This window comes from Equus przewalskii, chromosome 14, assembly GCF_037783145.1.
Source record: "Equus przewalskii isolate Varuska chromosome 14, EquPr2, whole genome shotgun sequence".
In the NCBI taxonomy this organism is placed as follows: Eukaryota; Metazoa; Chordata; class Mammalia; order Perissodactyla; family Equidae; genus Equus; species Equus przewalskii.
The window spans coordinates 36,760,284-36,832,134 of NC_091844.1; the positions used below are offsets into that span (position 1 = coordinate 36,760,284).

Genomic DNA, 71,851 nt, shown 5'->3' on the forward strand with positions numbered 1-71,851 from the left:
GCCACCGAGATGCCTCAGCGGGCTGTACCATAGTCACCCTTGCTCTTGCTTCAATTGCTCCATCCGCTCACCACAGGTATCCTCCTGCTTCCAGCATAAATCAGAAATTGCCTTTCGATATTTAACAAAAGGATAGCTTTCTCTAAAAACAGGTCTGGCTTTCCCTACTTCCCTCCCAAAGATTTTGCTTGACTTGCCATGGTGAGCATGTGTGGGGTGTGGGAGAAAGATCCAGGCGAGCCATGCGTGGTTAGCACTACTAAGGTAGTTTGAAGATTACAGCTATTTGAAAGCCTCTGATATAACTCACTCCCTGGACTCTGGGCTGAAAACTACCTAAATGGTATGATTACTACTATTAGGACAATAGGGCTAAATAGTATGATTAAAAAAATAATTGTAAAAATTGCACAATAGCAATAGACCAAAAAGTTCTGGTGGAAAGGAATCTGATCTCTCAGTACCAACCTAGCACAGCCCTTGATACCTAGTAGTTACTCAAGAAATATTTGTTGAAACATTGAAGGAATTTATGTTTCCTGCAGAAAAATATTAAATACTGAGCAGCAAAAGGAAGACAATAAGATTCACACAGAATCCCACCACTACCTCTTGAAATGTGTCCTTATACATTTTTATAAAAATAGGATTTTATTGTGCATAGTTTTGTTTTCTTTCTTTCTTCTTTCCTTCCTTCCTTCTTTTCTTTCTCTTTATAATTCTTAGGGACATCATTTGTAGTGGCAGCCTAGGATTCCATCTTATGATCACACTTATTTATTGAAGCTGCTCTCCTTTTAGGGTGTTTCCGTTTTTTTCCCCATTCAAAACAGGCTATAATAAATTCCCTGGCATCTCAATCTTTAGGCATATCTCAGACTATTTCCTGGGGTAAGTTCCTAGAAGTGGAATTCCTGGCTCAAATGGCATATGCACTTTTGATGCAATTTGCCAAATGGCTTGACAACAAAGCTCCTCCAACACACTCTTCTACCAGCACTGTTCGAGAGTATCTACAATCATGCGTTGCTTAATAACAGAGACGCATTATGAAAAATGCATCATTCAGCAATTTTGTCATTGTGCAAACGTCATAGAGTGTACTTACATAAACTTAGATGGAATAACCTACCACATGCCTAGACTATACTGTACGAACCTTATGGGACCACCGTCATATTTGTGGTCCATCGTTGACTGAAACATCATTATGCGGTCCATGACTGTATTTTCAAAGGTCTGATTTTTAAAAAGTGTTCTTTTCTACTTTATCAAATGCTTTGGGAAGGCTGTCGGTTCTTCCTGTCCAGGTGAGACTCCTGACAGGAAAGACTGGCTTGGGCATTTTAGTGCTTCAGGAGGTGGCGTGCTGGCAGGTACATGGGAAGCCTGTCAGGAGAGTTTTGATCTGGAACAGCCTTTTTGGTCCATGAGCTGCCCTTTGCAGTTCAGACAATGAGTAGAAAAAGCGAAGTCTCAGTGTTCACATACTCTGAATCTCGCAAAGTATCGTTTGACAAGCAGAGGGACTTCTTCTTACAGTGTTTTCATCAGAAACTGAGCCCTTTTGAGACCAGAGCCACAGGACATAATAGCTGCAGGAGCGTGACATCGACCAAGTGCAGTATGGTGTGAGTCCAAGGAGTACACATGGCTGCCGCCTGGCTCCTTCCCACCTGGGGAAGGAGATGGGCCCAAGTCCCGCTTGGGCCAAAGTCCTAGATGAGCATGCTCATTATCAATGACCCGAGTACCATTCACAAATTGAGAACCAAAATGTATTATGCCTGATGACAAAGCCTACAGCTTAAAGCATGTTCACATTGAAGATAATTTAATCATGATGATGACCAAAATCAAGGCCACAGAAACTGTTCATCACATGTACAAATTGTCCTAGGTCACACAGCTAGTAACCAGTAGGTTTAATGTTGGGAACCAGTTTCCTGAATCTTTATTGTTTGGCTTTTCCACTGCCCTGTGATGAATATTCTCATCCTGTCCATCCCGGGTTATACCATCTTCAACAGAACCATACCATGGGGAAAAGCAACTCCAGAATAAAAACATTTCTATTTATTAAGTGCTTACTGCCAGGCTGACTGGTGACTTTCTAAATGATGGAAGTTCCATCAGCCTGGATCTCTGAATGAGGATAATGCAGAGCCCAACACCCTCCAACCTGAGATAGCAACGAGCAAGAAATAAACTTTTGTTGTTTGCAGTCACTAAAATTCAAGAATTATTTATGACTGCAGCATGCTATCTAAAATGAAGGGGGCCAGGAAGGTTGGTGGGGCGAGATGGAGAGAAAGTTGCCCAGCAGCAAAGCCAAGCCATTCTTACCACCTTTTCCCTCAACACCCAGGTTACATTTGGCCTTCATGTCTACTACCACATGCAACTCCACATTATCAGTCGGTTACTGGAAGGAGAAGTGAAAAGCTCATGTTCTTGGGAATGTGGTGGTGAAGAGAAGCCTAGAAACTGGAGGGTCTGGCTGTGAGGACAAATGTCTACCTCATAGAAGCACAGACGACCCAATCGAAGGTGTGTGGAACTGCAGACTCCAGTGCCCTCTCTCTGTTCTCCTCAGCCTCAGTGACTCATGCAGATGCTTCCGACTCTGTAGCAGGCCCTGAAATTCAGCCTCCTGCCCACCAGGGAGCCAGATACACACACAGTCCCTCCCTCACATGGACTATTCAGGGCCCTGCTTCACAGAGTGTGAGTGGGGACCCAATACGCTTAGGGAAACTTGCAGTCCAGCCTCCCTTTCCTCTGCATCATCCCTAGTCCCTACCCCATGTCCTCTCAGGGTCCACATTCCCATTTGCTGACCTAGCAAGGAAGGCCCTTTAGAAACTCTTGCCCTTCCTCCTTTTGTAGGGATGAACAGTCCTCCACAAGGTGGAGAATCCCAGGACCCATGAGTGAGCCAGCCCCGCAAACCAATGCCTGTTTGGAATGTGGGCAATGGGCACCCGTGACAAAGTTGGCCCTTGGCACCTCTCTTTGGATAATTCTGTCATTTCTACATACCACAGATGATAAATTTATCCCTGTTCTCTTTCAGCAGACTTTCTGCTGGAAGCATCTCTGTAGATCTGAACTGTCTTCGAAGCTTCCAGCAGACTACTGTATTTGCATACTGCTTTCCAAGTTCAGCTGACAGTGCTTCATCTCTGCTCTTCTCTTTTGTAGGGCATCTAACTAAATTGAATAGGCCCTTCTCTCTTTCTGCATCTTTTTTCCTTACCCTTGAAGCAAAATTCAATTTCTTGAAGGGTCACCTTCATTACTCTCTAAACTAGGATAATCCTTGGAAAACATGTGACATATTTGGAGTACTCAACTCCTTGCCTTTCAGTACCTCTCCAGTAGCTTTGGAAACTCCCATCTCCCCTCTACTTCTCATGCTGCCTCCTCCTGCTGCTGGCCTTTCTCCCGCAAAGAGTCCTGTCCTAGGAACCAGGAGATCTGCATTCCATCTCTGCATCTAACTTGGGCAAACTGTGTGATTTTAAGCAGTTGACTTCATCTCCCTGGGCCTCAGTTTTCTCATCTGTAAAATGGCAATATTAGGTCACTTCAGAATGAGCTCCATGCCCCCTGTCAGTTCCCTCTGTCCATTTAGACTTAGCCTTCCAAGTCCCAGGCTACAGGGCTGATATGCTATCCTTCCAGATATTTTCTTTGAATTTTTCCCAGGTGCCTTCTAGAGGCAGGGACTCACCTCAGATTGTGACTCTCTTGGTGGGAACACCGCACCCTCCATCAAGTGGGTGAGTGATATTCTGGAGCATGATTTTGCAGCGTCTACCACCCACTGCAAGCAATCAGTCACCCAGAACTTGCTTGTCTAAGCGGTAGTCTTTTGTGACCAGACAGTTCACTTCTAGTGAACTTAGCACCTGTGTGGGAGTTTTCCCTCTTTTGGGCCACAGATGGTGTAGGGTGTCCCTTGAACCTAGTAGTGTGAACTCAGGTTGAATTTTCATTTATCCTTCATGGTGGTGTCCCATATGCAGAGTTTTTCTAGAAAGCCTGTGACAGGCACTACACCCCACCCTCCTGACCTAAAAAGGGTTGGGTGCTTTGTTCATGGCTCAACCAGAGAGTTACTTATTTGTGGAAACGAGAAAATCTGGCCCCTTTCTCCTCTAGAGCCTTGGGTTGGTTGTAATATGTTCTAGAAGGGATTTTAAAAAAAATAAGAGTGTGCTCTTTGGGTTAAACATATAAGCCATTCAGGTGAATTAAAGAGAACTTGAAACTAGGCCAGTACAAACAGTCTCATAATCTTGTGTTTGCAAATGACTGAAAATGTCAGAAAGATGCCAGAAACACCAGAAAGTAGGATGTGAAAGTTTAGATAACTAATTAAAGCAGGAGCCTGCCCAATGAGGAAAACCATAAAAAAAAAAAAAAAAGCCATAACCATCAAAAAAATAACAAAACGAAAAACCCAAACAACAACAACAACAAGATGGGAGATAACTAGTAAGACTCTCAGGACTCCCCGGAATTATAGCTGAGCAAGCTCATTAAGGCCTAAGTGGTTGTTTTCCATCTGGCTTTAGCTGCTGGATGCATTCGGGTGGCTTACTGGAATAAGGATGCCCTGTCACTGCTGTTTTACCAGCCACTGATGAATCGTTTCACAGGGTCACTGGGAGGTGGGTCAGGCACATGAACCTCCCCCAAAGAATCAACCAAGACATTAACCAGAGTCCCAGCTCACCCTAGAATGGCCTTGGGGAGCCCAGACAGGACACTGCTGTCCTGGGCCACTCATCTGGAGCTGCTGTGTCTCCTTGGAGAGCCTTGCCCAGGGTCCTGACAAGAGTGATGAGCAAAGTCACACTGCGGATGTCACCTAAGCTCTCTGGACTGGTTTTTCTCATCTGCAACGTGAGAACCCTGCAAGCTCTACTATTCAGACAGCCTCAGAACTGCTGAACTGAGGTCTAGAATATAAAATATCAGGTGAGGGAGTGGTCACTCTGATGCAGTGCTTACAACAACCGTTTATTGAGCTCTCATTACAAGCCGGGCACTATGCTAAGTGCCTCATGGACCTTCTTCTGCTTAATCCTTACAATAATCTTGCAAAGAAGATTTTTGCAACCCCTATTACAACAGGGAAAAATGAGACCGAGACTGATCAAAACTTATCCAAGGAGATCACAGAGCAGGCAAGTGGCAAGATTTGAACCCCAATCTGTCTGTCCTAATGCTCTTTTCCTTTGCACAGTATCTATGAGTGGAGAGAAACTGATTCCCCTTAAAAACCACATACAAAGAAGGCACACCAATTACAGAGGCCCAGTCAAGCCTTCAGATGACTGCAGCCCTGGCTGCCAGCTTAGCTGTAGCATCATCAGAGACCCTGAGTTAGAACCACCCAGCTAAGCTGCTCCTAAATTCCTGACCAACAGAAACTGTATGAGATGATAAATCTTTATTGTTAAGTCTCTAAATTTGGGATGGTTTGTTGCATGGCAATAGAGAACTAATACAGCATCTTGACTACCATTCATTCATCCAGTAAACACTTCTTCATTATTTATTGTGATAAGCACCATGCTACCTGCTCAGGATGCAGTAGTGAACAAGATTAGTATGGTAGCTGCCCTGATGGAAATTATCATCTGGCAGGAAAGATGGACATGAAACAAGGAAACAAACAGATAAGAGAACATTGAGAGGGAGGAGACACATTCCTCAAAATTAAGTTGTTGGGGAAGTTGAAGAGGAGACATTAAACCTGAGTATTGAGGATAGAAAGAACCAGGAGGTTCTGTTTTTTCCCTCCCTACCTGTTTTGATGTTCTCACTTTTTGCTGCTGGGGTCTTTTGGAAATGAGGCAGGGTGTTAAAGAGACTAACAAATGAGTCAATAGAGAATTCTTCTTTGTCTTAGGGGCAGAATCTCCCCTATGTAGAAAACAGCCTTTGTTGAGTGAATGTTTCAAAAAGCCCACTGGGAGAGCTGGTCCAGGCCATACAGCTCTGCATGAAGAAGGGAACTGGGCAGACTCAGAAGCTGTCAAGGAGAGGGCTGGAGAGGGCTAGAAGCTAACATGGATTTTTATGTCTTTATTTATTGAGCAGTATGTGGTGAAATGCTCTTCTTCCCACAAAATGGCCAGTAAAATTTCTTGCTCCCGAATGCTTTCTGGAACTCAGAAGGTTGGCTTTTTGAGGCTATGACAAAGCACTGCATCCTCCTTCGAGACTGGCTTCAGGTAAACCCAAGGCTGTTCACAGGAGTCTGGCCACTTACGGGTTAGACAAACATGTAAACACAATACTATTAGTCATAGAAATAAATGAATGCTTCTGATCATCACTGCAATTCCAAAATGGACAGCTACGCTCCTGACGCTCATCAGTGGCATCAGTGTTACTGCTGACCTCTGTCAGAGGTTGCTGAAGACTGAGGTCCAGGCAGGGGCTACAGCAGCTGCCAAAACTGCTGCCGGCATCCAGCACCATGCCTGACTCTTAGGAGGTGCTTTGGAAACGTTGGCTGGATGCACGACTGAACGCCACCCATGCGGCCACTACCTTACCCTTCAGTGCTCCAGGGAATGGGGTTCATGGGAAGCATGGTGCTCATTGCAGCCCCTTGTTCTAGGATTCAGGTGTGGCTCCACTCAGCTGGGCCTGGGACAGTGTGAGTGACAACACAGAACTGACCGCAGACTTGCCACTTTCTTCTGAAGTTTGCCTGCCTTCCTGAAACAAACGGCCCTGTGGACTCTTTCTTCCTCTGGGCTGAGTTCTCTCCCAGGGGCACCTTGGTCTCTCACATGAATAGGCCTCCATTACCCTTCAGAAAATGTCCAGACTTTCCTGAATTTGATGGTGAGCATGGCTTAGGTTCAAATAGGAATTCTGCTATGTACAATATTCCCTGAGGATCTAGACCAAACATAAGCTCAGCAGGATCTGATGTTCGAGACCTGCACTGGCCAATATGGTGGCCCCTAGCCATGGGTGGCTACTTAAAGATAAATTAATTAAAACTAAATAAAGTTTAAAATTCAGCTCCTCAGTGGCATTAGCCACATTTTAAGTGCTTAATAGCCACATGTGGGTAGTGGCTGCCACACTGGACAGTGTGGATTATAGAACCTCTTCAACAACACAGAAAGGTTATCGGACAACCCTGTGTCTAGAGCCAGAGCCCATAAAATGGATTCTGCTATCAAGGAACTGGCTATCGTGTATAAACAAGAAAATTATCCGCTCAGGATAAACAGTGGAAGTCTGTCTCATTCATGGGTTAGGCACAAAATTCTGCTAGCATACAAGGCAAAAATAGCTTATTGTCAAAATTTCCCTTGAAAAATCCCTTAGGAAGGGGTCACTTTGGAGTCTAGTTCTCAGTAAATCCAACCCTGAAGTTTTTCATCCAGTGTTGGAGCAGATCTTTGATTCTTTGGTTGAGCACAAGAAGGATCTGGTTTGTAGTTAGGAGCAATGCCCGAGAAATATCAACATCTTTAAACATGGGTCTGACTCTGCAAGGAGCTGGAGGGTTCAACTATGAGACTCAGAGCAAAACCAACTGAAGGCACATTGGAATCATACTTCTGTTCTCAGGCTTTTTGCTTTTTCCAAGGGATGCCAGGTGGAATTGCTCACAGTATTTAACAGTTCTTTTCTACCTATGGTGTGTTTTGTTCTGTTTTGTGTTTTGGTGCCAAATGTGTGGAGCTGAAGTTGAGTACGTGAAATGCATTTACGATACGATTTCCCCATAGATATTCCCTGAAGTGGCCCTTTCTTTGCTGGGGGCTTCATTAAATGAAAAGTCTCCTCTCTACCAGAGACCTGTGTGTTGTGTAATTAAAGAACACCAAGTTCCTCCTTGAACTCTTCCTTTGGGAGGCCAGAATTTCAACTACATCAGATCAAACCCGAAGTTGGTATATACCAGGGAGTTGGGGTGCAGCGCAGAGGTGCAAAGGGCATTCAGGCCTTTGGAAGCCCAGCTGATGTCCTTTAGACACAGATGCCCTCCCAGGTCACCCCAGTGAGTGGCAAGCTCTGTCCTCTGGAACTCCTGTAGCATGCAATGTTCTGCCCACTCAGTGTGGCCCTATTTATTGACATTCATCTTTATGTGTGTTTTATATACACATGAGCTGTCTTTCCAGTTAGATCATAAATTCTTCAAGGGCAGACGGCCTATGTCTTTTATCTCTTTTTATCACCCACAGTGTCTAACATGGTGCCTTCATATAAAAGAGCCCCATTCATATCTAGCTTTGTTAGCATCTGTTATGAGCAATTCTCTTATAGGAGGGGGGAACTATGGACATGAACTAACTATCCAGACATGCTTTAAGAGCACCAACTATTTAAAGGCCAGCATTTGCCCTTTTGACTTAGTAAGCTGAATTTTTTAAATCATTTACTTAATTTTAAAGTTATTGAGGATTGCAAGGGGACTCCCAAGTCAGGAATTTATATCGTTTACAAAGCAAAGAGAACGTCACATGCCTTAAAAAACACCCAAACTGTGACGTAACCCCAATATTTACTTTAATCAGAGCCTTATGAGAGCAGGTCTATTTTCAGTATTTTCAAATAAAGAGACTCTGGCCTTGTGCTCCAGAGTGTGTATGAGTTTTCTGTTTATTTGAGGATTTAAAAAATGTAGGATAAATGAATGGTTAATTAGAATCTTATAGTAACAGACCACACTACTCCATCAAGATTCTCATTTAAAAAAAATTGTTTTCAGTAGTTCCTCATGTTGTACATATCTTCCTTGTTCACTTTTTAATATAACACTAAAAGTCATTTTATGTTGAACTAAAGATCATTTTTACTGCATTAGGAGAAAGCCATGCTTTCTAATATTGGAACAGCTGTAATAATTCAGAGTTAAAAAAAATCCCTAAGTATATTTTGCAAACATCATTCTAAATATTGCCTAATACACTGCTAATTTTGGTTAGATTTTAAATAAAATAGACTTCAATGAAATTATATGAAAAGGATATTCCAATGGATTAGACACAGTCTCAAGGATTAGCACTTTTAATACTGTTTCTTTATAAAATTGTGGAGGATTATTATAGAAATTGGTACCATGGTTACTTTAACTCTGGCTTTATCAAGTGTCAGAAATGCTTTACTCCTGCACAACCTGTTGTCACCTCTGGCTCTCCAAACACAATGCCACAGTGTCATTATTTCCATTTCCCATGGGAGGCAAATTAAGACTGGAGGTTTACAGAGCCGCCTGAGCACACACAACAAATCTCTGGGGCCCGGGTGTTCCACTCCCACTCCTCGTCCTCATCACAGCCCATTGCTTTTCTTCCTCCTGTTCCCAGACCAACTGTTCAGGTAAGTTTGATTATTTGCACCTGTCTTTTTGGAATTAATGACAGAACGCTGACAGAAAGGAGGTGCCGGAGTTATTAGCAAACGTTTGTTATCGTTCTTACTCATGAAAGCTTGGAAGGTCCCCAAAACCCCACAGCAGCCTCAAGGCGTGTGGCCAGCTTGCCGCTTCGCAGGGCCTATTATTTAGGGACTGTCTGCGGTGCCCTATCACACAGTGATGCCTCCCTACCTTCCCTGTCTGCTCACCTAGTCACTGTCTCCCCTGGGAGGTGGAAGGGCGTATCAAAGAGAGAGAAAGCGTCAGTGGCTGTTTCTTCCCCTTCTGTTTCGGGTGAGTATTGTTTCGGAACTCTGTGTACACCACTTTCTTTAATTATGAAGTACATGTTTTGCAAGGCAGTTCTTTGCCTTTTGCAGGAGACTTTTTTTGGGGGCGGAAATCACTGTGAAATGAACATGCTGATTAGGAAGCACGGCAAGCAGGCAGCATCGCTTATAAAGTCAGCTGCATCTTCTTGTGAAAGGAAGACTAAATTCATTTCCAAAACGCCATAAAAAGCTTATTTGGGCCATTACCACTTGCCCTCTGCCCTCTTCACAAGTTATAAGCCACACCGTGTATTTGCCTTGTAGAACAATTGGGCCCTGCCCTGGCGATTCTCCAGTGAAGAACTAATTGAAATGCTTACCAAGAAGGAAGGCAGGCTTCCCTCAGAACCTCAGTCTTTCTAGGAGAATCCACTGTTAAATAGGTGTCAGGGTGCTACTGAGGTCCTAAACCTACCCCATAAGGAGGATTTTTACAAAGCTCGGCTGAAAGGCACTTTCACTGTGGTGTTTTATATTTGGGGTAGGGACCGGAGCAAGGCAAGGAGGAAGTTCCATCAGAGATGATGACGCATAGTTGTAATGTTATAATGACAGCTGCACGATTTTTTTTTGACAGAGCAGGATGCCCCAGTGTTAAAATGAAGTTTTCACAGAAAGATATCCACAAATCAGAATCTCCATCCCTGCATAATTCAACAGTTTGACTCAGTAAATGTTTATGGAATTCCCGAAGGCAGAGCTGCTTGATTTGGGATCTAGGACCACCTACACCATCTGAGATGTTTCTTAAAAAGACAAACTCCTGGGACCTACTCCAGACCTACTGAAAAACATCATCTCCCAGGGGTGAGGCGGGACTTGAGCCTAAGGAGGCTTTCTGGGTGGTTCTCAAGCATCCTGAAGTTTACCACAACCAGGGACCTGTGTCTGTTTCACTCATTGATGTATCCAAGTGCTCAGAAGAGCAGGTGGCACAGCTCAATAAGCACCTGTTGAATGAATGAAGGCCCGAAGGGTTTGTGGCACTCGGGGCTGCAATTATGGATATCTTCCAGACCATCTAATCCAAAATGCTGTCACAAAACAAGCATAATGTCATATCCCACAAGTGGCCTTCCTAGCGAGACTGGGGGGCAGGGGAAGCTGTCCTATCTCTGCTCAACAGCCTCGGCAAATTGTCCCCACCTTAACAGACCTCTCTCTGCCTACACTTAACTGCAAAAGCCGTGAGAGACCAGCCCCACAGCTTTGCATATGTAAAAAAAGAAAGGGATTAATAAAACCAATTAAGGTATAAGTAGGATTCTAGATCCAGCATGTGGGTAAATCTCTCTCTGCTCACTACCCATAACTGAAGCTAGGCAAACTTCTATAAGCCATAGTTTTTTTATTCGTAGCCAGAATAGTCAAGGGATCAAGTTTCCTTCCTACTCATTCAAACCACAGGAAAGAGAAGGCAAGAGAAATGCAATCTCACTTTTGTATATATACTGTGCTAAGACTATATTTAACAATTTATTAAGAACCCACTGCATCCTTAACAGGTGGAAGGATGAAGAAATTCATAGATCTATACAATGGAGTACTATTCAGCAATAAAAAGGAAAAACTACTGATAGACACAACATGAATCTCAAATGTATTACGCAAATGGAAAGACGCCAACCTCAAAAGACTAGACACTGTAAGATCCTCTTTATATGACGGTCAGGAAAAGGCAGAAGTATAGGGAGGGGACACACATCAGTGGTTGCCTGATTAGGGTTAGGAGTTGGGGACAAGTTTAACTACAAAGGGGTAGCATAAGGGAATTTTTGAGGTGACAGAACGATTCTGTCTCCTGACTGAGGTGGTAGTTACAAGACTCCATCCATGTGTTAAAACTCATGGAATTGCTTATCAGATTAATATCTGACACACCTTCTATCTGAGGACAATAGATTAAATGGATTTTTGGAGCCTGGAGTTGGACCAGGAGCTTGCTCCCTCTGCCCCACGCAGTGGCCTGGAATGCAGTACTTCCAGGACCAGTGCACCCCTCCCATAAAACAAACAAAAACCTCACCAAAGTGAACTTTATGTAAACTACATTTAAAAACTCAGTGCATACACAACACAAACTCATTAGGTCTCTGAGGGCCCTGAGACACTTTCCTTCCCTCTATCAGTTTATCAATGTGGGACACACCCCATCAAGTGTGTCAAGGACTAGTTGCCCCGAGGAACTCAAGGGTGGGTTTGGGAAGCATTTAACTGTTTTTCCAAATTGGTTTTTTTCCTTTTGTTACGTTCAGGAGATGCAATCACCAACGACCCTGAACCAGACCAAGCCTCACCACTAGAGCTACACCTATGACCTCTGCCTTATTTTTACCACTAAGATCTCTGCAGGAGGAGTTTAGGCCTTATTACCGTGACCCGCAGTGTGAGTAGAAGCATGTTTTCCAATTGAGCCTGCGCAAGAGAACACCCACCTCTCCCTTTTGAATATTCATTCCCCATTTGAAATAAATGTCCCTGCGTCCCTTGGTTCAGGGACGCCAGACTTCAGAAATGATTCCTCATGGTCTCCTATTTGCCACAAATATACTTTACTTTGTGAGACGACTACTTCTGGTGGAGACTGATTTAACCCACCAAGGACGAACCCACTTTGGTTTCAGCAACAAGTGGTCCGGGAGTACGAGTGTGAGCGTGAGAGAACACTGCTATTCCAATGATCTATGCTAAGTCCATCATAACTGGTGCCAAATCTACCATGTTATAAACTGGAAGCCATTTTGTAGAAAATTCTTTTATTATAGTGCAAATAACTTTCAGCAGTGACATAATGTAAGAACACATTTAGCAATATTTTACACCACGCAGTAAATAAGAAAGTGTTTCTTTGAAAATATGTCATCATAGGAACATTATTTCTACATTAATGCTGGAAAATGCCAAGGCTGTTGTTTCTCTCAAGGCAACAGGGCTCCCTCCCTCTTTTTGGATATTTTCTTTTTAATACAAATGAAAGGATTTGCCATTTTGACAAATCACCATCAATTCTAAGAGTGATCTCTTAGGGGGGTTTTGAAAGGAGCTTGGCAAGATTTGAAATGGAGTTTCCAATTTTAAAAAAATAATAATTTTAAGACAATTCTGGGTAACCCAAAAAGTACAAGTCACTTCTATTAACTTGTAAGTAGATACACACATTCACTCCAATTTTGATGCAGAAATGGACAGATTGTCTAAAGCCCGCCGTTTATTCCCCCAGAGCCTGATTGTTATTTATACTCCTTGGTTTTGGTTATATTGCAAAATTAGGGCTCTGGTCAGAAATAACACCTTCCATACCCAAATGCTTTCCTGTGAAGCTTTAAATTGCACTTTTTATCCTGAATTCCCACCTTAGACCTCACACGCCGAACAGAGGAGCCGAACAGAGGATGTGAACTTTGTTTCCAGTTTACAGCCAACAAATTAGTACAGCTGGATTAGCCCCCTGCTAATTTAGCTAGAACTGAATCAAACCATCATATCATTCAGGTTAATTCCAACAGGCTTCACCAAGAAGTTCCCACTGACCTCCCAGAGAAATGAAGGGTTACAGTGTATCCTTATACTAAGCTGCCTAAGGGCTTGGCTGCTAACCGGTTAGCTGACAGGGAGAGAGAACAGAGTCTCAATTCCAATCAGCTACACTCCCAACTCCTCTAGTTTCTGCTGAATTATGCACCACGTGGGAATGGACAAACACCGAAGGAAACCTTCTGTGGGGGGGTCTTCCACCATAAGAATAATCAAAACCCCTACAAATATATTTCAGGGTGCCTTCTCTAAGTCTCTCTACAAACACTCTTCAAAATCTAGTGGCTTTACAAGTTAATCACAGGCTTGCAAACACCTGAAGCCACAGAACAGCCCTCTTGGCTGAATATGGCTGACGGAGTCAGCTGGTACATAAAGCTTTTCAACGCTCAGCCAGTCTTACTGGATAAAGTATCTTCTTATATAACACCATGGAACTGTGCTAAACAGTTTCAACGTTGAGAAGAATCCAAATATATCACCTATAAAAAATTCACAATTTTAGTTTGCTTTTTCTTAGACTTTGGTACTGAAACACTGTCTACATTCTCGACACGTGAAAATGACGTGGCCACTTCAGTGCCTCTGCATGTTGTGTAAAAAAAACTCAAAAGCAAAGCAGGACAAAGACGTGTCATAAGACGCAGTATGCTGTACAAACAAAACCTAAATTATATATAAATACACCCCCACCCAGCACCCCTTTTTTTTCCCCAACTACCTGACCAAAGCAATGCCAAGGGTCTTCCTCTTCAGGGCCAATGCAGTTTGTGAAGTTCAGCTCCCAGGACTCCAACCGTCCCTTGCTTTGCAGTAACATTTATAGAACTGCAGCCTCCTCTGAGAGACGCTCTGCTGTCTGATCGATTCCACAAGTGCACAGAAAATCCTACAGCTTAATTGGGAAGCATTCACACTATTGGCTGGACTCAAAGACCTGGAGTATTGGAGTTAACCTTTCAGATACACTAACTGGATCATTTCCTAATCTGGATCCCATCCTGTCCTAATATCTCAGCACAGCCAACCCAGTAGGAAGCATCCTCTACTCTGAAGCTCCAAAGGCATTGCTTAGGGATATTGGTGAGGGCCACATAATAAAAGTTATACAATGAGCTAACAGCTTACGTTGATAGAAGTTATTTCCAAGTAAGTTATTTGGGACCATTTGCTTCTGCTTTACACTACATTCCAGAATCATTTTCATACTATACTTTTAAAAGTTTCTATAATAGTCATTTAAAAAGTTGTCTATGCAATCACCTCTTACATGTTTCCAATTAGTTTAATACAATGTAATGAGCTATTATGTAAATCTAGGGAAAAGTAGTTAATTAGTCTTAAGGAAGCCAATCCTGTGCTAATTCACAGTAAGGAAAAAAAGCAATGTAAATAGAATTGTATATAATCGTCAATAACTTGAAAAGCAGTTTTATCGAAATGTTGCAAAATCTTCCCAAAAGCACTTACAGCAATTTATATCAAGAGATCATAAGTTTAGGGGTATGGAGGATATGACTCAATTCTTTACGGTGGAAATTCACCTGTTTCATGATTGTAATACGGAATATCCCCCCTCGGACCTACGATATTTATACATTCAAAAGTTTGTAACTTGCTGTTCTTGAGACATTAATCATTCTCTAACACATACGTCGAGTATAAATAAATAACTACGGGAAAGCTTTAAAAATCTGAATTAACATTATGCTGTGCAAAAAAAAAAAAAAACAACCAAACCTTGAACAACCTACATTCTATGTAAATACCCTGACTAAAATGTTGGTTGTGCTACACAATTCCACTTCAGTGCAGAAATGAGTTGATTTTGGTGTACCGTCTTTGTTGTTGTTAAGGTTTTAGCACTTTTGTTTCTAAATACCATCTTGCTTTGAAAAGACGAATAAGTTGCTACCAAATCACAAATCATCATAAATCCATTTCAGTTTAATCTGAATCAAATCCAGCAGAAACGTATAACTTTGTTCTGGGAATAATGGCTCGGTGTCTTTGTTTTGACAGCTTCCTAAGGGCGAACCACCGTTGAAGTTGTCATTTTGGGCTTAAACTGCACAGAAAGAAGAGACAGTGAAGCTTGCCTTTTGTTTTTGTTTTCCTTTAAGTCTCCAGATCTTGCTAAGACATTTCGTCCAGTCAGATAGTCGTGGCACCTGATCCTATTTGAAACAGAGGCGGTTCAAACAACATCAGCCCAGCTTAGTGATCTGGAGGTCCCCGTTTATCTTTATAGTGTCGATCGCAGACAACGTTTGAACGCGGTGGTAAAAATCGAAAAGCTGGTGTCCATCCACAAACACTCTGAAACGTGGGTGCTCACAAAGAATTTCCACCTGGAAGAAACAAAATGATAACCTCAGTTCATAAGTTCAAGGAACCCCTCTGGGGAAAATACTTCATTTTAGAGAAGGAAAGGCAGCATCTTGAGTGGTTTTCAAACACTAGAATCATACAGAAGGCTTGTTTAGAACACAGATTGCTGGGTTCCACCCCCAAAACTGTCAATCTAATAGGCCTAGGGTAAGGTCTAAGAATCTGCATTTCCACCAAGTTCCAAGGAGATGCTGATGTTGCTGGAAGGAGGAACATGCTTTGTGAACCACTGCTCTACACTATTCGACGTCCTTTAAAGATTTAAAATTGTTTACGCTTTAACATTTCTGCTTTCTCCTTGCACCCCAGAAAGTGACGTAAAGTAGCACGGATTTATTTATACGGCGTAAGGCCTTCACTACCGTCCCCTGAGTAATTCTATCCCACCTTCAGAGGAGCCCCTCACAACACAGAATCCGTACCCACTAGCAGCATGTAATAATAGTCTTGACGCTAAAACATGGTAAATAATAAAGCACAGAGAAGGTTACACAGTAATTACCATTGATGTGTAATTAACAAGGCTTTGTTAAGCCAAATAGAAATACTGATTCCATATGGTAAAAGCTTTTTCCTCCTCTTTTCCTTAAGTAATTCACCAGAGAGTTTAATCATTGGTTCTGTGCAATGTATTTATTAAAAGCATTGGGATTCACCATACAAGGAGGCACTCCATATATGATATTAGTCACATTTAATTCATATTATTACTAAAATTATATCACCAAGAAGGGCTGATTTCATTTTAATTTTGTTGTTGGGGACCATTTTATCCTCTTGGCAGTCAGAGGCTCTGGTTACTCACACTCATGAATTACATATTACGATTCATCATTATGAAACTGTCACAGTCAAGACGAGCCTAAGGGGCCACTGCCACCCTGGAGGACGGGGAGGGTAGGGATGATGGGCGGGGGGTGCCTTCCCCAGACTACGATTAGATGGGCGACAATCTCAGCTCTATCACTGATGTGAAAGTCATGGATTCTTATTTTCCCCCTAGACTGTAAGAAGAAAAATTATTACTTCTTCACAAGGCCCCTGTAAATTTCTAGATGACGAACAACAGGTTAAGGGTAGTTCTACTTCATTAGGTGTATATGCACAGCAAGCTTTTAACTGAGTTATCATTACTGTGACATACGTTAACAAGGTGTAGTGCAGACAACGTCACCAGGTCTAACATTTCAGTAAATCCTTTCCTAACACACTACTGACTTGCATCTCTTAATTGGCATCATCCTTCAAAGAGCAAAGAGCTGCTAACGCTGCTTGACTGGATGGGAGGTTTGGGCTGTGCTTCCTGCCCGCTAGATAGTGAGGAGCAAACCTATACTCATCCAGGCCCAAGGGAAGGAATCTGTCAGCCACACAGCCTGTGACGATGAAACAGACTGAGGCTACTTAACCCAGAGGGGGAAACAAGGGCATGGTCAGGCCTCATTAGCAAAAGGAACAAGAGAAAATGAAGTGATAATCACTACATTCTCAAAAAAGTCATAACTAATAAGGTTTAGTGCTACTTAAAGGGTGAGGAAAAAATGAGGCTAATTCTAGATGCTTAATATCTATTAATCAATCAGATATTTTGGGACGGGTATCTACTATATGTCTAGTACTATGTTGAGTACTCATCGAAAAGTATTTCTTCTTAACAATCTGGTCATATAAATATGGGTTTATTTACTAAAAGTATTGGCTAAATAGAGCCAAGAGCTACTATGGTGAGTATTAGTTCACATCATCAAACAGAACTCTTTTGATCTTTTTTCTTTTTTTCACCACGAATGCCAAATTTCCTGGACAAGCAAAGATTCTGGCTGCTGAAAGCATTCTTGGCACATGCCGGAGGAGGAGAACACCGTCACCCTGCCAGTGGCTGGAGCTGGCGCCCTCGAGGTACTCACCCTGAATGGCTGGTCTGGGATGAATGGAAAGTAAGGGATTGCTGACTGTTCTTCACCCCTTTCCCCAGATATACAAGAATTTCTGAGTAGCTGCCGGTCTGTGAACACAGCTTTGAGTTCAATCGCCACATCGGCAGGAGGATCTTCCGAGTCACCACAGGTCAAGCTGATGGCAAAGCTGAAAAGAAAACGGTCCCATTTATTCAGAGTTGGCTATAACCACATTTAACAACGACCCAGGCTCCCATATTTCCTCCTCCTAGAGGTCTGTCTGCTTTTAATGGGCCACTTACTCTTTACATAGGAGATTAGACTATGTACGGACAAGGAAGATTACAATCAAATCAGTTATTTTGTTACCTAAAAGAAGTCCTGCGGAAAACCGTGGTGGAGTTGAAAATGACTAACATTAGGGATTGCAGATACCTAAAACCACCCACACAGTGTCTTAATCCATTTCAGAAATCTCAAAAACAGCCCTAGAAATTGACCAGAGGAAATAATATCTTGTAAAGCTTGGGTCTCATTTATATTGATAGTTCTCGCTCCAAGCACCACTTTTAAAAACCATAAAAAAAAAAAATGCTTTGGCCTCCCTAAGGGTCAAAGAGAAAATGACGTGGGCCTATATTTATAATCTCTGATATAAACAGCTGTCTGGAGAAATGATGGCTGAGATTCATACACATTCTTTTCATGGGAACATGGTACTTTCCTGGCACTTCCAACTAGCAACGCGGGTCACACGGAGAGGAAGAGGAGGGGCAGTAAGCCCCCGCAGGAGTGGGTAGGGCCTTGTAACTGCCGCATAGGTCTTGGGGGAGCACAAGGACTCTGCCTTACCTTTCCGGGTTGAGGTCTACGATGCCCATTACTAACACCTTCTTGCCTGGTCTCATGCCACCTTTAATGTGCCCACAAAATGGAACTATCTGCAAAGGATGAGAGGAGAAACAGGAAGTTTACAGCCTCTAAGCGAAGAGCTAAGCCCTCAGATCCTGAGGACATGACCCATTAGAAAATCCAATTAGAAAGGAAGAGGGTACAGGCAGAGACACAGAGCACAGAACGAAATCATTTACCAGTCGTGGGAAGTACACGTCGGCTTGAACTGGAGAGCCCAAGGAGTTGTTTAAATGCCCATCATCTAGTTTCTAAAAATAGAAGCACACAGATTGGCTTTCCAAAGGCTCTTGTTTTGGGAGGAGGGGAGGGGAGCGGGGGAGGAGAGGAGGGGGCGGGGAAGAACCTATACAAATCTGCGGAATCTAGCAGCCCTCACAGAACACAAGCAGCGTCTACAGATGCTGCCGCCTCCCAGTCCATTGAATAACCGCAGAAACCGCCGGAACAAAACCTGTCCTTTGCAGCCGGTAGCTAAGCCTCTGAAGATCCCTAGATCCTTAAGATCTAGATCAAAATCAAGGTCGAGGCACACCGAGGAGCCAGAGCCCCGCGCCGGAGGAGGGCAGGCCCCTCTCCAACTACAAACGCCTCTGCACCCGCTGTCGCCCAAGCCAGTCCGCAGGGACGTGGCTGGAGTGGAGCGGCCGCGCTCAACTTCTCACGGGAGCCCCGGCGCGGACCCATTTCCAAGGGGGAATCCCCGGGACGTCGGGGGCGGCCGCGGGGGGCGCGCCCCAGACACACACACGAGCGCACACTCACACATGCAAAACGCACACACCTGGCCGGGGGCTGCATGGCAGAGAGAGGGCTCTCGGTCACCCCCACCCCGCCGTCCGCCCAAAACACCCTCCCCCTGGCCAGCGGCCTCCAGCCCGGGGCAGTCCTGACCCCCACGCCGTCCGTGCACACCCGGCTCCTGCTAACAGGTCCCGGGGCGCCTTCCCACGCGGGGGGCGCGGGTCTGGGCCTCAGCCTCCTCTCTGCCGCAGACCGGCTGGAGCGGGCGGCGGCGGCGTGCGGGGCCGCGGGAAGGGGGCGCCTCGCGTGCGCCCCGCTACACTCACCACCACGGCATCACTGTCCGCCACCGATCCCGCCATCTTCCTGCACAGCGCGGCGGGGTGCACGGCTGGCAGCCGGGCGGCGGGGGACGTGGGACGCGGCGCGCGGGCGGGGATCCCGGGGCGGTCCTGCGCCGGGCGGGGGCGCGGGTCCGAGGCTAGCTCGTGCGCGGGCACGCGCGCGGGGGCGCGCGCGCGGGCACGCCCGGGGGCCCGGCGCCGACCCGGCAGGCGGGACGGGGGAGGGGAGGGAGAGGCCGCGCGGCCCGGGAGGTCGGAGGTGGCGGCTGCTGCCCGGAGCGTGGCTGCCGAGTCGGGGCTGCTTTGTTCCGCGGGGTGCTGCTGTCGCCGCCCGAGGAAGAAAGGTGGCGAAAGCCGCGCGGCTTCGGCCCTGGGCGGCATTTAAAGGCCGCCGGGCCCGACTCGGGAACCTTGAACAGGGCGGGGACCCGACTGGGCTGCCGCGGCTTGCTCAGCTTGCCCTGCCCCTCGGCCATTGGACGGTGGCAGGAGGCTGGGGCGGGAGGGACGGGCCTGTCCAGGTCCGGGCGTGCGGGAGGGCGGGGGCCCGGCGGGAGGGTGGGTGGGACTGGGGGATGAGGAAGTGGGGACCGGGACCTGCCAGGTAACAGGTGCTTGTGACACCCCCGCCCCACCCTTCCAGCCAACCTCCTTCTTCTGCCACGTCCTGGGGCAGGGGACGGTGGAGGCAGAGGTGAAGGGAAGACTGGGAGGTGGGTAGGTCTTCCAGAGCTCCGACGTCTTTCAGAGAATTCCAACAACGTGGGAGGAAAGATTCATTGGGCTCTCTAGGTAGAAAGATCAGGAAAGGTCCCTAGACTTGCACAAATAAATATTTGACCCTAAAGCAAGAGGCAGGACTCAGAGTAGGGACTTTTGTATCCCAGGAGGTTGGATACAGAATAGACCTGTCTCCAGTGGAAGGACGGGCAGGTCTGGGGATCCCTGGAGGCTCTCTCTGCGGGGATCTGGCTAAGTCTGCCCAAAGTGAACTGGGCACGGTGACTGTCCTCAGAGAGCCTCCACTGGGCCCTGTGTTTTACAAGGCACCTGGCCAGTCTGGGGAAGTGTTTTTCACTGAAAATCCCCTGATACCCTTTGTGGAATAATTCCCAGCGGGTACACCCCTCTCTTATTCCAAAGCACAAATTCCTTTATGGCGTTTCCACATTAGGATGATTATGTAACTTCTCAGATAAAGCTGTATCAACCATACCCTCTATTAGATGACATCTTGGCTTACACATTCCATCGTGTGAATCACCAGGGTGTTTTACACTAATAAGCAGGGAGCATGTGTGACCTGCTGCCATCCCAGAGGGGCCCTCAGAGGCTCCCTTCCAGCCGCTGTTGCTCGCTGTGTGGCCTGGAACATCACTGCGGCTTTTGTGTCTTAGCTTTCCCTTTATGGACCAGAGCTAATCACGGTAATCTCCGTGGAGTAGGGAGAATTACCTGCGCACACTTGTCAGCCGCAGTCATATCCTTTGTGAGCCCTGAGTTAGACACTGAAGTGCAGCACAGTTGTGGCTCACATTTTTGCTCTTGTTTACCATTCTTACCTCAAAATCACACCTTCTTGATTATTTTACAATATCAGGCAGTCAAAGGAAACTACTGACATTTTGAAAGCACACTTCAATATATCTCAATTTCTGAGAGTCTGTAATAGGGAAAAACCATTGAAGTAGTTTTTTGGTGTTAGCTAAGCTGAGTGACACAATGCACCATAGTGCTTAAAAAGCGCTTGCCCTGGATCCCGCCCGTTGGCGCAGCGGTTAAGTGTGCGCGTTCTGCTTCTTGGAGGCCCGGCGTTCGGATCCTGCGTGTGGACATGGCATGGCTTGGCAAAAGCCATGCTGTGGTAGGCGTGCCATATATAAAGTGGAGGAAGATGGGCATGGATGTTAGCTCAGGGCCAGTCTTCCCCAGCAAAAAGAGGATTGGCAGCAGTTAGCTCTGGGCTAATCTTCCTCAAAAAAAAAAAAAAAAAGAAAGAAAAAAAAAGCCCATGCCCTAGGTTCACATCCTGGCTCTACAATGGACTGGCTGGGTGATCTTGGATAAGTTACGAAACTTCTCTGTGCCTCTGTTTCTTCATCTGTGAACCAGAGATGACACCAATGACAATGATGAACAAGAGACGACAGCAATGACGATGATGATAGTGCCTATCGCGTTATTGGCAAGATTAAGTAAATTGGTTCCTTTACTTTGCTTAGAATGGTACCTGACATAGAGGGCACTTAATCCTCAAAATTACTGTGTGTCTGCCATGTACCAGGCACTGGGGTTCCAGCAGAGGCTTTTTTGTTGATCTGATATTCTAGTGGGGAAAGGCAGTCAATAAACAAATAAATATATAATATGTCAGGTGGTAAAAGTGCTAGAAAAAATAGTAAAGTAAGGCGGGGGAGAGAGAGAGGAGGTGGGTTGCTGGTATTTACATAGGGTGCTCAGGGAAGCCACCTCTGGTAAAGTGAGGTTTGAGAAGACCCCCAGTGGGAGGGAGGGAGTCATTTGGAAGTCTGGCAGAAGAGGTCGCTGGCAGAGGGAACTGCAAGAGCAAAAGCCACAGGGTGAAGTATGTAAAGAAAATGTTGGGTGCAGCTGGGGTGCTGTGACCAAAGAAATAAGTAATGAGAAATGGAACAGGCTGTGCAGACCCTGTGAAGATTGGCTTTTACTTGAGAGAGATGGGAAGACACTGGAAGTTTCTGGGCAAAGGAGTTTCCCTCTACTGTGGCTGCATCCCTCTGGCTGCTGTGTGGAGTGGCCTTTGTGGGGAGGGTGGTGTGTAGGAGGGAGCGACTTAGGAGGCTCCTGCACGCATCCAAGCAGGATATCATGGCGGCTTCGACATGGAGGTGGTGGAGATGTGAGAAGCCGTGGCCCTTGGTGAGTCCCAGCTCTTGTCACTATGTAGCTTTGAGAGTTCATATCGACTTCTAAGCCTCAGTTTCCTCACTACAAAATTAAGGGGTTCGGCTCATTCATCGTTCCTTCTTAGCTCTTAGAAACTTCTTCTGGGTCCTGAAAAGCTGTGTAATACCATCGAAATTTAAATGGGTTTGAGAGTAAGTGCTGCTGAATGAAAAGAATCTTGGGTTGAATCTTCTGATAAGTGGTTTTGTAAGGTGAAGAATAACCCTTTGATTTATTTTGTAAGTGGAGTTGAAGATATTTGGATTGCTTGAGATGAGTGTCTTACGTTTTAGGAATGTAAAGAATAGGATGGTAGTAAACCTGCCCAGAACACTTTAACATGGAAAATTGCCTTTTGTTCCAAAAATGCTTGATTCCTTCTCAATCAGCCTATGGGATGGTTCATTTTGAATATGGAAAGCAGGGAGAAAGCCTAAATGAATTTTTTGTGTTATAATTAAAGCTGAGCAAACTACCCCTTACAGGGAAAAGTCATTAGCAAATTAATGAATTCTAGAGCTTAAATTTTTTTTTTAGTTGTATAGTGAAAGATAGGCAAACTTTGCTCTGTGCTTTGATTACAGGCATTTGTGTCTAAAAAACATTAACCAAGGCTGTGAGCCTTTTATGAAACACAACAGTGAAATTTCAAGATGAACTGCGTTATTGCTGGAAAGTGCTAGAAAGGCTAAAGAAGGGGGAAGGCGTTCAAACAGATGATTAGCATCGAAAAAGAAGTATAAGCAGGTCTTTGAAGATAGACTTTGCTAAGTGATCTTCCTAGATGAAAATGGTAGAATCGCTTCCTTTTTTCCTTCCGATTTATTATGTTTTATTCAAATGTATGCATGCGGAATTTCTAATATTGGGAGGAGCATACGGCATTGACATCAATTCAGCAACCATTTTATGAGTATTGGTAGGGGCTATGACACTGTGGACCAATGCACGCGTCTTGTCCTCCAGAGCTTCCAGCTGACTCTGGGGATCAGTGGCAGAATGTATGGTGGGTAAGATAATAGGCCTCAGACCTATAGTCTGAGCACTGAGCGGGGAGATCCACTCTTGTTTGGAGGATTAAGGCAGCTTTCTGGGGTACCTCTGACCACCTGCACAGCAGCAACTGCCACAGTCCCACAAAAGCAAGTCTTCAAAGACCGCACTGCAGCTCTGTTCGTGGCCTGAATTCTAAACCCACTCCTCTCCCTGGTCTGGCCACCAGCTGAACCCGTTCCCAGAGGCTGCCTTTTGTCTCCTGCCCTGGTCCAGGTAGACATGTACCTCCTTCCTTACACTGTGAGTGCCTTCTTAGGCCTCCTGTGGGCCCTGGTCTTCTGGCCCTGCCTGTGACTTTCAGACCACTTGTTTGCTGTCTGAGTGTATATGCATGTTGGCTAGAGCAGAGTTTCTCAACCTCAGCACTATTGACGTTTTAGGCTGAGAAGTTCTTTGTTGTGGGAGACTGTCCCGTGCATTATAGGATGCTGAGCACTAGATGCCAGTAGCACCCCTCCCTCAGCTATGACGACCATAAATGTCCTCAGACATTGACAAATGTCACCCCGGAGTGGGGGTGGGGGCAAAATTGCCCCCAGTTGAGAACCAGTTATCTGGAAGATGCTTTAAGAGTCCTATTATTCATGTTTATATGTATGATGTGAAATTTATCCAATCTAGTCTAGAGTAGAAACTTGCACATCAGAAACATCTTCCTTTTTCTCTGGCAGGTCATTGCTTCCTGACACTATAGGAGCACTTCATAGACGGTTCCACAAAGAATACCTAAAGCAGGGGCTGGCCTGGTGGCGCAGGGGTTAAGTGCGCACCTTCCGCTTGGGCAGCCTGGAGTTCGCCGGTTTGGATCTCTGGTGCGGAAATGGCACAAGTTGACACGCCATGCTGTGGTAGGCGTCCCATGTATAAAATAGAGGAAGATGGGCACAGATGTTAGCTCAGGGCCACTTTTCCTCAGCAAAAAGAGGAGGATTGGCAGCAGTTAGCTCAGGGCTAATCTTCCTTAAAAAAAAAAATAATAATAATAATAATAAAAGAATACCTAAAACAAAGGACGACCTGTGAGGGCCCCTGTGGAGGTAGCTGCCAGCTCAAAATGTCTTTGTGATACTGAGAAATGTGTGTGAATTTTGCATTCTTTTCCACAATATTGCTGTGTTTATTTTTGATATAAACATAAGGTGCTCCCTATACCCATAAAAGCAGTAAAATTGAAGTGCCCTAAATGTTTACCTTATTTATCCTGTGGCTTGATGCCCTCCCCACTCCAGGCCCCAAAAGGTACTTGCAGCTACTTTGAGGAGTAAGACATTGCACAGTTTTATAGGCCAGTCAGGCTTTCAACTCAATCCTTAATTGTTTTTGTCAGACCCGTCTCTGCTCATGATAAATATTCATGTAGGCAGCAGAATAGACCAACTCAGCATTCTTGTATTTACGTAGTTAGGTAGGAGGGCAAACATTTATCAGGCTATTTTTCTCAATTTCAGTACATGATTAAAGTTCTTAATTATTTTAGGAACTGTGGTCACGGTTATCAAATAATTATTTCAGGCACACACACAAATTTGTGTTGTACCAAAGTAATTACGGGACGACCATAAAACTTGGCAGTCAGTGCCAGTTCCTAACATTTCATTATTTTCCGTTTATTTACGAGGAAACTAGAACCAGCCTCCTGCTTGTGTTTTAATTACTTAGCACAGGAAGGATTGATTTCAGAAAACCTCCATGCTGAAGAAGATAATGAGCCCAGTCCCAGGAGGAGTTCAGGTCTTCAAAGGTATGCCCTGCACCCTACCCTGGGGATGTCACTGTGGGCCCTTTAGCTAGAGCGCAGCCCCCTCCAGAGAGAGCTCACTCCTGTGAAGGTAACTAGAGGCCTCCCTAATGGGAAAGCGGAAAGCGTTCTGCCGAGGAAACAGAAAGAACACTGCTTCCAGCGTTTGGAACTGGCAGAGTAAATGAAAGATATTTTAAGATTCTTTCCAGCAGGGCTTTGGGCGTACGCTGAGAGCCAAGGATGGGCTTCTGCGCCTCCTCTCCAGCCTCACCTTTCAGCAATTCCAAGAGGTGGATCTGTTCTTCAATAAGGAACGTGACAGCCCCTGTGGCGGTGCCCCAGGCCTGATCTCACTCTTCTCATTTCTGTTTTCATTTACTGGTTTATAGTCCTTCTTTTTATTGCCTCTGTGATTTTATTTTCTTGCTGTCAAGTGGCGTAAAGGGTTTCTTAGTTTTGCAGTTTCATGGAAACTTGTGTGGCGTGGCTGGGTGGAAGGAGACCAAGATTCAGATTTAGCAGTCATTTGGAAATCCTGACTAATGGGGAGGAAAACTCAGGAGGCATGCTGCCAGGGTCATTTGATTTTGAGAGGAAACGTGTCTGGGTGACACAGATTTCTGGACTTCTTCAAAGGTGAACTATGCAGAGCAGGGATTAACACAGCACTGCTTCTGGACAAGCCACGGCCAGGAGAGACCTGAGGATTTTAACCTGGCATCCCAATTTGACTAACCAAAGAGATTCAGAGAAAACAGAATTCATTTATTTATTCAACAACTTGTTATGGAGCTGGGCTCCATTTTGGTTGTCATTATGATCGTTTTCTACTTTCCAAACAACCAACCAACCAACCATACACACATGTGCACTTATGATGCTTGCCCTCCCCTTCCACGTGAATTCTTCAAGGGTATCTGTGCTCTCCTCATGTTGCAGACGCCTCCCTGCACACCGCCTCCTGCATCTGACAACATTCAGAATGGCTCTAAGAGCTTCCCCACCAACATGGCAACAGAGCCGAGAAAATAAAAATGAAAGGTTTTGAATTCAGAGGCTGCTACCTTCCATTCTGCCTCCAATCATATAGCACATTTTCTATCTAGATTTAGTTTGGTTGTGTTGATTTTAGGCCTGAATTGTTCACATGATTAATTTATCCCATAAAGAAAGATTAAGTGAAGAGTTGAAGAAATGTTTTCAATCACAGAAGTTTAAATTGGCTGGCTACATTGATTAAACTCGTGGCATTTCATTCTTTCACAGCTTTGGCCTTGGTTGGCTCAGTGTTGCTCCTCAACCTAAGAATCAGTTGGAAATCTATAAGTTCAGGAGGGTCTGGGCTTGACAATACTTTTCAAGATGGCCTGGCATGCGCACACGTGCGTGCGTGCGTGCGTGTGTGTGTGTGTGTGTGTGTGTCTTTGAAGGCGGGGTGGAGTGGGGAGGGAGGGAAATTTTCAGCTTTTCTTACAAGGCAATAGTCATCTTAATTACCAGGAATAAACAAAGGTAACTTGGGGAAAGGAAGCAAAGAAGCTGTCTTTGCTTGTTTTTGATCCCATCAATTTAATGCCAGGGAAAACTCCATCAAGAGAAGAGAGGAGCCTTATACTTTTTTTTTTTTTTTGAGGTGACTGAGGCAGAGATACAGATATTAAATATCTATCCTTTGAAGCTTTCTCTGCTAACAGATGTTCTCCTTGGCACTGATCTGGAATCTTCCCTCATACAACTGGATTCCTGACCAGTTCTGCTCACCTTACACATCAGTTGCATGGGCCCTTAATGGTAGAAAATAGCTCGCTTCCCCAGTAATCCCAGCTTCTCCGCTGGACAGGTTGGCCCACTTCATTCCTGGCCCTTCAGGCTCCTCCCTACTCCTTCCATTTGCTCTGGGTTCTCCTTCTGGGCAGGTGCTTCCTCCACTGCCTGTCTTTAGTGAGTAGGTTCTCAGCCTGAAAGAGAAAATTAATAACAAATATGTTCCATATATATGGTCCTTCTTTGGAAGGCAGAATTTCCTGTCTTTCAGGAGGCCAATATTCATCCTTTTCTCTTTTAATCACCATTGACAGAATGTCGTAGCCAGGACAGGCCCAAAACTGAGTGCCATCCCATTTTGAGCCAAAGTAGTATAGCTAATGATTATTCAAGAGAAGTTGCAACCAAAGGTTGGTTCTAGATGATTTATACAGATTATCCAATGCCAGGTGATGTGCTCTAAATAGAAATAAGGAGGAATGATCTTAGTAAGAAGAGAAGATGGGTGGAATTTCTGAGTATGGACAGGATGAGTGTTTTTTCAGGTCTAGTGATGGTTTTAATCTACAGTGTTGTTTATTCTCAGGGCCCTAATAGCAGCTCATGAAAGAGCCACAGTTTCGCCTAAAAGCCCTTAGAAGTTGTTACACGATGCTAGGATAGAGCACCACCAGGAATCTGAGAGAACCCATATCTTTTAGTCAATTGTGATTCAACTCCCTGCTTCAGTGCTGCGTTTGTGTTTAGTCGGCGCGGTCTTTTAAAAACATAAATTGTGTTACGTCAACCCCCCTTAAAATCACTTGGTGGGTTCTCATGCATTTAGAATGAAATTTAGAATTTAGAATGAGACTCTAATTTCCTTCCATGGCTCTTAAGGCCCTACAGAATCTGGCCCTCTCTGTCCAACTTCACCCATGGGCCATACTCTCCCTCAATCACTACTTTTCAGCCCAAACTGGCTTCCCTGGAGTTCTTCCAACAGCCAAGTGCGCTCATTCCTCACGGTCTTTTCGTTTGTTGTCCCTCCTGCCTGGGACATGTTTCTCCAGGCACTTTTCTGGATTCTCATCCTTAAATTCTTAACTCAGATGTCACCTCCCAGGAGAGGCCTCTCCTAATTAGGCCCTGGCCACGGCTCTTTACTGTATCCTCATCTTCTCTGCAGTATTTACCTCCATCTTTAATTGTCTTGTTTATTACCTGGTGTGGCCTTTCCACACCAGAGGGTAAGAGCCTTGAGAGCAGGATCTTCTCTTTGTTCTTCATGAAGTGAAGTGAAGCTGAGCATAAAGATTGATTGCTTTATTGATTGAATGAGTGAGTGAGTGAATGAGTTGATGAATAGTACACAGTCAGAGATCTGCAGATGAAGTATAACCTCAGTGCTATTGAGGACTTCGGGGTCCCAAGAATTCACTCATTTCCCTCCTGTTACACAGCCTGAGGACAATCATACTTGGGTTGACGTGTGAAGAGTCTGCACCGAGATGTCCTTCCCACCACTGAGAAATCTTGATTCTAGATGCCATATAGGTTATATATAAATTCACGTTAGACATTAGGCAGAGTTGCTGAACCTAAATTTTAAATATTAGAAAAGGCACTTGTAAGCAAGAAAGGTAGAATTGTAAGATCAAGCACAGAAAAGGTAATAGGGAAAAAAAATCCCCAAGCACAAGCATAGCAATGCCATCGCCATATTGGTAGTTTTATTGTTTCCTCATCCTCATCAGGAGACTCTCCGGCTCTTCAAAGTAACCTGACATTGAACATCAACTAGAGCATCTTCTCTAAGAGGGATGAGCAAGGAAGGTGCTGCCTTTCCAGAAGACTATTTAATTTTATTTAACAAGCACTTACGGAGTGTTCACTATGCTCCAGGTACTTCTCTAAATACTTCGTAAAAGCCGTCACAGGTTAAGTAGGTTAAGTTCTCTGAAAGTTGTGTTGAGACGGAGTTTAGGGTGTGAGATGCTTATTAGGGATTAACACCTTTGAAGAGAAGGGAGGGAAAGCAGGAAGAAGTCAACTGCATTGTGGGCTCAACGAAGCCTCGGTCAACCTGGCGGGGAGCTTGAGGCGGGTGCTCCTTATCAGGGTGTCCTGCATCAGACCAGAATGGCCCGCCTTCACACCCTCTCTTCACTCAGTCACTAACCGAGGGTACCCCGAGGAAGGGCATGGCCTCGGGCACAGCAGCTCTCTGCAGCTGGCACAGACTGGAGTGGCGGAGATCTGGAGTTTGTCTGCTGACCATCCTCCCTGAATCCGGGCAGCAAGTTCTTCCTTGAAGAGGGATCTGGGCAGTGCCCCTCTGTCTGCTCAAATATTAACTCTTAACCCTTGTGACGACCCTATGAGGACGGTTATTATTATTATTATTATTCCCATTTTACAGATGAGAAAGCTGTGGCATGGAGAAATTAGTTAACTTGCCAAACCAGGTCAGGTAGCAGAGCTGAGATCTGACCCAGGCGTATGGCTCCCGAATCAGAGCTCTTAACTACTCAGCTAAGCTGTCTTAGCTATTACTTCATAGAGAGCGTTGAGGACAGCCTAACAGCAATAATAACAACAATGATATTGGCGCTGCACTTTGACATTGAAAAGTGCTTTCACGTTAGTGTTCTAGTTTTTAATTTAGTTCTTTCTAAGGTGGTACGTGTGTGTGCACATGCGTGTGCGTGCTTGCCTGGTACTGGTGCATTTATTAAGAACCACATCAAAAGGTGATAATTTGGGGTTGCCTACTGTATTTGAATATTAAATCCTCCTGTAAAAATCTAAGAATCAGTCTAGATGCTGAGGGGCAATGACTGGGCCTGAATTCCATTACGAGACAGCAGGTGCTGGGGTTCTCGTGCTGGCCTGAAACAGGAAGGGTCCTTCTGGAGTTTAGGGCAAGAGAGTGAGTAGGTGGAAGAAAGGCTATAAAATGCAGGTTCTGTGCATTAGGTAAAGCAAGCTCTGTGCTGTGCCAGTCATAGGAGTAAGGTTTTAGATTTAAGGGCCTGAGGGAAAAGCAGGTGGCACCATGAGGAGAGGATACAGGAAGGAGAGGAGGGTTCAGCAGGTGGGAGCAGGGTGAGCCCTGGGCACTCTGCAGAGGGTCTGTAAGACGGTACGATGCTGTGAAGAACCCGGAGGGCAGCCGAGGAGGTAAAAGCTAGGGGTCTGGGCTCTCCTCAGAGGGGAAGCATGTGGACTTGGACAGAAGATGGGAGGAAAGAGGAAATCCAGTGGCAGCAGAACATTTTTCCATCACAGTTTTTGGAAGCATACATACACATAATCTTTTTTTTTAAGATTTTTTTTTTCCTTTTCTCCCCAAAGCCTCCCTGTACATAGTTGTGTATTTTTAGTTGTGGGTCCTTCTAGTTGTGGCATGCAGGACGCCACCTCAGCATGGCTTGACGATCGGTGCCATGTCTGCGCCCAGGATCCGAACAGGCGGAAACCCTGGGCCACCGAAGCAGAGCGCGAACTTAACCACTTGGCCATGGGGCCGACCCCCATACACATAATCTTTTAAAGATATTTTAAAATCGTTTCCTACATTATGGAATTATACTTCTTGCTTCTAAAGGTGGGCTTAGTAAGAAAGAAATCCAAGGCTGACAAGTCTTATTGGTATGATACAGAATACACCTTCCCCCCTAATTTGCAATTCTATTTTTGTCTAGAAGAGTTCATGCAATGGGAGTCATTATCCTTAAAACTTTTAGCTGCAGTGGAATTAACTGGCTTAGCATTCTTTTTCCAGAGTTTGGTGAAATCCCCCCTTTGAGCTCAATAGAGAAATTCTGTTTTAATCTGTCGCTATCTTTATTCGTATCGGAAAAGATAGCCCAGAAGGCTGGAACAGAATCTTGCTAGTAAGTGTTCTTTGCAAAGAGTCAGCAGGGATAAAATTCAGCAACATGACATGTAAACTTCCCAGCAGACGGAATGTGTCCTGAGCCAGAGGGATTAAAGGATTCTACTTGGGATCTGAATAAAGGTCATTCTTGCTACTGAACTGATTATGTCACCATCATTGACCCTTATGTTAACAGGTTCTTTCCCTTGTCACATATTCTGTCACATTCTCTTTCGGATATTTCAACACAATTTGCCTATTTTCATAACACATAGAGCCATCTTAAAAACTTGCCCTATAGCCCATAGCATAACAATACTCTAAATATTTCACAAAGCAAAGGAAGTACATAGATGTTAAACAGTAATTCACAACTAGAGGAGAACTCAGGATGTCAAATACAGATCTTACTTAGAGTAGACACTCAAACTCATTTATTACACTGAACCAAATTGGGACAATGTAAAGAGACATTTGTGTATCTGGAGCATAGTATATTTCTAATGCCATCCTCTGGAAAATGAGCATGGTTTCAGAGAACCATAGTTGTTTCCTGAAGTAAATGGTTTTATTTGGGGTGGGGGACAAATAATTCTTTTCTGTAATCTAGGATTTTATTGAAGAATATTCTCCCAGGTCTTATGAAGGCAGAAGTAAGATTAAGTGTGGAGGGTCATTGTCTAGTGGTAGGGATTCAAGCAATGGTGGAAGGGAGCGGAGATAGCTTGGAATCCTTCGTGTTCCCTATTTACCCTTTAATGATTCTGAACTGCCTTTCTGCAGTCACTTCTCAGGTGGGCATAGTGCATGGGACCCAGTGAAAATAAGCTCTATTCCAAGTAGTACTCAAAAGGTGGGCTGTTTCAGGACTTCGAGGTGCTTATATTTAATCCTTGGACACTGCATTTGGAAGCTACCTCTGCTTGTAGGACATTTGTCTCTTCCAAAAGCTGGATTCAGTATCAAAAAGTGAAGTGTTTCATAGAATGCTATACTCACCAGTAAAATCAGGGCATGTTCTTGTGAAAAATCTAAGCATTTGACCACGTAGAGATGAAATTGCTGGATCATAGGGTATGCACATCTAATAGTTTTGTACATGCTGGTAGGTTTCTGTCCAGCCTGGCTGGACCAACTAAATACAGTTTCTGCTTCTTCATATGCTGCATCTCCACTCAGGTGAACCAACCTTAGGACAAATTCATTTTCCCTTTCTAAAAAACAAACACAAAAATGCAACTTCTAGTTATCAAAATTCAATCTCTCAAAGTTATATGGTCACAGATAGATCTCAAATGAATTTGATGGGCATCCAATATGGAGCTTTGGCCCCACGTCTCTCTCTATGATGCAGGCCACACACATACTCTTCAGTCTGGTGTTGTCCTAGAATTAACTGTACACTTCTTTCAGGAGGTGACATTCAAGGCACACAAAGACTGCGAGGTCAGTGAGGGCTGGAAGGGAAAGTGAGCATGGCTCATAAAACCAAGAGGCACTTATGATTTAGCAAGATTAACAAGTGCTGTTGAAAAGAGTTACCCCGCCTGAGTCACAGAGGGGAAGAAGGATGCCGGCTCAGTTCTCTTGGATTTGCTGTCACGCCACACGAGTGGAAAGCTCCTGAAAGCCTTGCATGAAACTGCAATAAAGCTTTTGGAAAATGGCCGTTTCTTTAATGATTATTTCTCTTGGACCTTTACAGAAAGAATGAGTCGTTCTTTGTCACTGGCTCAGTTATTTGCCCTTAACATTTCTTTTGTCTGCCTTGTTGGGAAGGTTATGTTTGAAGCTTGCCCAGGTTCTTAAATCCAAGTCATTTAATACATAGTAAACTCACACTGGACTCTTTTGGAACAATTTCTACTAAAAAATTGATATGTATATATAGTGGATTCAGCAACAGAAAGCTGAGGAAGTCAATCCTTCCCCTTTTCAGGCTGTGTGTAAATGCATGAATTAGTGGAATTCACTAAAAAATTCGTCACTCAAATGTCTACCAATCCTTTTGTCCCTGGTCAAAAACATTCTTCCAGATCAGTGTTTTTAGCTTTTATAGCAACGGCAATTTTCAGAACATAACAGGCTTTGTGTTTCATATGCTGAAAGTTGGCTTTAAATGCTTAATAACTAGAAGATCTCAGGAATATTGGGTAATCCCTGTGTAAGCAATTTCCTAAATGCTATATATGAACTCCCAAAGGTATGCTAGGTATATATGTACGTTGCGATACAGGCAGGTAAATAGAGCACAGATATTCATTTAGATGCCTGGTTTTTGGATTACATCCATAGAGAAGCTACAAGTGTTCTGGCTGCCAGTGCAGGTAGCCTTGGTACTTCTGCTACGTCAGACATTTCCAGTTGATTACCTAATATCCAATTTCCCCTTCTTCCTTACAGACAGAACCTATTTTGGGGTGATTGGCTACTTGCCAGCTAAAAAGCTCTATTCCCCAGACTTACTTGCTATTCAAGGTAGTCATGTAACATAGTTCCGGCCAATGAGATTTAAATGGAAGCCTAATTGATGGGGCTGTCAGAAAAGTCACTGTTTTCCCCGTAAAAAGCTAGCCTGTACATTTTGTTCTTTGTTCTTCATTCTTTCTTACTGGAACGTGGACATAGTGAGGGCAGAAACTACATGCTAATGATGGCAGAGCAAAAAGTTAGGAGGAATCTGGTCCTTGATGGTATCAAGGACCCTTGCTTGGGTAACCCTGGGGTGCCACCTCCACGGTTCTGATGCAGGGGAAATAAGCCACTCGTTGTAGCCACCGTAGTCAGGTTTCTGTTTCACACAACTGAAGCACTTCTGTGAGTTGCCTAATTTCCTTAGAGCAGGGTGCTGGCCTGAGGAGCCCTGGTCACTTCCCAGGAAGCCACTACACTTAGAGTTTGAGGAAGATCAATTTTCAGACCTCCCAAGGACTTGATTAACCAAAAGAAAGAAAGAAAACTCTGAAATTCCTGTCTTAATCCTTGAGTTGCTTTTAGTGGTCACTGTGACCCAAAGGCAAGAAGATATTTGTTTGATGGGGTCAACTTCACAGAGATTTAGCAGAGGAAGATAACTTTACGGAGTCTGTCTGTGTACTCCTGATCATTTTTATGTCGTAAGTTCCCCCACCTCCCAACAACCCAATAAGTTTCTCTAGTAAACAAATAAGAACATCAAGAATGAAAGTCAATTTCATACCCTGCAGCATCAAATGAGCAAGATTTCCCTAGTGTGCATGCATCTGTGAATGTGCACGTGAATGTGTGTGTGCGTGTGCAGCACTGATAGCATTGTTTAGCACAGCAGGGGAAGCTACACTTTTTTTTCCTTGCAGTTAAAGATCTAGTTTAAAGTGCATAAACATACAATTTAGTTTGGTAAATAGAAGTGGGCCTGTGGATTGAGAGGACAAGAATCCAGAGTGGTTGACCCCGGTTTGACTCTCACGATAAAGCTCTTTCCACAGTGAATAGGTCAGTCTGAGTAGGGTGTTTGGGATGTGTGTATGACAAGGCTGGAAAGGCAGACTGGAGTCTGACTATAGGGTCCCTTGGGGTCAGGTTCAGGAGTTTGGAATTTATCCTGTAGGCTAGCCTTTCCCCAAGGCTTCCTTAGAACTCTAGAGCAATGAGATGTTTCACAAAAGAAGGGTCCCATGGTCAGATAATTTGGGAACTATATAGGCTATATCCCTCCCTCTTGAAAATTCACACTGTAAAACTGCATATTCAAGCCTGAGAAGTTCTGCATTAAGTGAACCGGTTCTACTTAATTCAGGATTCCTCTCCTCCTCCCCCAGACAATACCTGGTAGAAGTAGACACTTCGGAAGGCGCTGCAGGGGTAGTGCAGAGGCATTGGAGGTCTTTGAAAAGAGTAATGTAAGCAGATGCTTTGGAAAGATTTGTGAAAGCAATGTACAATCTGGATCAAAATTTGGGGAAGAGGGTGCCTCCAAGAACAACTAGAGGCAAGGAATCATTAGGTCGGAGGCTCTCCAACCTGGCTGCATATTGGAATCACTTGGGGATTAAAAAAAATTCCCAGATTCCATTGTACTTCTAGAGGTTTTGATTCAGTAGATGTGGTTTGGGCCCAGGAGCCTGTGTGTGTGGGTGCAATTCTGATTCAAAATCTAGTGTTGGGAATTTATGAGTCCAAACTAATTGTGAAGATTGTGATAGTCCAGTTGAAAGTTAATGAGAAGAGTACTTGGATAAAGGCAGTGGAAATGGAAAAGATGGGAAGGATGCAATAAACAGAGTGAGGCAAGAATCTATGTGCCTTGGCAAGTGACTGAATGTGAGGGTGGGATAGAACAGGGAGGAATTCAAAGAGGTTTTAAGCCTGGGTTACTGGGGAGAATGATAGTATCACTAATGGAGGTTAAAGCTTAGAGAGCAAGGCAATATTTTCAAGAAGGAGGAAGCTTTGGTCCTGGATATGTTTGGGTTGAGATGCCAACATATCTGAAGGCCTACCAGACAGTTGGAAATGCAGCTTTCAAATGCAAGAGGGGGAAAGGGTCTAGATCCACAGAGAGATGGTAGTTATGACTCTGGGGATAGCTCAGTGTTCTAATGGATGAAGTCTAAAGAGAGAGAGAGCCAAGAATAGAACCATGAGAATGCCTCCATTCCAGGCTTGTGCTCTTGGGATTCAGTAGGGATGGTCAGAGGAGTGGAGCAGTCAAGAGCTGTGTTATGAATGTCAGGGGAGGAAAGCTTCTAGAAGGGTGCATTTGTTCAGGGGCCTTTTCTTTCAGACAGATCTTATAGCAGGCTGTGGTGCTGCAAGCTTTGGGCCTGACTCCCAGCTCCAATTGTTACTTACATGATTTCTTGAGCAAGTTAATCTTTCAGAGCCTCTGTTTCCTCATGTATAAAATGAGTATTACATTACCTCCGTACGATAGGTAAGTGCCTATTGTAATACCATGTAATATGGTATACAATATAGTATATATATTATATAGGTATAATACATTATATACTATTATTATCATCTTAGTGAGGTGTCCTTTGACCCCATTAAAAATTAGTTGAATAGACAAAATAAGTGAAAAAGAGAAATAATCGATCATAATTCTCTCATCTTAAAAATTAATTCTTGGGGGTCAACCCCATGGCCGAGTGGTTAAAGTTCCATGTGCTCCACGTCGGCGTCCTGGATTTGCAGTTCAGATCCTGGGTGTGGACCTACTCCACTCATCAGCCGTGTTGTGACGGTGTCCTACATACAAAGGAGAGGAAGATTGGCACAGATGTTAGCTCAGGGCTAATCTTCCTCAAGAAAAAAAAAGAGGAGGACTGGCAATGGATGTTAGCTCAGAAGGATCTTCCTCTCTCTCTCTCTCTCACACACACACACACGAAAAATTAATTAATTCTTTTTATTTTAATGTTTTAACTTTAGTCCTTAGGTCACTGACTAGTTGCCTGGAGGAACTCAAGGGTGGGTTGGGAAGCATTTAACTGTTTTTCCAAGTTGGTTTTTTTTCTTTTGTTATGTTCAGGAGATACAGTCACCAACCACCCTGAGCCAGACCAAGCCTCACCACTAGAGCTACACCTATGACCTCTGCCTTATTTTTAATGCTAAGATCTCTCCAGGAGGAGCTTAGGTCTTATTACCATGACTTGCTGTGTGTGTGGAAGCATATTTCCAACTGAGCCTGCACGAGTCAATACCCACCTCTCCTTTTTGAATATTCATTCCCCATCTGAAATAGAAGGTCCCTGCTTCCCTTTGTTTGGGGACACCATGACTTTGGGAATGATTCCTCATGGTCTCCTATTTGCTGCAAATATACTTTACTTCGTAAGACAACTACTTCTGATGGAGAGTCTGATTTAACTCTCCAGGAAGCGAATTTGATGCGGGGTCAGTGAGCTGAGGAGTTGAAAGAAAGATTTCTTGGACTCTCAAGATCTGGCAGTATTGCTCTTTTATTTAGAGAATAGTGTGGAATAGCATGGGGACAGGGCCCGTGGGCAGTCAGAGCTGCTGCTGCTGCCGCTTCTGCTGCCTCCGCTGGCATGGGGACAGGACCCATGGGCAGGCAGAGCCTCTGCTGCTGCCCCCGAGTTGAGGGTTAGGGCTAATTTTATAAGGCATGGGTATGTGAGTCATTTCTTTACAAGACAAAGGAAAGAACATGAAAAAAAGTTAAAATGGTATCAGTGCAGGTGGGGTCTGGTCGTTGGGTGATCCCATGACTTTTAGACAAGAATCAAATCGGATTAAGTAAAGGTCAGAAGCCACCACCCTAAATCAGTTACATGAGATTGCCAGACAGCAACCAACTTAAGTTCTTGCCTTCCCCATTAAGAGTTTCTAGGGATAAGGTCATCTCTCTTCTTCTTCCTGGTACAGAGAGGGAGGCACCTTTTACAGATAGAGATTTACCTTACAAATGTAAATGTGTCCCAACAAGGGCAAGTTCCATTCCCCAGAGCCTCCTTCCCTGTCCCAGTTTATTGAAAGCAATCAGCCCAAAACAATCCCACTGCCAAAGAGACATATCCTGGGGTGGCCAATTTCAGGTCCCTACAAGGTCATCCCCCCTTCCTTCACAAATGTAAATATCTCTCAAAGAGTAAGCAAATTCCAGTCCTCAGAGCCTGCTTCTCATCTGCAGTTTTTTAAAATTAACCAGCCTAAAATCCTCATCAAATTCACTTTCATTTCGGTAACACTTGACCACATGCATCTATAATTTTACATAGATATAGCATCACTACAATTTTGAACTTAGCATTATACCCTAAGAATTTCCTGTCATTGTTACTTAATTTTCTTAATTATCATTTTATTTACTCAACAATTTTCCAATCAGTAGACGTTAAAGTTGTTTCAGGGTTATTTTTTGCTTCATTTCAAATGATGATCTAATTAACTTAAACATTAATATAGCCCTTTAATTTTTATAAATTATTTCCTCTTGGATGAAATATCAGCAGCAGAATTATTGGGTCAAAGGGTATGAACAGTGAATCATTTTCAAAATATGTTGCTGAATATCTTTCTAAGAGTTATGTCAATTAACCTAGTTTCCAAGGATTATACCTGTTAACAAAGTACGAGTGTACCAGTTTTACCGTACCCTTACCAGAACTAGTAATCTCATTATTTTTTATATTTTTGCCAGCATAATGGTAATTGACTGGCAGAAAACAAAGGTCATTGTTGCTTAATTTGTGTTTTGATAACAATTGAGGCTAAATATTGAGTATTTTTCCATATGATTGTTTTGCTAATTGTATCTCTGCCTGTAGAGGCATCCTGTTGGTCTTAGCATAAATGTAAACTTGTTGATGACACATTTGTTTACTTTTAAAATTGAAAGGCTATGGACGTTGCCCTTGGAATGTTGAAAGAAAATGAAGAATTGGGTAGGATATTCTGTCTTATTCTTGAATATGTTGAGGATGTTTACCAAAGGGGATATTTATAAAGGTGTGGTAATGTGAAGGGAAGCTAACAAGGGGTGGTGCAGTATCCTGGGCTGGCAATAATGGTACCATTTCTAGGCCTGAAGAGATAAGGCGAGAGCTCAGATAATGGAACCCAAAGACATAGTTATAGGAAAGGGCTGCCTGACAGGATCAATGGATTTTGAAAGAGAGACAGAGTCAACCCATGGTGACCCATCAGAGGAAAAATGATAAATAAATATCCTGACCTTGATGATTTCTCTGATCTCCTGGGGTATCGCCCCTTGACCCAACCCAACTGCCAGAGGGCAGTTAATGCAATCCATAAAGGTCACCCTCCTGGAGCCCTAAGCAGAATGAAAAAGAGAGGTGGATCAATCTAGAAGGACAAATGGAATATAGTCAGCACAGATATTCTGGCAATACGACCTTTTAGAGCAGCTGATAATATGAGCCTTCACAAACAGATGCAAGATTATGGATCTGAGGTGTCAATTCAACTTTTGAGAATTATTAAAAGCTATATAACTTAGCTTTCAAATAGAAACAAAACAGAATGTTAATGTCATTACTTGATCTTTTATAGGAATCTGGATAGTAAAGTTTATTCCTTGCTTGAAGGAAGTTTTATTATGCTAGAATCTCAGAAGCAAGGAAGAAAGAAGCGTTACAAATCTCAGAAGTCAGTAAGAAAGCAAAGGGGTGAGCAAAGGGGAAACAGTCCAGGAATGTTAAGAATGAAAGGGATTTATAGGGTGGTACCCAAGACTTTCTGATTTTGTGGGTTGGATGGGTCCTGGAAATTTATATTTGTAACAAGGACTCCACATCATTCTGATGGAGCCAACGGACTGTCATTTGGAGCAGTTGGGCAACACAAGCTTTAGAAAGATGTTTCAAAATCTATGACCTCACAGATTTAATGGAATCAATCCAAACGGAAATGGCAAACTTGAAGATAATAAAACAACTCACCAGGAACATGGATTTCCTTGCCTTAAAGCCAGTGTTTGGATCCACAGTTGTATATGACAGCTAATAAGATGATGGTTCTAACAGTAAGCACTTCCTACAGGCTGACCCCTGTGACAGGTATTTAATATTCATTGTATCACTGAATTCTCTTAACAAGTTCATGAGGTACGATTAGTATCCACGTTTTATAGATGAGGAAATTTAGGCTTATGAAGATTAAGCATAAACCAGAGAACTCACCACTATGTTGCTTCTCAGGTCCTGAGTTTCATAGCCTGTCTGCCTTCTTCTCACTCCCTTTTCGAGTTATCTTGTGTTTGATTTATATATAACATCCAGAGTTTGTAGTAGTACCTCGTAGGAGGAATAGAGAAAAATATGTCTACTCCATCTTCCTGAAGGCAGAAGTACTTTAAAATATTTTTTTAAATAAAAAGAGTCATCATATTTCACTCTTGCCAAGTTACTATTCTCACGCCTCCATAACTTTCTAGTCTTTGGCCGGATATATAAATATTTGTATGAATTTATAATCATAGTTCATAGCATTATGATTTAAGACCTTGGGCTTTGGCTTGAGTCCCCACTCTACAACTTACTAGTTGTGTGATCTTGAGTAAAGACTGCATGGGGAGCCTGGACTTCTACTCCCACCCAGTAATAATGAAGTACCCCCTCCCCTCTTTGCTGGGGTGGTGTCAGAGGAGGCCTAGTGAAGAGTCAGGACTTTCACCATTACTCTGCAGTAATGAAGCTATCGCTACTACAGTGTCAGTGATGACCATGTGGAGAGCTGGAACTCTCACCTCTGCCCAGCAGTAACAAAAAACTTTGCTTTTCATTGGCTGAGTGGGGGAACCCGGACTGCTACCTACACCTAGGAGTAATAAGGATTCCTCTCATTCACTCGTCAGAACTATGTCAGAAAAAAGCCAGCTAAAACAGATTTAAATAAGATCCAGCATCTCACAACATAATATGAACATGTTTAGGATTCAGTCCAAAACCACTTAATCATAGCAGGACCAGGAAGGTTTCAAACTGAATGAAAAAAGACAATACATAGATGCCACACTAAGATAAGAGTAAGGTTAGAATTATCTGACAAAGATTTTAAGTAGCCATGATAAAAGTGTTTCAATAGCAATTATCAACACACTTGAAACAAGTGAAAAAAATAGAAAACCTCAGCAAAGAAGTAGAAAGGCTTAGAAAAGAAACAGAAGCATACAAAGAAGAGCCAAATGAACTAAAAAACACCAAACAAAAACAAAAACTTCAGTGAGTAAATGTAACATCAGAATGGAGGAGACAGGGGAAAGAATCAGTGAACTGGAAAAGAGAACAATAGAAATTACGCAGTCTGAATGACAGAGAGAAAATAGACTAGAAGAAAAATGAACAGAGCCTCAGAGACCTGTGGGATTATAACAAAAGATCCAACAAGTGTGTCACCAGAGCCCGGGAAGGAGAGAAGACAGTAGGGCTGAAAAAGTACTTGAAAAAGTAATAGGTAAAAATTTTCTAACTTTGGTAAGAGACATAAACCTACAGATTCAAGAAGCTGAGTGGATTACAAACAGGATAAATCCAAAGAAATCCACACCAAGCCACATCATAATTAAAGTGAAAACTAAAGACAGTGAAAAATTCTTGGAGGAAGCTGGAGAGAAGTGACATTTTACCTATACGGGAAAGACAATTAGAATGACAGAATTTTTCTTATCAGAAATCATAGGGACAAGAAGGAAGTGACCAACATTTCTCAAGTTCAAAAAGAAAAAAAAACTATTAACACAGCAAAAATATCCTTTGGGAATGAAGGGAAAATCAACTCATTCTCAGATGAAGGAAAACTAAGAGAATTTGACACCAGTACTCTAAAAGAATGACTAAAGGAAGTTCTCTAAACAGAAAGGAACCAATAAAATAAGGAAACTTGAAACATCAGGAAGGAAGAACACTATAAGCAAAAATATGGTTAAATACAATAGGCTCTCCTTCTCATCTTGAGTTTTCTAAAATATGCTTGACAGTTAAAGCAAAAATGATAGTACTGTCTAATATGGTTCTAAATATGTATATTTAAGACAATTATATTTTAAATGAGGGAGGGTAAAAGGAAGTAAAGGGAGGTAAGTTTTCTATACTTCACTCAAATTAGTAAAATGATGACATTAGCCAACTATAGTAAGTTATGTATACATAAGGTAATACTTAAAACAACTACTATAAAAGCGATACAAAGATATATATTCAAAACCATCATAGATAAATCAAAATTGAATTCTAAAAAGCATCCACGTAACTCAAAAAGAGGGAGGCAAAAAACAGAGAGAACAAGCGAAAAACAAAAAATGGCAGACTTAAGCCCTAACATATCAATAATTACATTAAATGTTAGTGGTTTAAATACACCAGTTAAAAGACAGAGGCTCACCAGAGTGAATTAAAAACATGACTCAACTGTATGCTGTCTAAAAGAAACTCACTTCAAATAAAATGATATAGGTTGAACATAAAAGGATGGAAAAAAGGTATGTCATGCAAATGTTAATCAAAGGAAAGTGAGAGTGGCTATATTAATATTAGAAAGAATAGACTTCTGGGCAAAGAAAATTACTAGAGACAAAGGGGAATAATATGTAATGATAAAATGGTCAATTCACCAAGAAAGCATAGCAATCCTAAATGTGTATGCACCAAACAAAAAACTGTAATATACGTGAAGTAAAAACTGATAGAAATGAACAAAGAAATAAACAAATCAACAATTATAGTTGGAGACTTCAATATCCTTCTCTCAAAAATTAGTACAATGATTAGACAGAAAATCAGCAAGGATATAAAAGAACTCAACAACACTATCAACCAACAGTATCTAGCTGACATTTATAGAACAGTCCATCCAAACATAGCAGAATATACATTCTTTTCAAGAGTGTATGGAACATATGCCACGATAGATCATATCCTGGGCCATAAAAGAAACCTCAACAAATTTAAAATAATTGAAATCATACAGAGTGTGTTCTCTGAACACAATGGAATAAAACTAAAAACAAATAACAGAAACATAACAGGAAAATTTCCAAGCACTTGGTAATTAAATAGCACATTTTCAAAAAGATCTGTGGGTCAAAGAAGAAGTCTTAAAGGGAAGAAAAAAATACATTGAATTGAATGAAAATGAAAATACAGCATATCAAAATTTTGGGGACATATCTAAGGAAGTGCTGAGGGGAAAATTTATAAAACTCAATGTATAACTAGAAGGAGGAAAAGTCTTAAATCAATTATCTAAGCTCCCATCCCCAGAACCTAGGAAAAGAAGAGCAAAATAATCCCCCCAAAAATACAAGGAATAAAATAGTAAAGACAAAAGAAGAAATTAAAAATGTTGAAAATAGAAAGGCAATAGAAAAAAACCAACAAGACAAAAGGCTGATTCTTTTCAAAAGATTGATAAAATTGGCAAACTTTGATCAAGACTGACAAAGAAAAAAGAGAGAGAAGGCACAAGTTCCCAATATCAGGGATGAAATAGGCTATATCACAGATCCTGTGGACATCAAAAGGATAAGGGAATAGTATGAACAACTCTACACACACAAAGTTGACAACATAAATGAAATAAACTGATTCCTTGAAAAAACACCACCACAACTCACCCAATATGAAATAATTTGAATAGTTCTATAACTTTAAGGAAATTGAATTAGTAATTTAAAAAAACTCTCCAAAAGAAATCTCCAAGTCCAAATCGTTTTGCTGAAGAATTCTACCAAATGTTTAAAGAAGAATTAACGGCAATTCTATATAATCTCTTTTAGAATATACAAAAGGAGGGAATACTTACCAATTAGTTTTATGATGTTAGTATTACTTTATACCCAAACAATACAAAACAGTATTAAAAAAACCAGAAAAAAACAAAACTGCAGGCCAACATCCCTTATGATAGATGCAAAATCCTTAACAAAATACCAGCAAATAAAATTCAGCAATATAAAAATGGTTATACACCATGACCAAATACTGTTTATTCCAGGATGCAAGCCTGGTTCAATATTAAAAAATCAAAGTAATATATCATATTAACAGGCTAGAAAAGAAAAATCACACGATGGTATCAGTCAATATAGGAACAGCGTTTGAATCCATTCATGATAAAAACTCTCAGAAAAATAGGAATAGAGGGGAACTTCTTCAACTTGATAAGGGACATCTACAAAAAAAAATCCTACTGAGAATGTTCGTTGATTGGAAGACTCGACAGAGTAAAGATGTCAATTCTCTCCAAACTGATTTATAGGCTTAACTTAATTCCAATTAAAATCCCAGAAAGAGTTTTTGCAGACATAAACAAGAATGTTCTCAATTTCATATCAGAAGGCAAGGGAGCTAGAATAGCTAAAATAATTTTTAAAAAGAAGAGTTAAGTAGAAGGAATTGGTCTACCTGATTTCAAGATATATTATATAGTGACAGTAATCAAGACTGTGTGGTATTGGTGGAGGGATAAACACATAGATCCATGGAACAGAACAGAGAGCCCAGAAATAAACCACATAAATATGCCCAACTGGTTTTTGACAAAGGTGCAAAAGAAGTTCAGTAATAGAAAGACGCACTTTTCAATAAATGGTGCTGTAGCAACTGGACAACTGAACAGCCTTAGCCTAAAAACTGAACCTTGACCTAAGTTGTACACCTTATACAAAAATTAACTTAAAATGGATAATGGATTTAAGTGTAAAATAGAAAACTTTTAGAAAGAAATATGGGCGAAAATCTTCAGGATCTTGGGTCACATAGAGAGTTCTCAGACTTGTCACCAAAAGCACAATTCATAAGAGAAAATATTGATAAATTGGACTTCCTCAAAATTATAAATTTTTGTTCTGCAAAAGGCCCTGGTAAGAGGATCAAAAGGCAAAAGAAAGAGTGGGAGAAAATATTTGCAAACCCCATATCTGACAAAGGACTAGTACCTAGAATAAACAAAGGACTCTAGAAACTCAACAGTAAAAAAAACCGAAGAATCCAATTAGAAATGGGTGAAAGACATGAAAAGACGTTTCATGAAAGAAGACACACAGATGGCAAATAAGCACCTGAAAATATGTTCAACATCATTAGCCATTAGAGAAAGGCAAATTAAAACCACAATGAGATATCACTATACACCTATTAGAAGAGCTAAAATAAAATAGTGGCATCACCATCAAATGCTGGCGAGGATTTGAAGAAACTGGATCCCTCACACTGCTGGTGGGAATGTCAAGTGGTACAGCCACTCTGGAGACAAGTTTGATGGTTTCTTAAAAAACAAAACGTGAGGGGCCTGGCCAATGGTGTAGTGGTTAAGTTCACACACTCCACTTCGGCAGCCCCGGGTTTGGGGGCCCAGATCCCAGGTGCGGACCTACACACTACTCATCAAGCCGTGCTGTGGCAGTGTCCCACATACAAAATAGAGGAAGACTGGCATAGATGTTAGGGGCAATCTTCCTCAGGCATAAAAAGGAAGATTGGCAACAGATGTTAGCCCAGGGACAATCTTCCTCACACACACACAAAAACAGAAAAAACGAAACATGCAACTACCGTACAACCCAGCAATTGTTCTCCTGGGTGTTTATCCCAGAGAAATCAAGACTTATGTTCACACAAAAACCTGCACATAAAAGTATGAAACAGCTATATTTTATGTAAATGCATCTTCAAGCCCCCTGGACTAATCCTCTTTTTAATCCAGTTGACAGCTCCTATATAGAAATTCTGGAGCCACCACTCCTGCCTGCGAAGACTGAAAGAGAAAAAAACATATAGAAGATAGAACCAAGTACTGATTTGAAGACTTGATACTAAGCCCTCCAGAGAAAAGGAGAAATTACACAGTATATAAACCCCAAGGAATTACCATGCTGCTCTTGTAATCATTGATGTGAACCTGGACACTGCTAGACGTAATTCAGAGTCCTGAAAAAATAAAATGTTTTAAAAACTTCATGAATATTTATTGGCCATTTGCTCTGTGTGAGGCATGAGATTTCTGTATGAAATTAACTTGTGTACCTAACGATTATCCACGTTTCACAGATGACCAACTTGAGGTGCAGAAAGGTTTAAATTTAGATTCTACTCTGCGCCGGGCACTTTGATATTCGGTCCTTCTCTGATTTCATTCTCAGAGTTAGTCTTCGTCAAGCTTTCCTGCCTCCTGCTTTCCCAAGTCTTTGGCCATCATCAAGAAGAGTATAATGGGAGTGTGCTGAGACTGAACTCCAAAATTAGGACAACAAATCTTGAAAAGCTCTACGTTAAAATGTGCAAAGAAAGGTGGACTTGAAATATTAATCTTTGGGCTGTTCCTGCTCTCCCTGCCTTCTGGGTCCTTCCTTTAGGGGAAGAATACAAAGAATTTAAGAATGCAAAGAGAAGAAAATACTAATGTTTAGGTTATTGTAAACTTTCAAATCAGGTTCTTGCAAAGCAAAAGCCAAGGCTCTGAGGGCCCTGGGGCACAGGGTTTATGCCATAGCAGGGACAGGAAGGAGATGAGAAAGGGGAAGCCATCCTTCACCCAGGCCCCTGCACTCCAGGAAGACCACACAGGGGTCTCCTATGCGGAGAGGGAGAGAGCTAGCGGACCTTGCCCTGAGGGCCATTCTGCACCGTTTGACAGGGAACATCACTTGTGTGCTAGGCAGGGGAGTCACGTGGCACTTCTTCTTCTGCTATTATAGGCTGAATTATGTACCCCCGGACTCATATGTTGAAGCCCAGTACCTCAGAATGTGACTGTATTTGGAGACGGGGCCTTTGAAGGGGTGATTATGTTAAAATGAGGCCGTTAGGGTGGGCCCTAATCCATCTGACTGGTGTCCTTATAAGAAGAGGAAATTTGGACACACAGACACCAGGGACATGTGTGCACAGAGGAAGGACCATGTGAGGACACAGTGAGAAGACTGCCATCTGCCAGCCAAGGAGAGAGGCCCCAGGAGAAACCAGACCTGCCAACACCTTGATCTTGGACTTCTGGCCTCCAGAACTGTGAGAAGATAAATTTCTGTTGTTTAAGCCACCCAATCTGTGGTTTGTTATGACAGCCCTAGCAGACTGCCATCTGGCAAGGGTCTCCCATCAACCACAGAAAAGATGCCTTCCCATGCCCAGTGACTTTCCCAAGCTGCATCCCCACCACCCTCGACAGACTGCTTCAACAACAGCTCAAGGCACTACAACACCCTCCACAACACAGGCTCCTTGGCCCCAAGACTGGGTGGGGATGGTGTGGAAGGGAGGACTCGGCAGAGGACCTTGGGTGGGGCTAGACCACGGGGAAAGCCTTCCCGGTTACAGGCACAGAAGTTCCTCAGAGGGTGGGGCGGGGGGCGGAGGACAGAGCTGCATCTCTGGAGGTTATGATTAACTTGACCTAACTTGACCGAACTTGACCGTGAAGCGGCCTGAGTCCCGGAGAGAGCAGGGCAAGGGGAAATAGGTTTCTTTCTCACTCAGTTGAGTTGGTGGGGCTGTGCCTTGTCTAACCAGACTCAGGGTGGCCTGGAGGGGTAGGTTATGAAATGGCCAGTGACCAGCACGGCCCCTGGGCAGCAGCCGTCCACAGTGAGACTCACGGGTTTGTGTTCCTGCGGAGTTGGAGGAAGCCTTGGGGAGAGGATCCAGGGAAAGGCCAGCTTCCTGGGGTGTGTAGTTCAGAGGCTCAGTGTCTCTCGGGCACCAAAGGGAAGGGTGACCTCTGAGTGTGGGGAAATGAGAGCCATCTGGGTGATGAGAAGCTCTGTCATTGCCTACAATTTCTCATTCTGCTCTGGGCTTCAGCCGCCACAGCAAATCTATCCTTGGAGTTTTCAGGTCTCCGTTTGGTGCTCGAATTGAAACATAAATGACAAGATTGTATATGTTGGACCAAAAGAAAGACTGTGGTTTTATGCATGGGTAAGGAGAGGAAGTAACCGATTCCATTCTTTTTTTTAAACTTAAGTCAAAATAACAGTTGCACAGCTGAGGAAGTGTGTGTGTGTGTGTGTGACTAGGGCTGAAGTCGAACCAACGTGGATATTTCTAAAACTCTGGGAGAGGCACAGCGAGGGCCTCCCTAGCCCTGAGATCTGAGGAAATCCCTCTAGCCTGGGAACGAAAATAGACACTCCTATTTTCAGCTAAACCCCAACATCTTTCCCTAAAAGTGGAGAGCTTGGATTAAATCACTGCAGAACATTATAATTCTAGGATTTGTAATTTTACTTTGATCCTTACCAGTGTTTGAGTCAAACCCTCCTTATCACTAGGTTCCTCTTCCTGAAGGTTAGATGGCTGTGAATGTGTGTGCACTTATGTGTGTGAGTGTAGTGTATATGACCTGTATGCATAATATGTGTGTGGTGCGGGTGTGTATAATGTGTGTGGGGTAGTATAGGTTTTGTGTATGTGTGTTGTGTGTGTGGTATATGTGTGTGTTGTGTGTAGTGTGTGTGGCTTGTGTGTATAGTATGTGTGTGTTTGGTGTGTCATGCACTATTTATTCTTGCTGTCCCAAGCAACCCCCCACATTGCCCCATCTATGCTGGATTTCCGGATCCTTCAGAAATCCTCTCTCCCACATCAAGCCAAATAAGCAAGAACACATGTGAAAAGCCTTCCTTATTCCGGTGCCTCTTGAGATGCAGCCAAACAGCTGGAATTACATGCTTTGTAGAGAATCAGGGACGTGGCAAAGAGCAAAGGGAAATTCAGTTTGTATTTGCAAGCCAGATTCCTTTTTCCAAACCTGAGAGGGCAAGACAGGCTAGAGGCTGGGCTGTCTCTTGCTGGCTCCTAAGGGTGTGTGTGTCTAGGGGTATTTTTCATTAAAATCTCTGTGTTCTCTAGCATTCCTCCTTTTACATGTGCATTTGCATTTCAGACTCCAATTTTAAAGTCAGCCTCTTCTTTCCTCTGCATCTCTTCCTCTAGTTCTATTGCTCTTCACTCATCTCTCCAGCCCCCTTGCTTACCCTTTGCCTCAGAACAGTATGCCAGGCTCCTTGTCAATGGTCATTCAGCGTTCTTAATCTGCCGGGAGGAGGAGGCCCCGGATCAAAGCAGGGAAGATTAGAATGCTGCGCGATTGCCAGGATGCTGGGCCTCGGAGTCTTTCAATACTTCCACCCTCCTGATTATGAGAGGGTTTCCTCTTGATTCTGGGGATGCACAGAGCTGCCAGGGTCCAGCTTGCCGTTCCACATCTGTTCCAGGTGTGTGTTGCTGCTTAACAAATCACCCTAAATTAGGCGGCTTGAAACAACAATCATTGATTTTGTTCATGAATCTGCAACTTGGTCAGGGCTCTGCTCCCACACGGCACTTGCTGGGGTGGCTCAAAGGTGAGGGGTGACTCCACAACAGGAGGCTGGAGTCGTCTGAAGCTCCTTCACTCACATGTCTGGTGTTTATGCTGGCTGTTGGCTGGGACCTTGGCTGGGACTGTCAGCTGGAACACCTATATGTGGCTTTTCTGTGTGACTGTCTGGCGTTCTCACAGCATGGTGGCTGGGTTCCAAGAGTAAATGTCTCAAGAGACAAGGTGGAAGTGTGTATTATTTTAATGACTTAGTCTCAGAAGTCATTTAGTGTCACTTCTGCCATACTCTATTGGCCAAGGCAGTTACGAAGTTCTGTGCAAGTCCAAGAAGGGGTGACATAAACCCAACCACTCAGTGGGAGGAGAGTTCAACGTCACATTGTAAGAAGAGCATGTGTAGAGTGTGTGTGTGTGTGTGTGTGTGTGTGTGTGATGTGCTATGCACTGTCATGTAGTAATGTAGTGTACACATATGAAGTGTAGTGAACACACACTGTGTTGTGTCATCCATGTTTGAAAATGCAGTCTGCCACATCTCTTTCCACACCATCATCCCTTTCTTTGCATCTTATAGTCCTATTGGTTTAAATTTATAGACAGAAATATAATTTATAGTAAGGATTGTGTTATCACCTGGGTGCTAAAGCTGATAATTTTGTTTGAATCATGTGGTAGGCAGAATGGTCCCAGGATAGGTCCCAAGGTTTTTGCCTGCTGTTAGACATGCCCTGAATAGTCTCTTCCCCTTGAGTGTGGGGAACCTGTGAAATGATGGGATTTTACTGGGGTGATTAGGTTATATGGGATGGCAAAGGTGAAGGGATTTTGCAGATGTAATTAAGGTCTCTCATCAGTTACTTTGGGTTAGTCCAAAGGGAGATTACCCTGGGTGAGCCTGACATCATCAGGTGAGTCCTTTAAAGGAGAATTCAGGCCTTCCCTAAAGAGACAGATTCTCCTGCTGGCTTTGGAGGAGTAAGCTGCCATGTTATGAGATGGCCATGTGGCTACAATATGAGGATGGCCTCTAGGAGCTAAGAGCAATCCCCAAATAGCAGCCAGCAAGAAAAGGGGGACCTCAGTCCTACAATGGCAAGAAAATTCTGCCAACAGCCTGAATGAATTTGTACAAACTCAGATGAGAACACAGCCCGGCTGACGTCTTGATTTCAGCTTTGTGAGACCTTGAGTAGAGACCTAGCTATTCCATGCCCAGGTTTCTGACCAACAGAAACTATGAGATGAGAAAGGAGTATGGTTTTAAGCTACCTAGTTTGTGATAATGTGTTATGCAGCAATAGAAAACTAACCCAAGTCCTAACCGTGAGCTCCGCTGGCAAGGAAACTGTGTTGAGTGGGTAATCGGAGAAACCCACAGCAGATCCGGTAGCAAGACTGCGCACTTGCTTTAAGACACAGCTCAAATGTCACCTCCTTTAAGATCTTCAAGGATTCCCTTCAGCTAGAAGGAATCTCTTGCATCTGAAATCCTATAGCTTTATTTGTACTTCTTTTGTGGCCCTTCTCCGTATTCTACTTATATTTATCAATATACATGTTTTGTCTCCCTGACTGGATTGTAAAGTCCTCCCCAAGGAAATGGTGTCCTATTTATTTTGGTGGCACCAAGGTACTTCACATAACTCTTTGCATATCAACAAGCATTTATTGATAATTTATTAGGTAATTTTCTTATTGATAGAACTTCAACTATTATTTGTTGAGGCAGTTTGAGAATACATTTTTTTAACTTTTAAAAACCTTTGTATTTTTATTTATTTATTTATTTATTGAGATATAATTGACTTATAACATTATGTTAGTTTCAGGACTACAATGTAATGATTCGATATTTGTATATATTGTGAAATGATCACCACAATAAGTCTAGTTAACATCCGCCACCACACAGTTACAAAAATTTTTCCTTCTAATGGGAACTTTAAAGATTTACTCTCTTAGCAACTTTCAAATGTGCAGTACAGTGTTAGTGACTATAGTCCACCACGCTGAAAATTACATTCCCATGTCTTATTTATTTTATAACTGGGAGTTCGTGAGAATACATTTTGACGTGAAAAGAATCAAGAGACGGTCTTCGCTATTGTTTTAAGGTTGTTAGTTTAAGATATCAAAAATAACTAAGCATTCTAGTCCTCATTTGCTGTCACTGAGAACGTTTCTGTCATCTGAGATTCTGAAACTAAGCCTGTGATGTTCATCCAATAGATTCTGGTTCCCAGACCCTGAAACTGCCTGCCAAGAAAGAATCGCACATCTATCTGAGTAATCTCTATTTTTATCCTGAAAAACGGAGAAAAGAATTTCCTAAACCACTGGGCTGAGCTGCTGTTTACTATTACCTCCAGAATGAGGACCACTGTGTTCGTGAAGGTAGGAATGGAATTTCTTCTTGAAGCACTAAATGCAAGTCTATTAAGAGAAACAAGTAGCCTTTAGCTCCTCTTTCAAATTTTGTTTGGGGACATTGAACATAAGGAAGCAGAAAGGCCAATGAACATAAAATAGCTATGCTTTTAGGATGGCTAACCTTTGGTAGCAAAAGAAGCCTGTGGCTCCCACGGGCTGGTTGGTTTGGGCTGCGGGAGGCCCCTGGTGCCTCGGGGACCCCCACCCAGAGCTGTGCCTGAGGACCTGCACACCATAGGAAACTGTTTTTGGCAAGCTTGGTTATTAATAACAGAAAGCATTGCCATTAATAATCTTCCTTGGAGCTCTTATAAAAATAGAACTGTAGTGCCATGAGGGAGTCTTTTTGGGCCAAGTTATTAGCCGGGTCTACGCTCACATGCTTTAGGAGAGCGCCAACTGATTACTCTGGGCTCAGGAGCACCTTTCGAGGACTTCCAGATCTAGGCCCTATACAAATAGTGAGTAGAAACACTCCATTTATATAGCTCCTGAGTATTTGCAAAGAGTTTCACAGGCATTCTCTCACTATGCCCGGGAATAGGCAAACGCCATCCCCTCCTGACTTGGGCTCCTGGGGGCAGGTGAAGTTCAGGGACCATGATTGTTTAAGGCTTCAAATGGCATCCACTTTGTTTGGATGCCAACCCCTTCTGGTTGCCAAATCTCACAAGGCCCCAGACAACTGGAGCCAAAAGATCAGGTCACTACTGGTTAGCATCAGGATGGTGTTGAAGGCCTGAGTCAGAAATTAATCACACCAGCTATTCTCTGGTTCACCCTGTGGTTATCCCCATGGTCAATAGTGAAACTGGATGTGACAGATCCAGATTTCACATTTCAGACGGAGGATAAATAAGCACTTTTGAAATCTGCCAGGACTTATTTTGGCCAAATCCTGGTATTTGATCTGTGGTCTATTTGCTGTTTACATTCTAGACGATCCTTGGCACTCACTGGGTATTTATCCTTATAAATGCCTTGCAAGCTAAATGTGTTAGGGACTAAGATTACAGTATTGTCTGTGTGTATGTGTGTGTGTGTGTGTGTGTGTGTGTATCTGGAGGGTGGTGGGACAGTAAGAAGCTACAAAGAGAGCTGGTATCTGCTGCTCCCTTTCTGGGTTGTGTTTGGGAGGTGGGGGGAACTAACAAGAAGGAGGCTTTAGGAGTAAGAAGACTGGGATAAGTGAGCTAGGCCTATCCACCTCTGCCTTAGCTTCGCTTTGGAAACGTAGATTTCTAGACAAAGCTCTAATGAATCACAGTTTCTAAGGGTGGGGCACAGAGATCTGCATTTCAAACAACCAGGTAATTTTGATGCATTGGTTGGTTTGCAAACCACTGGAATACCAATAACACTGTAAGCTCACTGTAAACAGCACTGGACTAGGAGTCAGGGTCCTGTGTTTCAATTCTGCTACCAGCTGCTGTGTGACCTTGTATAAGTCACGTTGCCTCGCTGGGTCTCAGTTTTCTTATCTGTAAAACAGGTGGTAGACTTAAATAAGTGCTAGCATTCCATCCAGCACCCATATTATAATTCAAAGGTTGTCTATGACACAAACATCTGGAGCCGCTGAGGGGTTCTGTGAAGATCTCTGTGTGGATGCAGGGAGGGAAGAGAGGCGTGGGTGTGGAGGCAAGAGGGGAAAGAGTCTCAAGCAAGTGGGCTCTCCATTAGGGTGAATCCCTGAAGCTTATATACTTTGAGGGTCCCTCTTTAAGGAAAAGAATGCAAAATTACCATTAAAAATTAGATATTAAAGTGAGTATCGATTTAGAACGATAAAAGAAATCACAGCAAACTATGTATTTTATGAAAAATATCATAAATACAGAATCCAGAAAAATAACATAATTTTTGTTTGCTGAGGAAGATTAGCCCTGAGCTAACATCGGTTGCCAATCTTCCTCTTTTCTTTACTTAAGGAAGATTAGCCCTGAGCTAACATCTGTGCCAATCTTTTTCCACTTTATATGTGGTCACCACCACAGCATGGCTGATGAGTGGTGTAGGTCTGCACCCAGGATCCGAACCCACAAACCTGGGCTGCCAAAGCAGAGTGCGCTGAACTTAACCACTACACCCAGGGCCAGCCCCAACATAATATTTTTATTATGATACATCTTTACAATACCTTTTTCCTATAGTTTAGGTCTACATACACTTTGATTTTCTCTTCATGTGACAGTAGTTTTGTATTATCACTTTCTTTGGAGAGAATAGACAGACAAGTCAGTCTTTCCTCCAATGTGTTTGAAACTTGTTTTTCTAAGCTATTGGTGATTTAGTAAAGCTTCTTTCAGTTTCACAACTCATTGCTGGTAATGTCATGTGTGTTTTTAGCATTGTAGTCAAGTCTAGGAAGACCCTAATGGAGTTTCTCTCCATTCAGAGCTATAAGAGCTGGAAGAAGTTTTCCGTATACTGGCTTCAGTCATCTGCGTTATAATTCTTGTTTTTTCTCCATTACCTGAATAGTTCCGATGCTGGGTGCCACAGGTCACATTCATGTCACAAATGCCCTCTGTGGCTCCACGTTCAGACGTTGGGTGAGCTGGCAGAGCAGACCGTCGAAGCCATTCCTATGGTGGAGGCTGGCCATCCCTGAATCACAGGTGCACGTGCCACCAACATCCCCTAAACCCACACCAGATGCAGCCTCAGCTTGGATTCTTCTTCGCCAGATCCCCAAATGCCCACGGCCACTCCACAGCTGCCTGACCCCTGGGACACAGGGCAGAGGAGGAGGGAGAGTGGAAAGAGGCTGCAGTCTTAAACTATTGCAGTTAGAGATACATATATTATATTTATATACGTGCATTTTATTATTTATAGTGTGTATGGTATAATACATATTACAGGGAAAATTTGTGACTTGTATAATATTATATAAAGTTACTCACTATATATATATCTACTATATGCATATATACACCATATATACACAATATATACTATATATTATATATATAACATATATTATACATTATATAATATATAATATATATACACATACTATATATGTTGTAAACATATACACACACACACACTCACAGATATATTGCAAAATTGACAAAAATATATGGCCATGTGAACCCATTGCTGGCACTCTTTGAGAGCCACGGAGGAGCCAGTGCAAGGAGTGGCCCTGGAACTTAAAGCTTTGCTGACTTTACAGTAGATCTATCTCTGCTCTCACTCTGGGACAGAGCCCAGGGTTGACTGTGGGAATCACAGGGCTGAGATTCTTGCCCTGAGGGTGCTGAGTGTTTTGAAATGTTGGGGCTCATACCTCTAGGGTAAAGAGCTGTGCCCACAGCAGTGGTGTGGGTGTGGGCCTAGCTGATACTCCTTCCCTCTCTTCTCTCATCCCCCGCCTGGGAATCGGGAAGGCTAGAGTCACACCTGTCCAGGAAACTGAGCTGATACTCCCCAGTTAGCTTTCTTTATCACCCCCTCTTCATAAAAAAGGTGAGGGATAATCTTTCAGAGGAGTGGGGAGGAAAATTCTAAGATGAATAATTATCTCAAAAAAGGGCTGAGAAAGAGCAGCACTTCCTTGGCACCCACTTAAGGAGAGTCAGGCAAGCCTAGCCTGTCAGAGGATCCACCAAAGAATATGGCTGACATTGTCATGCTGGGAGCAGAGCAGGGAGAGGCTTCAGCAAGGATGGGAGAGGGAACCCTGCTGGGGGTGGGGAGTGGGACTGGGCAGGGAAGGTGCCTGTCTGGGTGATCGACTTCAGGAGGCAGGAGACAAATGGAGACCTTCCAGAATCCCCAAATATGTGAATACACAACAATATAGACTATACCCAATGGAAAGTGGACACAAGGACAGCAGAGAACAATCACGTCCTCTTGTAATGCAGTTGTTGCACAGTTGGCCAGGTTCACTCACACTAGCTAAGTGACATTCTGGAGCACTGAGCTTCCAGAGGGAGAAATGCACAAGTGAGCCTCATCCAAAGTGCACCGGTGTCATAGGCATTGTGGGTCACAAAGGATAATCAAGCCCTCATCATCAAATTAATATCATGAGCGTACTTTAAAATTCTTAGTTCTGAGTGGCTGAGGCCACTCTCAGCTCCTAGAGAACACCTGTAGTTCCTTCCAACTGGCCTTCTCACAACAGGACAACTTACTTCGCAGAAGTAAGAGAGAAACTCTCTCTCTAGTTTACAAAGACAGAGGCTTATATGAAGTAACATGATCATGGGGGTGAGGTCCCACTACTTGTGACATATAACATAACGTAATCAAGGAAGCGACATCCCATCACCTTTGCCTTATTCTATTTATTAGACACAAGTCACAGACTCCACATGCAGTTAAAAGGAGGGGACTATACAAGGATGTGACTTGTTGGGCATCACTGTAGAGTGTGTCTACCACATTCGACTTTGTGTCTGATTTCTTTTATTCAATCTGATGTCTATGAGACTCATCCATGTTGATGAATGTATCCATTGTTCATTTTTTTCACGTTGTATAGTATTTCTCTACATGAATAAACCACAGTTTATCTATACATTCTACTACTCATGGATATTTGGGATGTTTCTACTTTTTGGTTTTTGTGAATAAAGCTGTTTTACATATTCTTGCACATATCTCTAGATGAACATGTGCATTCGTTTCTCTGGGATATGTAATCAGACATGCTTAGGTTTTTTTAATTCTGTAATTTAATTTATTTAACACTTGTTTACACTAAGCCCTTCTTGTGGCAATTTTAAAATTCGCGGCTCGGGATTGGGCTGGAAGATCAAAGAGGGGTTGACTTTTGATGTGACGGTTATGGTTCACCTCCGCCCCCCTTGCCAAGGGCCGTGGTGATTGTGGCCTATTGTATGAAAGCTTTGCTGATGATTCCTCTCCCCTCCGCCTTTTCTTTCAGTAACCAATAAAACATAAAACAGCACCCACCCTCCCTAAACTTGAGGGACTGCCTCGTGGCTGCTAATCTGGTTTCAGCGGGATCTAGGTTTCCAGCTCACAGGGACACCCCTTTCTGGGCTTTTCTCAGTGCATGGTTTCAGTCTGCACATGTCTGAGAGGCCTGGACAACACAGGACCCCTACAAAGCCCTCCAAAGGGCCAGAGCCTAACTCTAACCAGAGGAAGACGGCTGGAGTCGGGCTCCACCCCAGGAGGAGGCTTTCCCCTTCCAGTGCCAGGGAAATGGAAAGATTCGGTCATATTCGAGAGGAATGGCCAGGTGATGAACAAAACTTATAAGTACACAAAAAGAGAAATACTCCAGGCTTTCCCCATAGCTTGAGATTTCTTCCACTGGCCAGGAGCTAAACAGGTCTCACAAGGAATCCTTAAATACAGGTGAATCCCATTTTAAGGATATCCAGAGCTAAAAATAGAATTCAGAATAATTCGTAGAGTTATTCTACACAGCAGCTTTTGCATGGAAGGGTTTGTTCCTGTCATGACTGCCCATCTAATCATCCAGGTAGAAATTTCAAGTCCTGTTCAATTAATGTTGCCGCGTCTCTCACACCCAATCCACAAAATTACAAATTCTATCAGCGTAATCTCATAATCATGTGTTTAATATATCTCTTCTTCTTCATATCCATGAGTCTGCTCCAAAGTCCTGCATCGTTGCTTCCTGGATTCATAATGATGGCTACCACTTACTAACATTCACCGTGTGTCGAGAACTATGTAAGGCACTTCCTATAAGTCACATCATTTAATTTCAGAACATTCCTGAGAGGTAGATACTTTTCTCTCCAACCTCCCTATGAAGACAGAAAGACTCAGAGAGTTTGGACCTCACAAGGCCATGCAGCTCATAATAGCAGAGATGGAATTCAAACCTGGGTGTGTCAATGCTAGAGTCTGTTACACTCTAATGTGGCGCTCTACTGGCTAGGCGATCCTGCCCTGGACAATAAGGGGTGTGCTCTCCTCCACTGATGAAATGATTTAATGGTGGAGAACCGGAAGTGGTTTCAACAGGAAGTTGCTCCCGCTCCTCAACTATTGCCAGAAAGGAAGGCCCAAGAACAACTATTCTAAAAACACAACAGTCATTTTGGCAGAAGTCTTTGAAATTTAATTAACATGTACCCAATAATATTATGCAACAGGTCAAATCATTCAGTTCCTTGTGGGTACATTTTCCACATAGTTTATTCTGGCATGATCATTCATTCATTCAGCCTGTATTTACAGAGCACCTATAATATGCCAGGCACTCTTCTGGGTGCTAGAGATATAGCCATGAAAAAGAAGACAAAGTCCTTGCCCTCTTGAAGCTTGCATCTTAGTAGGAGAAATAGAACACAGGCAATAAATAGATAACCAGACAAAAGGATGAAGGATCATATATAAGTGCTATGAGGGACACGTATACGGTGCTGTCATAGACAATAACAGGGGTGGGGCGACATTTAACCTGAGACATGAAGAGTAAGGAGGAGACAGCCGTGCTACATGCAGCAGGAAGGAACTTTCAGGCAAACACATCCTGTGTGCAAAGCCTCTGAGCCATCACAAGGCTTGGATTTTCCTAGGAACTGAAAGAAGTTGGGTGTGATGGCAGCGTGGTGACTGAGGAGGAGAGGAACAAGAGATGAAATTGGTGGGATAGACTGGAGCCAGATGGCACATGGCAAGGAGTTTGGGTTTTGTTCTAAGTGCAATAGGAAGGCGCTAAAGGATTTGAGAGAGGAGTAGCATAAAAAGATTTATGTTTTTAAAAATTCACTCTAGGTTCTGTGTGGAAAGTGCATTGGAGAAGGGCAAGGATGAAAGTGGGGAGACCAGTTTTAAGACTTTTGCTTTCCCCATTACTCTTGTAGTGGTCCAAATGATATTGGCTGAATTCTGTCCCCCTAAATTTCATATGTTGAAGTCCTAACCCCCAGTACCTCAGAATGTGAGTGTATTTGGAGATGGGGCCTTTAAAGAGGTCATAAGGTGAAATGAGGTCATTAAGGTGGGCCCTAATCAAATATGATAAGTGTCTCTATAAGAAGAGGATATTAGGACACAGACACGCACAGAGGAAAAGACTGTGTGAAGACAGGGAGAAGATGGCATCTACAAGCCCAGGAGAGAGGCCTCTAAAGAAACTAACTCTGCTGACACCTTGATCTCAGACTTCTAGACTCCAGAATTGTGAGAAAATAAATTTCTGTTGTTTAAGCCACTCAATCTGTGGTGCTTTGTTATGGTGGCCCTGGCAAACTAATACACCAAGTGAGAAATGATGCAGCATGGGCCAGGCTGGGGGCAGTGAAGATGAAGAGATGTAGGTGGACTTGAGATGTATTTCTGAGGAAGGATTGACAGATGGGTTAAATAGGAAGAGGGAGGAATTAGGGGTGACCTCCAGATCTCTGGCTTATGCGACCAGAGGGGATGGTGGTGCCATTTACTGAGAAGGGGAAGGCTGGGGAGGAGCATATTTGGGGAGAGAAATCAAAAGCTCTTGACCTGTTAAATTTGAGATGCGCATTAGACATCTGAGTGGAGACGTGGAGTAGGCAGACAGCTGTAACAAGTCTGAAGATCAGGGGAAATGCAAGAGCTGGAGATATAGAGTTGACAGTCACATGCATATCTGTGGTATTGAAAGCCAAGGGAGTCAATGAGCTCACTTAGAAGGGTAAAGGAAAGAGCTGAGAGCCTTGCAAGACACCCACATTTGGATATTTGGCAAGGGAGGAAGAGTCAGGAAAAGAGACTGAGAAGGAGTAGCCAGTGAGGTGGGAGGAAAATCAGGAGTCTATGGTGTCAGTCAAATGAGAATAAAGTTTAAAGAATGAAGAAATGGTCAACTGTGCCAAATGCTACTGAACAGCTGAGTGGGATGAAGATGGGAGAACGTTCCATGGATTTGCCAGCATGGAGGTCATTTTTCCCTTGGCAAGAGCACTGGAGTGTGGTTGCTTCAGTTAAAATGAAGTGGGTTAAGAGTGAATGGGAAGTGACTAAATGGAGACAAGATGTGTAAATACCTTTTAAAAATTTGATTTTGGAGAAGAGTAAAGGATGAAGTGACAGCTGGAATGATTGAGGAGGCAGGACAGCAGAGAGTGAGGGAGAGATTGGTGTCACAGGAGAGGGAGGAGAGATCTGAAGGAGTGAAGATCTCCTTGGGGAGAGAAGGAGGGAGATCCTGGGTGCCCTTGGAAAGGCAGAGCTTGGACAGGAGGAGAGACACTTCCTCTCTGCGTGTTAGCATAGAAGGAGGAGATGCTGGTCGATTTAGGCTCCATCCAATGCCTTCCATTGTCGCAATGAAGCAGGGAGCCAGGTCATCAGCTGGAAGGGGGAAGAGAAGGGAGTTCTTGAGAAGGCAGGAGAGGCGAGGAAAGAGCCAGTGGTGTGTTGGTCCAGGTCCTGCAAGAAGCAGATGCCAAGAAGCGAATAAACATACAAGGATTTTATTAGTGGAAGTGTGTGTGCAAAAAAATGGGGAGGTTGGGAGAGCTCTCAGGAGGGTTGGGTGGAAGCGTGCTAGATTATCGTGAAGTTTAGAGACGGTTTGGCAAGACCAAGGGGGAGCCAAAGTCAGCCGTCAGAGGAATCCCCTGGTTCCTTGGAACAAGCTTGACTTGTTATCCCTTCTGAGCTCAGCCATTGGCTGGAAACAGGCCATGAGAAGGTGGCCTTAGTGTCCACACAGTCATGGATTTCAGAGCACAGTGACTGGGGCTTTGGTTAACGCTCTCTGTGAGGCATTCTCACAGCGGCCACAATGGGGAAGAAGAGCTTGCTAGAACAGAGGCAGTCATGCTGCAGGACAGTGTTGGGCACCCATCTGAAGTTCGTGATTATGAATTTAAAGTGAAAGCTGTCTTTCAGTGGAAACCATAATTCTCAGATTTAAACACTTCATGAATGCGTGGTTGAGCTCTATGGCTCTGTGGACAGTTGGTAACTCCCAGTAGGAAGAAATTTTAGGCCAACTTCAACGAGGCCAATATTTTCTGGGTGAAAATTTGAGATTTTGACTTCTCATTTGTTTGTGGTCTGGATTGGTCCCGGAAGTATTCTCTGAGAAAAACCATTCCTTCAATAGTATTGTCCCAGCCCACCTTTGAAAAGAGATGGGATTGCCATTGTTCAGGAGAGAGTCATGGTCAGGTCCTTAATTCTCATAACAGGTGCCACAAGGGAGCTCCTGACAAATCGATTTTTATAAATATTTTCCTGATAACAAAAGTAATAGAGAAAATTTGGACACTACACTGTCTGCAATCTGCCCGTATTTCTCAACTTCCCCGGGGGTCCCCTGCAGTTCGTGGACAGTTCCTATATATAGTCTTCTGTGTAGAAGTAACCAGTTAATATTTTATATCCTTTATTTTTTTCCTCAGTGTTTCAGGCTGTACATCATATTTTGTTACTGATTTTTTTAATTTAACTTTGGTATTACAAAGATTGGTCAGATCATGAAAATTATGATATAGAAAATAATTGTTAATCATTGTTAATACTTTCTAGTATGTCTTTGGACATATTAGATCAATTTTTAAGATTACTGATCTGCCTTTAATCAATAATAGAAAATTATTCAGCTGGATTTTTTCAAATAATATAACTTTGAACTACGTACGACTCAACTTCTAACAAATATTCATGGAGGATTGCCTGAAGGATATGCAGTCCTCTCTTTAGACAATGTAGAGCTTATTCTTGGGTCCAAATAAGGTTAAGTTTACTCCCAGGGGTTGATGGATTTGCCCTTCCTCCTCTGTCACCTCATAGAACCGCTCTTCCTACACTGAGGTTTGGAGTTTCACCCACAGGGACCTCTGGAAATGGCTGTAGAAGGCTTCCTGCTGGATAGATGGCTGAGAAGCTGTTGAGGAACCGGAGACTTCTGTGTGCGAACTCGGAGGAACATGTCACTCGGTCTCCGAACAAGGAAAGGGGAGCTATTGCTGAGGAACTGGTTTTCTTTTCTCTTTCATACATTGTCAGTTTCATAACTTTCACATTTTCGTTTTTGCTTTGAACCATGGGAAGCTCAGAGTCGAATTCATATCCTACTTGTGGTAATTTTATAAGATCAGTATAAATCACTGACTACTAACTTTCCTTCTACATTAATCTCCTTTCTTCTACTTCTTTATTTTCTCCTTACTCCTGATTTCTTTATCAAATTAAAAAAAAATCTGATTGAGTGGGTTTTCTAAGTCTTCTTAAAAAATAGTGCTATGCAGTATGTATTCAGCGTCCCCTTCCCCACCGCCTTCCCCCTCGTGTGTGGGGTGTCAGGGACTATGCTTCTGGGGTACTTTTGGAGTAGGGAGAGCGAGGGCTCTCCTAGACTCTCGATTCAGCCAGTTTGGGTGGACCCAGGTGCCCCTCCCTCTGCAGTGTGACTGCCGCAGCGATCAGTCAGCTATTGATGGGTAACTTAGCCCCACAGAGATGCAAACACCTTTGCCCAGGCATGGAGATCTGCTCAAGGGAAGACGAGGAATGGGCCGCACTTGTGGGCGTCATTTTTCTCCACTGCCCCCTAGTACTCAACATCCTAGTACCCCTAGCACTCAACATCCCCCTAGTGCTGGCAGCCTTTCACTTGGACCCCTCTGCCCCACAGCCGGGCCTGCATCTCCAGCCTCCTTTTGTGCCATCCCCCAGCCCCTGGTGGAGGAGCAGAAGATGCCCATGGGAGAGATGTCACCTGTCCACCCCTCTCTTTCAAATTCGCTCTCCTAGAGCCTTGCCTATGGATTGTCAAGAGCATCATTTAGAAGAAAGGGAAAAAGCTCTAACTGAATATTAACTTTTTCTCTTTATATTTCTGCTGAGAAAATCATAATTCTCCTGGGCAATGTGTGGGCCTCTGACTGAGAGGGAAGCTAAATAGAGGAAGAAAAGCATAGTAACTGATTTATCTAGGTTTATACGGGTGAAATATATATATACATATGTATTTAGAGTGTGTATGTATATGTTTAGAATATTTAGATAGTTTAATTGATTTTATTTTATAGGTAAGCTATCTGTGTATATAATGTTGTCGATGAAAATAATCCATAACCAATCTGTAAATGAAAATTTGGGTGTGTTTATTCTGAGCTGAAATCTGAGGACCATGGCCCGGGGCCTTTCTTCCCAAAGGAAGAAAGGGCACCAAAGAAATGAGGTGTACAGAGTGGTTATATACCCCCAAAGAGGGTGCTTTACATATGATTGAAATGTCCCTCCCACAATAGTCACAAGATTGCCCTGTCGGCACAGCGCTCGATGGACACAGCAGCTAGTGGGTCTGCTATCTTGGTGGGCGTAGCAGGAGGCAAGTCTATCGTCTGGAACTGGGCAGTCACAGGTGAGCGCAGCAATCAGTTCCTAGCCTAAGGAAAGATGCTTAATCCTTAAGGAGACGCCAAAGTTGGGATGGGGAGGGAAGTTGCACCTTTACCTCAAGGGCCTTTGTTCTTGCCATAGGGAAAATCTAAAGCAGGTATACAATGCACGCTCAACGGCCTCGGTCAGGCCCTTTTGGAAAAAAAGGTCAGGCTGAATTAGGTTTATACCAAATGGCTTCCTCATATTCTCCAATATATCCTATTGCTTGCCATTTTTATTTGTCAATGTGCATGTGTGATATATAAATATATGTATGCATGTGTGTGAGTGTATCTCTCAGATCTGATCATGTCATGCCTAGCTTTAAAAACCTTCCATAGTTCCATCTCGCTTATTACAGGATAAAGTCCAAACTCTGCTTGGCACGGCCTCCACGCCCTCCCGCCTCTCCACCTGCCAGTCCCAAGCTCTTCTCCAATCAGGCCACCTCCCCAGCCTCACTCTCAGGCTCCGACCATGGGAACCACTCATTGGCTCTGCCCTGACCCTTGCCCTTTCCCACCCCTGAGCCTTTGCACAGCCTGTTCACTCTGATTGTAAAACTCCCCCACTCTCTCCTCATCAGGCACCTGCCTTGGAGACTTCTATTTATTCATCTCACATGAGCTCACTGTCCCTTCTGAGTTAAGCCCTTTGAGATCCCAGTGCCCAGCACAGTGCAACCAACACTCAATGAACTCTCGAGGCCGCCCACTGTGGAGTCAGGACTGCCCTCTCATCTGCCCCCAGAGCCCTCAGCTCACTGTCCCTCCAGGAGAGCATTTCTTAGGTGGGTGCCCTTCTTGGTCATCCCTGCCTCTCCCATTACAGCCCTCAGGGCAGGACTTGGGCCTCTCCTTCAAAAGTACATCCTCAGTGCCCTGTGCAGGGCCTGGCCCATGGTTGCCACCCAGTGTATGTTCGTTGAATCAGTGAATGTGTATTTACAGATCACTATCCATGCGGCAGATAAGCTGGAAGCAGAGAAACTGAAAGCAAAATGTTGGAGGCCTTGCTGAAGAAACAGTCATCAGGAACAGTGGTAAAGCCTCCCCACACAAATGACTTGTTCATGGGGGGTGGAAATGGAATTTGGTTTGCAAAGACGTGGATGTCACTACAGTTCTTGAGGAAGGCAGTGGTGGTCTCTTCCTGGGTCCTCCCCCTCTGTCCTGGGTTGCTTGTGGGTATAACATTGTCACAACTCCTGCAACAGAGAGAATAGCAGCCCCAGGCAAGGAGGCCGTGGCTGCTCTCCCAGCCTGAGGGAGACCTTCTGACTGCCAGCTGCTCCCCAGACGTGAGCAGAGGGGTCTGCTGTGCTGGGTCCAGGGCCCAGCCCTCTGAAGCTTCAGATGGCCCACCTCCTCCCACAAGTGTGTTAGAGAAATCCAAAGCCACGTCTTCAATGTCCCATTTCCACTTGCTGTTACACTCTTGGCTGGTGTGCTGACCTTCCTGCCTGCCAGATCTGGCTTGAGTCCTGGATGTACTAAGGGATTGCAACAGAGTCAAAGGATATTGTCGTTCTCTGGGACTGAGCGGGCTTCTAATTACTTTCTTTATTATCGTACTTCCAACGACTTCCTGTTCCTTCCTTCCTTGTATTAAATTCCCAACATCCGTCAGTACATGAGATCCACAAGGGTACAGTACAGTGAACAGTAGCTGGTATGTAGTAGATACCTTGTTGAATAGAAAATGAATAAATGAATGAAAGTATGAATGAATGAACACTTTCTGCCCAAAGAGCCGTCTATTAGAACTACATAAATGAAAGCCGTAGACACTCCTTCTGTTGTTTTTTCAACTAGAAATATCCCCGGGTGATCTGTGATGGCTTAAGTTTGGGCCTGTCTGAATGAGGGACCAGGGCTAAGTGAGCTGGTCTGGTTCTTCTGGCCTAGGCATTCTAGGACAGTGAGGCAGGGGGAAAAGGAAATGAGGGGGCTGAGGGAAGAGGTGGCTGAAAGCTCTTTTGGGAAGCTCATTTCCTCTGGCAGCTTCCCCACCTTGGCCTGGAGCCTGCGCCTGCCTGCCTCACAGAAGGATGTTGGCTGCCATCACACTGTTGGGCTCTAAAGTCAAGAACAGTGAAGGGAGGAGGGGCCTGCTCCGTGGGGTCAGGGCTTAGGGAGGGGGAGTTCACGGGCGAGGAGCCTGGGCTCCCTGGGGCATCCGGTTTTAAACAACTCTGCTTCGAAATAGATGAGAAGCTCTCTGGAAAATGGGAGGGCTCTGGCTGGCTGCCCAGGCCTGAGGAACAGCAAGTTTCTGCCAACTTGTGACAGAAGAGGGGGATTTGTGGGAAGGGTGGAGGGACAAGGGCATCGAAGGGAGCAGACACAACCCAGCAGCACTTTTCCCAGTAAAAACCCTGCTCTGAAGTAAACATGTTTCTGAAAATCAGGGGGTTTTTAATTCTTCCAGGCTGTTGTGCACACGATTGGCCTACTTCCTGTGAGTACAATTATTCCCAGGTGTGTATGTTTGTTTTCAAAGAAGGGGTATTATAACTGTTTATGGTTCCTGCCTGAGAATGCTCTGGAATAATGGAATGCAAAAGTCATCTCTATCTCTTTGTGTTTCCAAGGCTGGATCAGGCCTTCTACATTTCCTCTTCCAGGACAGGGCTGGGACCTTACTTTTTCTCTTGGGAAGCTCCTTTTCAGCCCATGAAAGCCAGAGGGCCAATGATGGCCTCTTCAGGGCTTTTTTTTTAGGCTGGAGAGGATAAAGGGTCTGGATGTGCAGAAAATCTGCCCTAGCTGACGGTTCCAGCAAGGTGAACCCAGGGAAGGAAAGCTCTGAGGGAGGACCAAGGGGCCTTGACGAGGAGGGGGAAAGTAGCTGCATACTTTTAATTGCAAAAAGGTCTAAAATCGACATGGTTCCAACGAGACCCAAAGTGGATAAACAGACCATCATCTGCAATAACTCATTCTCCTTTCCAGAACCCCAACCCAAAGCTGTCCCCAGTGGGTTTGGAGCATTTCACCATCACTTTGGCTTCAGAGCCTTGCTGTGGCCCCCAGAACCATAGGAACCCCCTCACCTCAGGAAGTGGACTGTGAATCTGGTCACCTGGGCAGCCCACCTGGAAAACCTGTGTTGGGCAAGGGCAGGCAGGAGAAAAGGATGCTTCTTAAACCCAGCCCCTTCACAAAGCTTTCTGAGAAGGTGGGGCATCTATACTGCTGTAGGAACTCTCCCGTGTTGCTGGTGGGAGGGTGAATTGGTACAACCACTTGGGAAAACTTACTGTGTTATACAGGAAAGTCAAAGACGTGAAAAACCTACAGCGCAGCAGTTCCATTCCTAGTTCCATATCCTAGAGCAGCAGTTCTCGAGACTTTTGGTCCCAGGACCACTCTTCACTCTGAAATGTTATTGATTTCCCCAAATAACTTTGCTTAGGTGAATTATATCAACCAATATTTACCACATTTGAAATTAAAACTAAGAATTCAAAAACATTATTAATTCATTTAAAAGGAACAATAATAAACTCATTACATACTAACATAAATAACTTTTATGAAAAATAACTATATTTTCCAAAACAAAACAACATAGTGGGAAGCGTGGCGCTGTTTTATAGTCTTGCAAATCTGACTTAATAGAAGACAGCTGGATTCTCATATCAGCCTCTGCTTCAGCGTGTTGCAATATCTCATGTCCTGTAGCTGCTGGAAAACTCCACTGTTCACTTGTGAAAGAATGAGGGTGAAAAAGGCAAATAACATCTTAGTATTATTATGAAAATAGTTTTGACTTCACAGACTCCCCTGAGAGGGTCTCGGGGGCTCCCAGAGGTCTCCAGACCACACCTTGAGAACTGCTGCTCCACAGAAAATTTCATACTTCCATCCCAGCAGGTGTGTACAGGCATGTTCAGAGTGGTATTATTTATAACAGCAAAAGACCCAACTGAAATGTTTATGAAAAGTAGAATGGATAAATAAATTGTGGTATATTCATAGTATCAAAGAATCTCACAGACAAAACTTTAAAAAAATATGATTTCATATCTATAGAGTTCAAAAACACATAAAAATATTATTTAGGGGTATAAATATATAGTAAAACCTTTAAGAGATGCAAGGACAGTGGCTATCTCTGGGGGAGAGAGAAGGGAATACCATTGCTGAGGGATATCCATGAAGTCTCAGAGACATTTCTGTTTCAGTTATGATGGGTTAGTTATGCTACTGTAACAAATGACCCCTGAAATCTCAGTGGCTTAAATACAACCAAGATTCATTCTGGGTCCAGCTAATAGGCCCCCGTGAATTTGCATGTCTCTAGTAAGTGTGGCGGGGAAGGGAACATGACAGACCATGCACTGGCTCTTAAAGGCTGTCTAGAAGTGGCACGTGTTGCTTCTGCCCACATTCCATTGGCCAGAGCAAGTCACATGGCCACACGTAACTTCAAGGGAGTGGGGAAGTGCAATCTCCATGAGCCTGGAAGGAGGGAAACTGAAATATTAGAGACCACATGTCATTGTTTGGCTTCTTGAGTGGTGGGTACAGAAGTATTTGCTTAATTATTATATATTACATATATTTATATATAAATTTATTATTGTTATATACTATCTTATATATAAATATATTTTTTAGATATAAAATATTGGAAAGAAAGTAGAGAGAAAATAAGAACCGGCCCTTAATTGTGTTGACCAAATTCATGTATTTGAATAAAAAAAGGTGGGGCCAAGGGGCTGGCCTCGTGGCCCAGTGGTTAAGTTCGCGCACTCCGCTGCAGGCGGCCCAGTGTTTCGTTGGTTCGAATCCTGGGCGCGGGCATGGCACTGCTCATCAAACCACGCTGAGGCAGCGTCCCACATGCCACAACTAGAAGGACCCACAACAAAGAATATACAACTATGTATCAGGGGGCTTTGGAGAGAAAAAATAAAATCTTTAAAAAAAAAAAAAAAAGGTGGGGCCGAGAGAGGGGATGATGACAGCTGAGTTGAGAAACACTTGGAATTTGCGGAGCAGCACTCTTTAAACTGGGGACGCATATTCCCGGGGTCCGTGAAGACATTCTGAAGGGTTACTGGACAGATGATATTAAAGAAATTAATTTCTAGACACTCACTTCCAGGAGTCCTCTTTGCTGAAACTGGACTCCCCAGAACGCTCTGCTTTTGGGCTGTTCGCCTTTCCCCTCTCCTCTTTCATAAGGGTTCTGTCCCATTTTTTTTCAGAAGAAAGATGTGGTCCATCGCGTCATCTTGCCGTTCATAAAAATTTCCGGACTTTAATCAAAGAGACAATTTGAATTATTGGTTTGAGCTGAGAAAGTGAATTATTCTAATGATTGGATTACAAATCATTTTGCAAATCAGATATTATCCCACAATTTCAACAAAGGTGGAGGAGAAACTAATGAACATTTAATAATATCAAATGATGGATCACTAAAAATAACCTTGTCATTATGTGTGATTTTTGGGACACCGTTCAGAAAAAGCTCAAAGAATTAATAATAACACTACAATAGAAACTCTCCATTGTGAGTGAGTTTTCTAGGCACTTATATTTTTAAAAGTGAAAATGAAGGATAGAATTGGTGTGGAACCCACTCTCACTCTAGAGAAAGTGACATTCGTCCATGGATATGTGAAAAAAAAAAAGCACCAAGCACCTCGTTAAGAAAGGCATTTCCTATAAAAATTTACTTTTTGGGTAATATCTTATCAAAATGTTCAATAAACATATGACATATTTATGTTATTTTGACAAATGGTGTGTTACTACTATTTGTAATGCTAACTAATCCTGGAAGGAAATCTTTTCATGCTGTAGACCAGGATTGTTCAATAGAACTTTCTGCGAGGATGGAAATGTTTTCTATTTGCTCTGTCCAGTACTGTTCCACAAGCCACAGATGGCTATTGAGCACGTGAAATGTGGCTAGTGTGAATGAGGAGCTGAATTTTTTATTTTATTTAATTAAAAAAATTTAAATAACCACATGTGGCCAGCAGCTATATACTATTGGACAACACAGCTTTAGAGCTTTATGGTAATAGAAAAGGACCCCCCCAAATTAAGTATGAGTATGTTTAACTTTTAAGAAAAATATGATAAGGGGAGTAATAAAAGATTTTAATTGCAAATATATGTTATATTAGGATAAAGTTCTAAAGGGAAGAGAAATGGAAATATAACTTTGAGGAGAAAAAGAAATAATGTAAAATTTCTGACTGTTAAAGAAGAGCTCATTTATGGTATTTTTACAAGGATGATGGAGGATATCAATTGCTATAACATTTCAATTCTATTGGGATACATTTAAATGAGTGACTAGTTATTTTAAAATGTTTAAACTGTTAAAATATTTCAGATTCATAGTGGAATTTAATCTTTTGCAGCAATTTAAACTTAGGATGGAAATTCTTAGATACCAACAAAAAATGTTTGAGGGGAGTGCCTAATGTTTTCAAATTCTGTTGAGGGATATGCAAGCAAAATGCTTGAAACCCCTCAACTAGATGGCATTTGCTGTTCCTTTCAGCTCTGGATTTTTGGATGTGGCCTAAGAGGTCACTCTAGTGAGCGGGCACTGTAAACAGCATGGGAAAATATCCCCAAATGTAAAAGTTCACCTACAAACAAGTCTCCCAACAAAAAACAAAATCCAGGGGCCAGCCCTGTGGCATGGTGGTTAAGTTGGAGCGCTTGGTTTCAGCGGCCCGGGGTTCTGAGGTTCGGATCCCAGGCGAGGACCTGTACACCGCTCATCAAGCTATGCTGTGGTAGTATCCCACATATAAAATAGAGGAAGACTGGCACAATGTTAGCTCAGTAACAATCTTCCTCAAGCAAAAAGAGGAGGGTTGGCAACAGATGTTAGCTCAGGGCCAATCTTCCTCACTAAGAGAAAAAAAAACCAAAACCACCACAGTCCAAAAGTACGACTCCCCTTTCTCTTTCTTACAAACACACACAAACACACTGCGCCCCCAACTGGCTCCCCCGCGCCCGCCTCCACTGGCAATTCTCTTCCAGTTGATTCAGGAACCACACTTTTGAGAAACATGGGCTTGGTTAGCAATGTGGGGTAGTCTGGCTGGTGAGAAATCTCTGGGGGTGGGGGTGGCCTCAAAGAGGATCATTAAAGATCAGAAATTCCGTTTGAAGTTGTGTGCACTGCTGCAGGATAAATCCCCTTGGCCTGAGCAGCCCTTGACAGAGTCTGTCTGCTACACTCACAAAGGTCTTGCACGGTGTTTGGTTTGGTTTTGCTGGAAATCAAGGCAAGGGGCCGAGTTCCACATCTGGGTGAAGACCTGGGAAAGTGCACACAGGTGACAAAGTGACTCAAACGGAAAGAATCCAGTGCAAGCAGAAACTAGGGGGCAGAGGTGATCCCAAGAATGGAAGTTCACTCTCATCCCCTCACCCAAGAATATGCAGAGACCTGGGGGCATTGGCCTCTCCACGGAGCGGACCTGAGGTTAGAGACCATCTGCTGTGCATTTGAGGAGGGAAGATGAGCCCAGCGTGGTCACACTGATTCTCGCATGGCCTCCCTCCAGTGTTGCTCAACTCAGGTGTCAGGAATAGTTCAGCCTGTTCCCAGCGGCAGTGAGAGGGCAGGAGGGACACAGGAGACTGAGCAGGCAGGTGTCTGAATGACCTCGAGTCACCACAACCACCAACCTCCTCCAGTGCTGAAGGGAATGACCCAATGAGTGCTTGCCACAAAGGTGAGCACTGGCAGCCAGAAAGAGGGGTGGGTCATCCTGGCAAGCAGGTGGCGAGCAGAGTGTTCTTCGTGTTGTGGAACTGGGATTCTGGATTAGCAGCTCTGAGTCAGCCTCTGGTTGACCAGGGACAGGCCCCTCCTTCCTAAAGATTTCCACTCTCAGCCGGGCCCTGCCCAGGTCAGGCCGGTGGGCGGGGCTGCTGCTTAGTGCTGTCCCTGCGACTGGCTCCTGGGAAGCAGCAAGGGACCCAGGTGACCTTGGCACCATTTCAAAGGCTGGCTTCATACACTTATCAGCTGGCTTTTGTACAAGGCCTAGGCTGAGGTGGCTTAAGAGAATGCGAAAAATGCCAGGAAAGCCAGAACAGCTTTCTTTAATCGGGCTCAGACCGTAGGCAGGGTGCTTAGACTCCACTTCAGCGTTAGTGAAGGAAAATGCAAAATTAGCCCAGAGTTGGAGAAAGAAACAGATACCAGCTTTTAGGAAGATGGGGGACTGACGCCAAGAGACTCCAAGGGACAGAGGCTGCAAAGAAAGGCAGGGTCTGCACTTGATCTTTTCTTTGAATGTGGTGCAGTCTGTCATCTTTGAATGCCTCAGAGCCTGGTGTCACATCCCACAGTGAGTGCCTGGGGCAAGCTAAGGAGAGGTAAGAGCCAAGAGCAGCATTGATGGCCCCTGCGGGAGAATTCTGGAGATTTTAAGCTATGATGGGGAATAGGGAGGCATTCATGCATTTAACAAACATTGAATTCCTGAAAAAAGTCTATAAAAACAAGTCTTTCTCAACCTTTATTTGAATGCAACTCACATGACCTTTACCTGCATGACTTACCCCTATGGACAGTGCCAGATTTTGACACAACTGTCAAATTTGTGTGCAATTCCTAACTCCCTAGCCCTGACTCCACCTCTTCCTCTCCAGTTCAGGAGCGCAGGAAGAATGCACGTGAGAGTATTGTCATTATAGGGTAACTTTGAATCGCTCTAATTCATCACAACAATAAATCCTTTGCAAAATTGAGACTGAAATGAGGTTACATCTCTCTTACCCATTCCATTCGTTTGACTCCTGCTTCAGCCTCTCTGTTGCAAGGATGGCCTTCTCTCTTTCCTGAGGTCACTGTCCTGTGATGAGCCTGAGAAGTCCAGGTTCCCAGCATGCTTATCTGAAACCCGAGGTCACTCTTGGTCTCTTGGGTCACTGGAACCACCTCAGATGCAAGCCTTGAGGCTGGGGGGCTCCTCAGTCGCTGCCAAACCCAGGGCTCCTGGACAGCCGCCAAAGCCAAGGAAGCTGGAGCCTGGACAGCCAATTTGCATAATTGCTGCCATTTTGTGATTCCATGACCCCGTTTGAGCCCCAGAGCCTGTCCTCATTGCTCCCACCTCCACTAGGTTCCTGAGGCTGGGGCTCCTCTTGTTGCTGATCCTGGAGTTTGTGGCGTAGCCAGCAGCCCTAGTGCAGTTCCCACCAGCAATTGTCTTTTGAGCACAAGACAGGACAATCCCCGGTCCCTTCAATGCTATGCTCATCTAAGGCTGCTGCCCAACTGGAGTCACTTCCCCTGGGCACGGTTGGCCTGGGAGAGGGTGTGGGTACAGATTCTCCTCTGCCCCAGCCAACTGAGGGCCACAGTTCCCTTTCCCCTC

General features: G+C 43.6%; 1 protein-coding gene, 3 long non-coding RNA genes and 1 pseudogene across 4 annotated transcripts; 4 read left to right on the forward strand and 1 right to left on the reverse strand.

Annotated features, from left to right (window-relative positions):
• The first annotated feature begins 9,419 nt into the window (after positions 1-9,419).
• On the forward strand, positions 9,420-15,066 carry LOC139075540 (uncharacterized). The gene is made up of 4 exons (XR_011526029.1): positions 9,420-9,703; positions 10,319-10,548; positions 11,247-11,386; positions 11,997-15,066. It is a non-coding gene; the product is annotated as an uncharacterized lncRNA (long non-coding RNA).
• LOC139075883 (U2 spliceosomal RNA) lies at positions 11,566-11,743 on the forward strand (annotated as a pseudogene).
• LGALSL (galectin like) lies at positions 12,481-20,134 on the reverse strand. The gene is made up of 5 exons (XM_070572518.1): positions 19,547-20,134; positions 18,656-18,727; positions 18,417-18,505; positions 17,574-17,751; positions 12,481-15,626 (listed from the first exon to the last, which is right to left on the reverse strand). Exons 1-5 carry the CDS (start codon positions 19,943-19,945, stop codon positions 15,483-15,485), a joined length of 882 nt encoding a protein of 293 aa, XP_070428619.1. The 5' UTR covers positions 19,946-20,134; the 3' UTR covers positions 12,481-15,482.
• Positions 20,135-24,216: 4,082 nt separating this feature from the next.
• On the forward strand, positions 24,217-26,336 carry LOC139075541 (uncharacterized). The gene is made up of 2 exons (XR_011526030.1): positions 24,217-24,393; positions 25,205-26,336. It is a non-coding gene; the product is annotated as an uncharacterized lncRNA (long non-coding RNA).
• A 24,624-nt stretch (positions 26,337-50,960) lies between these two features.
• LOC139075542 (uncharacterized) lies at positions 50,961-61,294 on the forward strand. The gene is made up of 2 exons (XR_011526031.1): positions 50,961-51,093; positions 60,918-61,294. It is a non-coding gene; the product is annotated as an uncharacterized lncRNA (long non-coding RNA).
• Positions 61,295-71,851: the final 10,557 nt, after the last annotated feature.

What these genes read in the sequence shown, in the direction of transcription:
- LGALSL (XM_070572518.1), bottom strand. Translation starts at nt 19,945, where the DNA reads ATGCCGCCCAGGGCCGAAGCCGCGCGGCTTTCGCCACCTTTCTTCCTC. An exon ending in GTAGACCTCAACCCGGAAAG is followed by an intron (nt 17,752 to 18,416) that starts GTAAGGCAGAGT and finishes TTTTCTTTTCAG; the next exon opens with CTTTGCCATCAGCTTGACCT. An exon ending in TCCCAGACCAGCCATTCAGG is followed by an intron (nt 15,627 to 17,573) that starts GTGAGTACCTCG and finishes TGTTTCTTCCAG; the next exon opens with GTGGAAATTCTTTGTGAGCA.